Source organism: Helianthus annuus, chromosome 16 (genome assembly GCF_002127325.2).
Source record: "Helianthus annuus cultivar XRQ/B chromosome 16, HanXRQr2.0-SUNRISE, whole genome shotgun sequence".
In the NCBI taxonomy this organism is placed as follows: Eukaryota; Viridiplantae; Streptophyta; class Magnoliopsida; order Asterales; family Asteraceae; genus Helianthus; species Helianthus annuus.
The window spans coordinates 167,640,471-167,712,559 of record NC_035448.2 but is presented as its reverse complement, the minus strand read 5'-3'; the positions used below and the strand labels follow the sequence as shown (position 1 = coordinate 167,712,559).

Genomic DNA, 72,089 nt, shown 5'->3' with positions numbered 1-72,089 from the left:
GTCACATAAATCATGCGATTTCATGTATTTTATAACTTTTAATGCACCAAGTACAACATGCAAAGCTAGCAAACATTATGACAAAGTTATAATTCACTTAACACTTTAAAATTGTAACGCCCGGCTCTTTTGTACTTTCCATTTATAGAAAGCTTTGTTCGTATTTCTATTTTTGGAAACCTTGTATTCTTGTATTTGTTCCTTTCTTTGTAACCACTATCAAACCGAGACTTGGATCATTAATGAAACTCGTATTCTGATACAAATATGTTATACACACTTTTTATATGCTCAAACATTCACTTTTATGGAACGATTGATACTTATTCGTGATTCTTGGAAACTATGTACTAAACTTGTAAATACATGAAACTTGTGCATTAAACGTATTTTGAACGTAAACAATACTTGATTATGAAACTTATACGCTTAATTATACTTCGGGTATGATCATCATGCTTAATTACACCTTAAACTATGCTTTTACATCAAAACAAGTCCCTAAACTATCAAATATGCACCTAAAGGGATCAATTACAAACTTCAGGGGCTAAAGAGTAACAAAAACAAAAGTCGGACAACCACACCCGCCGCGCGACGCGAGGGTGCTAGGCGTCACGCGACGCCCTTGTTTCGGCAGAATGTGTTTTCTTGAGCTGATTGTGCACGAAATCCCATTAACCTAAACCACCCAATCACCTTTAATCCACCTCTAATCACTTCCAATCACCTTCTAACTCCTCCATTATAAATACCCACCTTCTCCAACCCATTTGACACTTTCACAACTCTCTAATCTTCACTAAACTACTCTCTAATCAGCTGAGAATCTGAGTTTTGGACAGATTCGTGAAGACTTACAAAAGTGAATGTAACTTGCTCATTTCTCAACCAAATCACTTGGTTCTTCTTCCTATTGCTTTGTTATTTCCTTGGGTTTGAATCCTTGGTTTTTCCTTGGAAGAATCAGGCTTGGATTTGCCCTAAAATGGACTAAAACTTTCTGTTTTGTTTCAAACTTATGCAAACTTCATCTAACTTGTGTGAAACACATCTCAAACCAATGTCCTAATGCTTACAACCCCTCTCATGGTTGGTTAAGCTTAAAAACACGGTTGAGACATCTAAATCAGAGGTTAAAACCTCATAAACTTTCTGTTTTAATTAGGGTTTTACCCACAAGTAGTGTTCAAGTGTGAAGCTTGATGTATGTGTGATGGTTGGATTAGCTTGGGCTATCCTTCATAAGAATCCACTCATTACTTGATGTTTTACTATAGATTAGTTGTTGTTTATACCTTGATACTTGTATGTTCATGACCCTCCTTGTCGTTTATAACAACAAGTGTAGTGGTGAACAATAGAGGTGCCTAAATGGAAGTTTGTTCTTCCTACCTCATGTATGTATTCTATGACACAAAGAGGTACCTAAATGGAGACATTAATCTCCTACCTCATGCTTGAATCTTAAGACTTGTAAAACTATATAATATCTAAGTTATTCTATACGTATACATCTAAGTAACTAAGACTTGATGATGACTTAATAGTTATTTGTTAAGTGGACGTTACATCATCTATGACCATGCCCTTGTTACGACTCTAATGGATCTTAGAATCCATGAAATCATACCAACTCTTTTGAGTTTCAATAGTGTCAAGAACAAGAGTTATGTGTACAAGATGATTATTTTCACCTATGTTACTTTCTTTATATTTTAAACTCCGAATCTATAATCTTCCGTATACGCCAAACTCACACACCTACGTTTCCTTGTGTAGAAGGACAAGGTGCTCCAAACTAACTCATCTACAAACTTGCTCTCGGAACTTCAAGTCACCACTTGTAAACCGTGAGTATACTCAAACCCATTTCTACTTTTAACACTTTGGGTGCAACATGTATTCTATATTAAACGCACACGACACTTGAAACTTATTTGAAACTTACTCTATCCATTTAAACATGAAACATGAAACTTGTGAATCTTGAGACTTTTTGTGCAATGTGAACGTTTAATTCTTGTGTGTAGTTCCGCCTTAACAATAGTAGCGCTATAGGAGTAATGCACCTCCCCGTTAGTCTTTGGGGTATTGTTAGGAGGAGACATATCAACCTCCCGTTAAACTTTGGGTTAGGTACTTTAAACGCATTGGGAAACTTGGGCTATCACTTGGACTACGTAAACTAGCACGTTGAAAACTATTTTGTTATGTTCATGTTGGATATGAGTTTTTATTCTATTATGCTATGTAAACAAACTTGTATACTCGCTCTTTGCTTTTGCATTGAAACTCTATTTTAATATATGTTGCAGGTTGATTTTTGAAGTATGGATGATTCATGAAACAAGTTTAGGGTGGGCTAGATACACACCTAGATTAATCTATCATTTTGTTTGTTATGTTATGTTATGAAACAAAGTTGTTATTTCCTTTTGAATTATGTATGACATTTAGTTTTGAAATGAAATTTGAATTTAAATTAATTATTGTCACATAGTGTTATGACGTTTTGAGCAATCTACACACTTCGTCTCATCCCGATGTTTCCGCCATCGGTTGGGGTGTGACAGATTGGTATCAGAGCCATAACTATAGGGAATTAGGAAAATTGCCATGCTTTTGCCCTAGTCTATAGTTTTAGGAACTTTGTCTCTTATTTGTTGTTTAAAACATTTGTACTCTACCTTACATGCTTCCTAGCTACACTTCTTGTTATTAAACTTATGCGCCTTTCCTAAGGCTAACACGAATACACTTATGCTATTTTACACTCTTGTAACATCAACGAGACAACTTTACCAAAATAGGCGTGAAACCCACAATTTGGTAAACGACTCTCACTCTACCTTTAATCTATTTTTGCACGAAATTTCACCATTAAGCTATGAGTGACATCCACAACTTAATGGTAATTTCCATTTCAACTCTAGTGGACCCTTGTCAAAGTGTCAAATTTTATTTTGGCCGACAAGTACCAACCACATTTAGGGTACGAAATCGTCAAGTTAGGGGTGAAACCCGCATCTTGTCGATTAAGTCCCATTCCTTGATTTTTATTCTCGCCAAAGTCCCGAATGTTCCAATCATTTAGAGATGTGTAATAACCGGAAGGGTAAGATACCGTTAATCGCTTCTCGACGAGAGTATCTTACTTATAGGCCAAAGCACAATATCTCTAAATCGAAAGGACTTTCGACCCACTTTGGAATTGTCGACGTTTCTCTACCCGAAACAATCCTATGTTTTATTGAGCCTCTCTTTTATGTAACTCAATTTATATGTGATTTTATACTTGAACGTTCTTTCATTTCGAAATGTCGTTTTAATCATTTCGCACGTTATCGCAATCACAAACAATAATAATCCCTCGTGAACAAACTAAATTTACAATGCTTTCATTTACTCATGTTATGTTATGTGGAATTCATGATTATGCTATATGAGACGTTTAAACTTTTATACTATGCAAATCAACTTGAATCTTTATGCTATGTGACCCTTTATGCTATGTGATCAATTTCATTTTCTCAAACAAACATTATGACCAAGTCTCACCTATTCCCTCTTTTCGAATTCGAATTATTTTTTTGAGATTTCATTTTCTACGCATATATCGTACAAATACTTCGTCGTACATTTATACGTTATTTACATGCATGATTTCACATAATCTTATTTATACCCCTTGTAACAATAAATGGAGACATATCATCAAAGTGGGAATGATTTCCTTACATTGACGACTAACTCCGTTTCTTTTCTCATCTTACAACGGCCTCGCCAACGTGTTAGGGGTGATTCCCTTACTTAGGTGATCGTTACCAATATTTTCCTTAATAGACTATATTACGTAAACATGATCACGTTTATATCTAAATCGTTTATCATTAGGCAAATCTCTATTTATTTCAGCATACATTGTTTATATGAACGAATTCCTTATCCTACAATATATATATTTTTTTTTTATATATAGCTCACACACACGAAATTCTTAACCTTTACCATAAACGCTTATTTCTCGATTTTCAAAATTTACAACCTAGTTGGTTTAATAAACCATTGCCCACGAAATTTTGTATTCAACGTAACTATTGAGAAAGGCTCATCTTATATCCTTAAACTAGAGATCTTCTATTTGCAATTAGGAAGCAAACCAACTTTTTCCCGCACACCTATAAAATACTACCAATGTTATTCAATCATTTACAAAAATTTCTTTCAAAATCAGTAAAATGTTTTAAAAACGCTTTTTCAACAATCACTAAGATCATATACCAAAAATCCTTTTCTTACGTATCAACGTTGTCACAAAAATGTCTAAAATTCGACTTTCTTCTTTAATGCCAAGATCATTTAAAACGATGCAAACTTATTTACTTCTAGAACCTTTTCAACCATTATTCAATACGTCAATTTAATTTAAAATGTGTGGGCAAGGAAACTTCATAAGAACCAACCAACCTCAACGTATGTAAATTTTCTTTTTTTAAAACAAGAGTAGCATTTCCTTTCTTTCACAAAGTATAACACACATAACCAATAGATATTTTATACTCTCTTTATGAACTAGATTCTATATTTCATGTCAACTCAATCTATTTTGATTTTAATTAAATTTCCCGCTTGCTCAAACAACTATAATTATATATCATTTTACGTGCTTTAGTTTATATCTCACGACAATTTCACCTATACACTCATTTTACCTTCATACTCAAAACTTCTTGGCCTTTCTTTTCATGTTTAAATTCGTATATTACGATTCATATCATAAACAAAATCATTACGTATTACACTCATATCCATATTCGTATTTCTACACCTTATGTCTACACCTATATTTATATTTACACATTTATGTTAATTTTCATAATCATATCTATATCCATACGTTTTATATTATACTCGTGTTCCCAAATTATACATTTACACTACACTTATATCTAAGTTTATATTCATGTAATACAATTATACTTACACTCACAATTACGTTGCGCTAATATTCATATTCGTGTTTATACTCATATATCCTACTTGTACCTGTACCTATACAACTATGCTTAAACTTATATTCACATCCATATATTTTCCTCATACCAATACAATTATGTTCGTACTTAAATTCATAGTTATACTTGCATTTATACAATTTATGATAGACTCATACTTATATATATACTCTCATTTATACGATTTACGTTTATGCTCACGCTCATTCGTTTATGCTCAAAATTGTACTCACATATATACTCATACTTTTACTCATACCCCTGGCATGCGTTTTATTTAAACTTATACTAGACTCATGTTTTTTACACAAAATTTATACTTTCGCACTATACGCGGGCGAAACCCGAGGGATTCGCTTACGTTGTTATACTATTTGAAACACAAGCGTGCTTATATGCTATGCCTCTATGCACGCAATCTTATTTTTAGAATTTATTTATACCTTAATTCATACACAACTAGTACAAGTTATGCGGATCATGTGACGATCAATGTAATCGCGGGTGCACACGGGATTATAGTGATAGTCGTATGAGAACCATAGAGTGTACTATTGTGTATGGTAAGACACGGAACGTAACATGACACCGGATACGAAACGGACGTCACATGGTCAAAACATGATGGATACGCCGCTGGTACTTCCTATATATAAGTGTTTTCACCATGTACCAAACTCTCGTAAAACGTGCCATGAGAAATTCAGTGTTTTACAGACCATTTAGACCTGTTACAACCTTAGACAACTCACAAACGCATTATATTCGATTATCCTTGACGAGACCTCATCTTTTCACTACGTCTTCCTAAATTTCGGGACGAAATTTCCTAAAGGAGGGGAGACTGTAACGCCCGGCTCTTTTGTACTTTCCATTTATAGAAAGCTTTGTTCGTATTTCTATTTTTGGAAACCTTGTATTCTTGTATTTGTTCCTTTCTTTGTAACCACTATCAAACCGAGACTTGGATCATTAATGAAACTCGTATTCTGATACAAATATGTTATACACACTTTTTATATGCTCAAACATTCACTTTTATGGAACGATTGATACTTATTCGTGATTCTTGGAAACTATGTACTAAACTTGTAAATACATGAAACTTGTGCATTAAACGTATTTTGAACGTAAACAATACTTGATTATGAAACTTATACGCTTAATTATACGTCGGGTATGATCATCATGCTTAATTACACCTTAATCTATGCTTTTACATCAAAACAAGTCCCTAAACTATCAAATATGCACCTAAAGGGATCAATTACAAACTTCAGGGGCTAAAGAGTAACAAAAACAAAAGTCGGACAACCACACCCGCCGCGCGACGCGAGGGTGCTAGGCGTCACGCGACACCCTTGTTTCGGCAGAATGTGTTTTCTTGAGCTGATTGTGCACGAAATCCCATTAACCTAAACCACCCAATCACCTTTAATCCACCTCTAATCACCTCCAATCACCTTCTAACTCCTCCATTATAAATACCCACCTTCTCCAACCCATTTGACACTTTCAAAACTCTCTAATCTTCACTAAACTACTCTCTAATCAGCTGAGAATCTGAGTTTTGGACAGATTCGTGAAGACTTACAAAAGTGAATGTAACTTGCTCATTTCTCAACCAAATCACTTGGTTCTTCTTCCTATTGCTTTGTTATTTCCTTGGGTTTGAATCCTTGGTTTTTCCTTGGAAGAATCAGGCTTGGATTTGCCCTAAAATGGACTAAAACTTTCTGTTTTGTTTCAAACTTATGCAAACTTCATCTAACTTGTGTGAAACACATCTCAAACCAATGTCCTAATGCTTACAACCCCTCTCATGGTTGGTTAAGCTTAAAAACATGGTTGAGACATCTAAATCAGAGGTTAAAACCTCATAAACTTTCTGTTTTAATTAGGGTTTTACCCACAAGTAGTGTTCAAGTGTGAAGCTTGATGTATGTGTGATGGTTGGATTAGCTTGGGCTATCCTTCATAAGAATCCACTCATTACTTGATGTTTTACTATAGATTAGTTGTTGTTTATACCTTGATACTTGTATGTTCATGACCCTCCTTGTCGTTTATAACAACAAGTGTAGTGGTGAACAATAGAGGTGCCTAAATGGAAGTTTGTTCTTCCTACCTCATGTATGTATTCTATGACACAAAGAGGTACCTAAATGGAGACATTAATCTCCTACCTCATGCTTGAATCTTAAGACTTGTAAAACTATATAATATCTAAGTTATTCTATACGTATACATCTAAGTAACTAAGACTTGATGATGACTTAATAGTTATTTGTTAAGTGGACGTTACATCATCTATGACCATGCCCTTGTTACGACTCTAATGGATCTTAGAATCCATGAAATCATACCAACTCTTTTGAGTTTCAATAGTGTCAAGAACAAGAGTTATGTGTACAAGATGATTATTTTCACCTATGTTACTTTCTTTATATTTTAAACTCCGAATCTATAATCTTCCGTATACGCCAAACTCACACACCTACGTTTCCTTGTGTAGAAGGACAAGGTGCTCCAAACTAACTCATCTACAAACTTGCTCTCGGAACTTCAAGTCACCACTTGTAAACCGTGAGTATACTCGAACCCATTTCTACTTTTAACACTTTGGGTGCAACATGTATTCTATATTAAACGCACACGACACTTGAAACTTATTTGAAACTTACTCTATCCATTTAAACATGAAACATGAAACTTGTGAATCTTGAGACTTTTTGTGCAATGTGAACGTTTAATTCTTGTGTGTAGTTCCGCCTTAACAATAGTAGCGCTATAGGAGTAATGCACCTCCCCGTTAGTCTTTGGGGTATTGTTAGGAGGAGACATATCAACCTCCCGTTAAACTTTGGGTTAGGTACTTTAAACGCATTGGGAAACTTGGGCTATCACTTGGACTACGTAAACTAGCACGTTGAAAACTATTTTGTTATGTTCATGTTGGATATGAGTTTTTATTCTATTATGCTATGTAAACAAACTTGTATACTCGCTCTTTGCTTTTGCATTGAAACTCTATTTTAATACATGTTGCAGGTTGATTTTTGAAATATGGATGATTCATGAAACAAGTTTAGGGTGGGCTAGATACACACCTAGATTAATCTATCATTTTGTTTGTTATGTTATGTTATGAAACAAAGTTGTTATTTCCTTTTGAATTATGTATGACATTTAGTTTTGAAATGAAATTTGAATTTAAATTAATTATTGTCACATAGTGTTATGACGTTTTGAGCAATCTACACACTTCGTCTCATCCCGATTCATGCGAAGAATCCTCGTAGACCTATATTACACATATCCTCGATTCCTAAACTCACGTCTCAACGCTCTCCACCCTCTTCAGGGTCCAACATTCACAGGCTCTTAATCAAGAAGATTCATGTCATGGTCCCACCATTCGGGTTTATCATACACATATTTACATATACATTACTCTAATCCTGAAGTAGTCCGAGTTCACGCATGATTAATTCAACTCGAGATGGGCTCTCGAAAGAATCAAATCTCATAAACTCGTTCTCTCCTCTTCTTGCACTCATTTCAGGTATCCATCGTTTACACGACCTATAAATCGCAGATACTACTAGAATGCTGATATCGCCTCTCCGGTTAATAACATAACTCTTCTAGCTATACACGCTGCTTCTACGATGCTTCGATAATCCTCCATTTATCTCCCAAATAAATTTCTACAAAGAGCAAAATCAGTGTATTATCCATTATACACTTCTTCGACTGCATCCAAATAGTACATCATGTACACCACTCAATTCTGATGGTAGCTTGAGCCCATATGCGACAGATCCAACTCAAGATGAGCTCTCGAAAGGACCAAGTCAATGTGGTTCAGCTTTTCTTTCCTCTGCTAAACCCTATAGCATCTCTCTCACTATAACTCCTTTAACAGAACTAGATCTTCAATTGTCCATGTAATTCTTCTGTTGACTAATTAGCGACCTTTAACCTTCCCTCGATCTAGGCAAATCCTGTAGCTGGTTTTCCTGGATAAACTAAGGTTTGGTTAATTGTCCTTTGTCATGTTAGCTCCAAGAAGTGACGATCAACTCTTCATCCATGCGAGACTTCAAACTGAGCAACCTAAATATTAGCGTGTTAATTATTGTTGTAAGATACTCTGCCAAGGGCATGTGAGTTATCTTAACTTCCTTCTAAATCCATCATACACGCTTTCCAATCTCAACTGATCTATAAGCATACTTTCATCATCCTTTCCAATTCCGTAGTTAACTTCAAACGTTACTTATAATTCTCTTTGGTTCATGTATAGATAAACATGTCGTCGATAACTATTATCACGAATTTACCCGATTAGGGTTTCCATACCCTATTCACGATATTTATGAACTTAATTGGCACATTAAATAAATCAAAGGGCATGACTAATATTTTGTAATGGCCATATTACGTTTGAAAAGAAGTCCTCGAAATTTCTTTGTAGCAACCTTCAACTGATGATACCCCAGTCGTAGATCGATTCCTCGTGTAGCAGCTGTGTCCCGGTAGCCTGATTGAACAAATCGTTATTCTTCGGTAAAAGGGTACCGATTCTTGAAAATCAACTTGTTCAGCTTTCAAAAATCATCACATATTCTGAAGAATCCATCCTTCTTTCTCCCAACAAAGCAGATGCATCTTAAGGCAAAAAGCTCAATCGAATGAAACCCTTGTCCAAAAAGCTCTTAAAACTATCTCATCATTTCTATCATTTTAGGAGGTGCTTAATCTATAAGAAGTTTGTGCAATCGGGCGTAGTACCAGGAGTCAGATCGATTCGAAATTCGATCCTTCTCGCAGAGGAGATCCAGGTATGTCTTTTTAGGAAGACTTCCGGATAGTTGCGATTGATTGAAATCTCTCCGACGTTCCTACATTCGGTTTTCGCATTCATCACATCCACTAAAAACGCATGATAGCTCTTTCGCAACAACTCAAGCATCCTCACAACACTGGCATCTCTCGACTATCAACACTCAACACTCAACTCGGTCGACTTCGCGAACAACTTCCACCTTTCTACCGTCGTCAGGATGAGATATTCCAACTAGCTTCTTCGGGCGGGGCTCGCGTCTGATTAGCTAGTTGGTGAGGTAATAGCTTACCAAGGCGATGATCAGTAGCTGGTCCGATTGTCCCCACTTCATTCTCAGAAAGTGAATTCATTCGTGCATCTTTGTCAAAGCTTCTCAACTCCACTGAAAACAAATCAATCTCTTAACTACAATCGCCTAACTAATCATTATAACCGCGAACGACCTCGCTAGTTTCTATCAATTTACCAACTATTAGTTCTATCGGGCACTTTATACTTAGCTTGTTGATGAACACAAAAATGGTTCAAAGTTTTTTGAACAAAACTCAAGTCAGCTTCGGTATTAAAAGTATGAACATAGATTGGCTTTTGATTTGAAATATACCAGTAAAAGTAGCAGGACTCTCACTTGCCTTCCCGATACTTTTCCCAACAGAATTGCTATTAACGTCCCATCCTTTCGATTTCAGGCATTCCCTCTTGTAGTGTCCTTGCTCACCACATGCAAAGCATCCTTCGAGCGCAATTCCATCCAATATACTCTTAGAGTAACACTGGGAAGTCACATGTCCGGTTAGACTACATCTGGCGCACTTCTCTTATCCATCACTGACTTTACCCTTTCCTGACTCTTTAGGGTTAGCTACACTCACTTTCTCCAAGTTACGTTTCTTCCTACTCTCAACTTCAGGGGTCCTCTTGGAGCTCTCAGGTTTGCGCTTCTTCGAATCTCCAATTCCAGGTTCAGATCGCTGAAACACTCGGATAACCAACTCATTTTGACAGCTCGATCACGCATATGGATGTCACATCATTGCATAGGACACCAGTAAATGATCTTGGGCTACAACCCTGGATTGTTTTGTGTACGATCCGGTGCACTGTTCATACAGTTAATGGAAATCAGGAATACGTTCCAATGAGATCATAACAGATGAACAACCAAAACTTTCCGATCATTATTTTACCTGAAGGGTTTCCAATCTGTGTCCCACCAAGATCCTACCCGGGAGTACCGCATTCACGTTTCTAGCCATCATTCTGGTTAGCATCACGCTGTTCCAAGGTAGTATTAACGTGTTGGGTTACGAGTCGTGCCAACTCTTCTGGTGTGGCAGGTAGTCCAGTATTCTGTCTCGCTTTTGGCGGCATTTTCGTCGTTTCTATTATTTACAACAATAATAATCACATGAGACGATAACCAAAATAAAAATAATTCAATCATTAAATATTAGTGGACCAAACATTGCACATGTATAATATCCACATATTAATGAGAAAATTTTTAAACCAAAAGTTAATCATCTGATATTATCAAAGAAATTAACAAACTTGTTTTTCAATACATCACATCCATCCTTGGCATGTCTACATCGACACCGAAAACAAGTTTTCACAGAATTTATACCTAATATCACAAAATATCATCGGCACGCAGGCCCCCAAAAGAAAAGCACCAAAAGATTATCCAGTTACAACAACCAAAAACAAACAACCAAAAACAAACAACCACAAACAAACCAAACATCTAAAGCTTCATTCCTATGAAATCTAGCATCTTCCTAACCAACTCCTCCAGATCCACTATCCTCCAATGCATCTGATCCATCGCACTGTCATCTAATTCCTTCAACTCATTGTACCAATCGATTTGCCCCTCGAGGTCCTTCAGTTTACCCTTAGTCGTTTCCAGTTCTTCACGCATGGTAGCAAATTGTCGGTCACAATGACAACATCGATCCACCCAAACCCCTTTCTGCTTCTTAGAAGCAGATGCAGTCTCAACTCGTGATGTAGAAGCAACCTCTCCAGCAGGCCTAACTCTCTTCCCGCGGTGATAATATACTAATAAATGTGTAGAAGATGCGCGTGACTCAATGACAGGTAAAGATGACTATGACAAAACACGTGGAGGGACCTCAGCAAAAGGCTCGATCATAGTAGTAGGTGGAGCAACAGACGGCTCTAATGGTCGAGCTGTGACAATAGTGGCATCCACTGCTGGTGCAATACTAAAAGGTCCTCCAATAACAGGGACATCTCTGATCACGTCATCGATAACTGGTACTGTGCCAGATGATTGTCCCATCTCGTGAATCGAGAGAGGAGCGTCATCGTTATCATCAATCCACTGTTGCTTCTGAAAGCATATCGGGGGTCTACCTGGCTAGCGAAAGCAGGGTCGACATGGAATGATGAAGCAAACTCAGCCATACCAACCATCTGTGGGATCGTGATAGGTGTCTCTAGTAAAATGGATCTGGGTGAAGTCTCGAAGTCTGGCTTGCTACTTGAGTCATTGATCTCTATGACCTCGTGCTCGTGCGACATCTGTGACACATATATAACCGTACAAGTAAGTATGTGATCAACATGAATAGTAACACACAAGGCCCAAAATAAACAGAAAATCACGTATGCACATAAACACATAAGGATTTTCATACATGATACAATTTGTCTATGTTTATTTAAAATTCTTGGCTTCGAGAATTTGGGACTTATATTTCAAAATTCTCCGGTTGAAGTCTAGTGTTTTCCTCCGAAAACATCTAGTTCGCTAACAACCAATGGCTCTGATACAAACTTCTGTCACACCCGAAAAACGTCGCAGCGGAATATAAAACGTAGTGGTGACGGAAGTTGGTGCCCATTTATACCGTGTCGGACAATGCACTCTTTTGTTGGACATTTTGACATATTTTAAAACATAGATGTTAAACATTACATTTTAAAGGTCACGACACAACCACATAAGTTAAGTTGTTTTGATCCTCGTGGATCTTATTACAAACGTCCCAGAAAGTTTAAAAGATGTCCAACATATTTAAACGAAACGACATGCATCATCAGACACAAGATACGCCATGAATTCCCGAAGCCGAACTCAAGTACCTGTAGAACACGTTAAAATCAAGTGTCAACAAAAAGGAAGGTGAGTTCACATTTCACTTACAAACAAATTCATTCCAAGGAAAACTTTCTCATTAGGTGTTTATTTGAAAACATCCATATAAATTTAAGAAAGTCAATTTTACTTCCTTAATAAAATCCATGGGCCTTCCGTCGGTTCATCAATTCGACAACTGTAATATATTGCCCAAGTTTTGTATATTAAATTATTGCGTCAACTTTCAGACTCGTATGTTAGCTAGATAATACGAACTATATATTAACCATGCAGGGATAATCAAAGCTAGACAATAAACAGAATATCAATTCGTCATTTTACTTGACACGGGGTGACCGGTCACGACGGGGTTGTCAACCCGATAGATCTACCAACAATTCCTCGCGTGCAATACTTAAATGATTAAACGACATCATGGGCGCGGGGTCCTCTTGAAGGACAATATGATGTCTGCCTCACGTACAATATATATATATATATCCTACTAATATGACAATTTAATACACGATGTTGTACTCATCCCCTGGATCTACATCAATCGAGACCCAAGCCGGCATCCGTCCCAACTATACGGTCATGTTTCGCCTAGGGAATACCGTATCATCCCAATGTCCAACATTTATTCATCAAAAACGTTTTTACTTCGAAACGTATGACTTATGAAATTTCATATATTTTCAACGAAAATATATATTTTATATTAAATTATATGTTTTATTTCAAAAACATTCTTAAACCCTTTTAATGACGTGTTCTACCCCCAAAATGTATACAAAACAGTAAAAAGAGGGGTTTAGTGAAACTCGCCTTTGGGTGCGTATTTTTAATAGCGCAATCCCAGAGATTGATTTTCTACACGTCCTAATATAGGAACGATTCTAAATCAATATACATAACACACAAAAATCCTAAGTTTCTCCGTTTCTTAGAATCATCAAATAACTTTGAGATTTTCTCGAAAAGTTATCATTTTTTATTATGTTGGCACATTAATATATATATGAGTCCATATATATATATTTATGATTTTGTGACTTGAACGATTTTATTGGTGACCCTAATTGTGTAAATCCGTTAACATTCCCGTTTACACGCAATATATCTACGATTTGCACGTCGTAATATATATACATAAACGTTCATATAATTTAACACCGTAATACGCGAAATCTTGTTAACTTATCTATTTTGTCATTTTTAAAGCAAATATACATAAAACATCTCATATGTATCAAATTTCATGCTCGACAAACAAGTTACACATTTAACGTAATTTTTACCGTTTCTATCGCACAAAACGTACAAATATATACATGCATAATCCACTCTTTAAAATCATGTTAAAACTTAACATACTTTCACCTTTTTATGTTTAAATTGCATAACACATTTAACTCATATGATTTACCCAAAATTTTACCCATACTTGTGCGTGTTGAAAAATGCGTATTTTAGCGATTCGGTAACGTTTTCGGGGGTCGGAAGTCACGTATGACCAACCAAGTAACTTAAGATTAGTTAAAATACTTGTTTTTAAACTAAAACATCAGTTTATTTACTGATCTAAATCAGTTTTACAAAAATCACTCGAAAAGTCAATTTTTGACCGTTTTAACGCATAGTATTGCGTTAAACGTTACCATAACCATCCCAACACGAAAAGACTTGATATTTTAACATAATACATGTTATTTACAGATTAAAATAGTGGTTATAATCAGATTAGTGCAGTTTTTGTGTAAGTCACATAAATCATACTCAAGAACACATTAGTATCATGTTCTTACAAAACACAACATGTAATCATCATGATCATTCAATCATTCATTCATAAATGCAAGTATCCTACACATTTATGAATATATGACAAGTTTTTACATGCATGCATACATATATATACATATACACGAAATACATATACACGAAATACATATACACATATGAACTTCCAAAAGTTCACTTTTCATCAAGTCACTTTCAAATCTTGAATCACCTTTAGAAAATTCTTTTATGACACATATTGATTCTTACATGCATCCTACTTTTCAAGAAATCATGTAACTCAAGAATCCTTTAATAAAAATCAAAAACACAATCATCTACACCCACACACACACTCACGGCCACACATACATATATATATATACATCCATTTTTATTTCATTCAAAAACCCATTTGTTTTAAGTTTCAAGTTTGTGATTAACCTCAAGAACAAGAGAAACCCTCTAACATCTCCATCATCATTATGAATCAAGAACATGATTTAAAAACAAGGTTATACCTTCAAGATTTTAGATGGGTTTTAGAGAATAGATGGGAATATGTAGGTTGTTCTTGCTTGAAATCACTTCCAAACACCCTTTTTAGCTTGAAATCACCTTGAAAGGCCCTTGAATCTTCATGGAATGAGTTAAAATTTTTGAAAGTTTGTGTATGTGGGGGTGTTCGTCCGTGAGGTTCAAGAGGGAAGAGAGAGATGAATTTTAAAGGATTGTGTCTTGGATTAAATGTATAGTTGAATGTGATATCAAGGTTAATCATCACTACCAATTCCAAGATCTAACAAGTGGCAAAACCAAGTGAGAGGTGGCCTCCAAGGCCGCCACCTTGTCCACTCTCTGTCCTAATACACACATAAATCTTATATATATATATATATATACATACATATGTAAATTAGATACAAAAACAGGTATTTTACTGGATACCGGGTATTTTATTTAGTGTTTTAAACCCGTTTTAGTGCGTTTTAAATTATTTTTATCATTCTATAAAAATAATCACTTAAAATTATTACTGAAACAGTTACCAGTTGCCTTGACTGTCTGTGTTGACAGTATTTTATTTAATTTGCGCAGTATTGCGCAGTACGCGCTCAAACTCGAAAAATAGAGTTTCTTAGCGTTTTAAATTATTTTTCCACACAGATATGATTAAAATTATTATTCTAACCATAACAGATTATTTTTAGGATTTTAACACTGATCGGGTGGTCGCCGACGTTCGTTTCACATTTTAATCGTTACGCGATAAGCGTTTATCTTACAGTTGCCAACATAACTTTTATCAAAATTTAATTTTACCAACACATTAAATTTCACATATAAACATCATAACCAGTCAAATATAGCCATGTTATGTAACATTCGTAAAAAATGGATCCTCGAAACCCGACTTGGAAACCGGATCCTAAACAAATAAATAGAATAGCGAATTTATCTTTTCTTTGATTATTTTAGTGAAATATATATACACAAAACTCTTAGTCTTGGAGTTTTTTTTTTAAATAAAATAAAGTAAAATAAAAGGTTGTTTAAAAACAATTTTATAAAATGAATAGAATTTATAAAGAATCTGTATAATATTTGGGTTATAAATAGAAGGTTAAATATATATATATATATATATATATAATGTTATCATGAGTATTCAAGTAATCTAAAGGTCCTTTATTAATTCTAAATGTCCTGTTCGTTTCATTTGCCGAAGACTGAACCGAACCTTCCGCAATCCCTTTCTCAGTTTTGGTTGAACTAATTAATTCCTTCTAATAATTATGAATAATACCAATAAACAGCTTTTACACCATATAATTGGCCGACGATTCTAAATATAAGACCGAAACCATCATCTCTATTCTACACCTTCACACCTTCGCCACTCGTTTCGTATATTTTCGCACTTCGCCGGAGTTCACTCGCAGCCACTCGAAAAACACTCTCACCTGCATTGTTTCGATAACACAACGTCGGGAACTAAGAAGCATCTCCGGAGCTCGGAGTCCATCGGAACAACGTCACGAACTCACTGTCGCCCATCGTTTCGGTATAATTCCTTTAGCTTCCAGCCCTTTTCTTCTTCTTTGGCATCTACCATCTCTGTCATGAAGTTATATATGTTACTGTTTGGTTGTTGTTACCATCATTATCCCTTATATACATACATACATATATATTTATAACATAGTTGAAACAAGAAAAAAAAAAGAAAGAAAAAAATTTAATTTATTATATACATAAAAAGTTTCGTATGGTTTCTTTCGATGGAGAAGATGATAGTCACTAGTCACTGTTTAAACTTCATAACATAATGTTTTTTTTAACAAATGACTCAACAGCCCAGTTAGTTGTTGTCGTTTAAATACATATGATCTCGGGTTCGAGACCGGGTTAGGACAAGGTTTACTCTTTTTTTTTTATTATAAACCAATATATAAAACATTTCAGCAACAGTTTAAGTTTAATTAAAATACATATTGTAATGGGTTAGACACATAGCCCATTTGGTCGAGCTGTGTGCACTTGGACAGGAAGTTCCGAGTTCTAGTCCGGGCTAGTACGCTTCCGGACGGTTTTTGGTTTTTTTATTTTTTTTTGTGTTTTAATTTTAGATTTTTTTTTAAATATAACCCTCATGTTTAACAGTTTTATTATTATTATCCTTATTTATTTTATTCTTCCCCTTTTGATAAAACCACTAAAACACAATTATACCAAGTAATAAAACTATTATATTCATTTAAAATCCTTTTCTTTCAAATCCTTATAAATCATAAAGTTTATAAAATATTCCTAATTTATAATAAACACCAAAATAATAAACGATTTATTTATAAATCTAAAAGAGTAATAAATCTAATTAAGTAATAACAAGTTCGTTATATATTATTTTAGGATAACTTTTGTGTTCGTTCTCGTGGAATTCCCCATCATTACTTCATTACTTGTGCGTTGTTCCAAGAAATCTCTAAACGCAACCAAGGTGAGTATACATGATCCCATTTTCCTTTTTAACACTTTTAGGTGCAACTTGTATTCATATTCAAATTCACAAACACGTTAAACTTTATTTATTCACACTCTATCCAAATTACGCATGAAATGTTTGATTCTTGTTATACATGTGATGCTAATGTAAACACTTCATGATTATATGCTCATTAACTTCGTACAAGCCTACCTTAACAATTATAACGCTATAGGTTGTAACGCCCCGCCCGCTATTCTTTTGGGTATTGTTAAGTTAAACATGTTAACCATCCCGCTAGACTCTTGGGATAGGCACTTTAATTGCGTTGGAAACTTTGGTTTGAGCATGTAGAGTAACATCGTTTCGGCATAACTGTTAACTTGTATAATCTCATTCATGTTGGATATGAGCACATTTAAACATTTTAATCTATTATACTATGTATCAAACTTGTATACTCGCCAGCATATTTCGTTGATTTTTATTTTAATACATGTTGCAGGTTGATAGTCAGGATGTTGAAGAAACAAGTTTAGGGTGGACTAGAAACTCACCTACAAAATAAATCATGTTTGAATAATTGTTTCTTGTTTGATTGATTTGAACGATGTATGCCATTTTAGTATTTTATGAAATTTGATGTTAATTATATTGTCACATTAGTGTTATGATGCTTTGAGCAATTTGTTCGTCTCATCCCGATGTTTCCGCCATCGGTTGGGGTGTGACATGTTACCTATTCACAACGCGTGTTACAATTGTACGGTACGGCCTGAAAAGCCGGGTGTCACATTGAGATGTGGATAATATAGACCAACTTAAGATGTTAGCTGGTGATACTAATTGGTTCAAGCCAGGAAGTAGAATTATTATTACAACTAGAGATGAGCAGGTGCTCAAAGAGCATAAAGTGAGATGGATACATGATGTCGGTCTTTTATCGGATGAGGAAGCAGTTGAACTCTTCAGTAGGTATGCATTCGGGAAAGATATTCCCCCTCAAGGGTATGAAAAGTATTCACGTGAAGTTGTAAGTTACGCTGCTGGTCTTCCCTTAACAATCAAAACTTTGGGTTCAAATCTATGTGGTAAAGATGATGTCCAATGGGTATATACATTACTAGAACAAACCAATTCCGTTGGGGGATACTCTTAGAAAACTGGAAGTAAGTTATGAAATTCTAGAGGATGATCATAAGGAAATATTCCTTGATGTGGCATGCTTCCTTCAAGGTTTGGATTTACAAGATGCAATAAGGATTCTTGAAAGTTGCAGATTTGATGCTGAACATGGTTTAAGAGTTCTTAAGCATAAATCTCTAATAACTTTAGAAATAAGTTCAAAAATAACTTTAGAAGGACTTCCTAGTGTAACCATAGGCATGCATGACCAGCTCGTAGAAATGGGCAAGAATATTGTACGCCGTGAGCATCCGAACAAACATAGCCGATTATGGATTCAAAAGGACATCGAACAAGTCTTGGCTGGTAACTCGGTAAGAATCCATTTTATTAGTAAGGTGGTGATGAAGCTCTCAAATTTTTCATTCGTTACAACACTACTTTTATGATTGTTGTTGTTCTTGAATTACAGGTAAGTGAAGCAACAAGATGTATAATTCCGAAAATCAATCGTCCTATTTTTTTGGAAGGTCTTGGAAATATGAAGAAATTAGAAGCCTTATTGTGGAAGACAATAACCAATTATGTGATCGCCTTGTGAACTTGTTTTGGTTTATTTATGGACGTCTTTGGAAACATGACATTGCTCGCTAGTACCTTCCAAATTTGTTACAATATCTAGAGTGGTACCAATACCCTCATTGGTGTTTACCCGAAACATTTGAAGCAAATAATCTTGTTGAGCTTCATGTCTCACAGCAATATCATACAACTCTGGGAAGGGGGAAAGGTAATATGGTTGATTGACTGTTTTGTATGATTCGTTATAATGTTGTATGTATATCTATTGGGTAGTTATCACACAAACATGTGTTCACTCTTTTTGTTTATCTCTTTACATCTTATAATAGGTTATGACGAAGCTAAAAATACTTATTTTGGATGATACAAGGTTCAAAAGGCTTGACCTTGGGCTGACACCCAATCTTCAAAGGTTACATCTAAAATGGTGTTTTGATTTGGTAGAACTTGACGTGCACGGTGGATGTCTAAAAAGTCTTGTCTTATTAATCCTAAATAGCTGCTGTAGGTTGAAATCTACATCTTTTATTGAGCAGATGGAATCTCTTGTGTGTCTTGATATAGGTGATTTAGAACTGAAGAAATTCCCAGATTATATAATCACAGGGCACTCAATCAATAGTTTGCGAGTCCTGAATCTTTCATACAATCGCAATATTGAAGTACCATCATCAATTTGCAGTTTACAACAATTGAGAATTCTTAACCTTCGAAACACTTGCATAGAGGAATTGCCCGAGAATCTGGGCCAATTGGAATGTTTAGAATACCTAGATTTAAGTTGTACAAAGGTTAAACATCTTCCTGGTAGCATTTGTATGTTGAAACATCTCAATACACTACTTCTTAGAGGATGTGAGCGTCTTGAGAAGTTACCTGAGGGTGTTCACCAATTAGAATCTCTGGAGAATTTAGATCTTGAATTTTGCATTGATTTAAGAATGTAAGTTGAAATGTTTACAATTTGTAAATGTTCGGAATACTGGCATAACTCACACATTTATTCATTGAGGGTTTTCAGAATGTCATCAGTAGTTCGTATATATAAATTGTTAAATTTGATATTTGATTGCAAGCTACAGTAGAAACTCGATAAATTAATACTTGATTATTTAATAAACTCTCTAAGATAATATTTTTTGCCGGTCCCGACTCGGGGATTGTGTGCTAAATTAATAATTCTCTAAAATGATAAGATAATACATTTTTGATAATTTCTTTAGACCCCATATAAAATATAAATTAATAATTCCTTATATATAGCATATTACATGAATGATTTATGAAGGTTTCTTAAAAAATGACTCAATTGTCTTTTGTTTTTCTTGAAATCAATTTCCCCTTGAATCTCGTCTCTGGTGTTGTTTTCTCATAGCTCAACAAGAAATTGTTCAATGTGATTGCCGCTTTAATAGCTTCGTTTCGCGAAGGGGGCTCCATTGTAGAACTTTCATCATCTTCTTCATCGATATCATCTTTATTAATTCCAATAACGCTTTCAATAATTTCTTCATCCGTCAACAACTGTGCAACTATATTTTCTTCTGGGTGAGTCAGAACATCTTCGACATCCATTGCATTGCGATAACCCAACTCTTTGATCAAATTCTGGAGTTCTTGAGTGCTTTCACCACCTTCATCTGAGTTCTCAAAACTGTTGATCGAAGTTTACAATGACGAAAGCAGTTCGCAATTGTATTTGCACGAACATCCATAGTCCATGCTGAAATTGCAAGATTCATTGCATCTAATACATTTATTTTTGCTGGATTTGGAACCCCTAATTCATAACCCTCCAAAAGACTTCTATAAAATCGACGAAGATAATGCATCTTAAAAGCTCGTATGATCCCCGCGTCACAAGGTTGAATTTTTGAGTTGTGTTTGGTGGCAAAGAAAAATAATTCAACATTTCGTAATCCTTCAATAATTTTTGGATGAGCAGGGCAATTATCCACAATCAAGAGAATTTTTCTTCCAACCATTTTTTATCAAGTTGGCGAACATATTCTTCAAATAACACACCAGTCATCCAAGCTCGTTTGTTAGCAAATTGGGCCGTTCATTTGATATACATGCATTGTATACAATAATTAAGTGGAAACTTGAAAGGTGTTTGTAAACTAAGTATTCTACTATTAATTAATAAAATATTAATTAATAAATGTTGGTGGTCCCAAGTGTATTATTTTATAGAGTTTCTACTGTATGTGGTTTTTAGGTAAGTCCGTTCTATTTGGGGACGATTTTTAGGGTTTCATTGTTATGGAATAATACCATTGCAAGGTATGGGACTTGTCCCACATCGGTTGTATTTTGTATTGGCAACTGATGTGGGGTTTATATACCAAATGGGCTCTCTCACCCACCAGCCTAGTCTTTTGGGTTGAGTTCTCTCGTTTGGTATGTAACATTGGTATCAGAGCCAGAACTTAGAGTGGTGGCCCACGGAGTGGTGGCCCACGGAGTGGTGGCCTGGAGAGAGCCAGCCGTGACCAACGTGGCCGTGACCAATGTGGTCGTGACCAACGAGGCTCAGAGTGGTGGCCCATGGAGTGGTGGCCTGGAAAGAGCCAGCCGTGACCAACATGGCCGTTGGCCCTTAAGGAGGGTCGATTGTTATGGACTAATACAATTGCAAGGTATGAGACTTGTCCCACATCGGTTGTTTGGGCAACTGATGTGGGGTTTATATACCAAATGAGCTCTCTCACCCACCAAACTAGTCTTTTGGGTTGAGTTCTCTCGTTTGGTATGTAACATTCATCATCTATCTATCTTTACTATAAAAAGGAGAAATCTGAGTGACATAAGCAAGGCTTAGGTGGCAGTCATTGAGGCTGTCCAACAAATTTCAAAGCTGAGGTGGCAGTCATACAGAGAGCCATAGTGGCATCATAAAGCTTAATATATAAAACACTTTAAAATTCAAAGTCTGACCCACAATCAGCTTTTCAAAGGTCTACCCACATATACAAAAGAGCAAACAAATGCCACCAATTCAAACTATATAAAATTCAAACCTCTGCCTTAAACCTCTACCCAAATTCAAAATTTGGGCTCCAGATTCAAAATTCAAAGCATATATATATACCTCTTCTTCAATCATTCACCACTTTCTCTCTCTCTCTCTCTAAAAACACCTTCATTATCATTCGTAACATCTAAGCTTCCATTTAATCGCCAGTCATTGTACACCGGAGGCGTTTGTAAAGTGAGATGGCCGGAGAAATTCGACAGGAAAACACCTTTAACCGTCGAATTAGCTTAGCTGGAGAGCATCTCAGCAAGCAATCAGGATAGAGCAATTGGTGTATGTACCCCCGTGTCTTTCTACTATCAACGCCACCACATGTTGCATGATAATTGTCCTCACTTTTAACGTTATTTTCACGATAGTAGTAAAATAACATTAAAAGTTAGTGCAATTTCACTTTTGCCCTCGAGCGTCCACACATATATACATTATATGCACACACCGCAAACGAAACATTTATTAAATTAAGCTTCATAGAACTTAAAAAATTTGTCATCGATAAAACAAGAAGCATACCAGAAGGAAAAGAAGGCGATCTGAAATTGAAGAAAAAATGATCTGAAACTATACAGTCGATTAAAGGCTATAAAAACAAACATATATACAGTGTCAGAATAAAAAAAAAAAATTAAGTTACCTGATTAGAATATTTCTAAAAATTGGTTACCATTCTATTAAATATTTAATCAATTTGTAAATAGATTTTTTTAATAACAATCTATTTTACTCCTAATTTACATCATTGTTATCGTCGTGCTCAAACATGTCACATGATTTACAACTTCTAATGACTTTCCACATTATGATATTATTTCAAGGGTAATGCTATACTACAAAATCTCCTAAATCTACGAAGTGTACAAAGACATAACGTATTGTAAAATATAACACAACAGATCGTAAAATATGACATAATGACTCGGAAAAAAGATACAATGAATCGAAAAAAAGACACAATGGCGAAAATAAAAATAAAACACAATGTCAGATAAAAAGACACAACGATCTAAACAAAAACTATAAAATCTACAAGCTAAAAATTCAAAATTCAAAAGCAAGAACCTAAAATCTAATATCGTAGGGTTTGATGAGACGGTCTCAATATTGTTTGAATGAGTTCAGTCAAAGTTCGTTTGATACCCTTCCTACGAATTTCTATTTTTAGAAGAATATGTATTACTTTTCCCAATCATTCCAAACAAAATTATATTTAGAGCATAATGTGGGATGAAGCAGGACTCCACACAAATAGTCTAATAGTAAATGAAACCAACAATTAAAATTAAATGTCTATAGTTCCATCCGAATTACATGCATTATCAATTCATAATAAAGATATGAATACAAGCATATCAAAAGTGAGCTAGGTAAAAGTTATGATTTATTTCATATGGTAAAATATTATTATGATTTTGTTTACGTGTAATATATAATGTATTTACGTAAGGTAAGTTTGTAAAAAATACATCATGTCAGACAATACATTGACTTTTTATCAGGTCTTCTCCTTATCCTTTGGTGTGTGGTTCACATCTCGGCTCCAATCTTTAATATACATTTTGCAGATTAAAACATTCATCTAATCACTACTCTTTTTGTGGAAAATTCTTCAAAAAACGATTTGATTCCATTTGGATCTGTGAAGAGCAAACCTTCAATGGCTTCATCTTCTTCTTCTTCTGCAACTTCCAGCGATCACAACAAGAAGAGGTATCAGTACGATGTATTCTTAAGCTTCAGCGGTGAAGACACCCGTAGAAGCTTCGTCGATCATCTAAACAATGCTCTTCAGGGGTACGGTATTCGCACTTTCAAAGACGACGAGAGACTCCAAAAAGGCAAAGAGATCAAAGACGAGCTCTTGAAGTCTATTGAAGACTCCAGGATCTGCATTATTGTTTTCTCTAAGAAGTACGCATCTTCATCCTGGTGTTTGGATGAGCTCGTAAAGATTATGGAGTGCCAGAAGACACCCGATCAAATTGCGATCCCTGTGTTCTATGATGTAGAACCCACTGAAGTTCGCAAACAAAGCGGGTCAGTTGGAGAAGCATTTGCCAAGCATACGAATAAGGTGGTCGTTTGGAAACCCCTTACCAAGAACGTTTTAAAAAAAGCGCATGCTAGACATACCATTAAAAAGTTGGGGAAATGGAGAAAGGCTTTGAAAGATGCAGCCAATTTGTCTGGATGGGAGTTGAAGAACACTGCTGATGGGTATCATCTCTCTCTCTCTCTCTCTCTCATATTCTTTGTTTATGTTTTTTAATCTAATATAATTCTAACATATGATGTGTGATATATTTGAGCAAGCTAAATATTGAATATTCTTTTTTGATCAACAGACATGAAGCAAAAGTCATCAAAAAAGTTGTTAAGCAGGTTTCACTCGTGTTAGGGTCTATTAATACGGGGGTTGATGAGAATTTAGTAGGCATGGAACAGAGGATGCAAGATCTCGATCCTTACTTAGGGATTGGTATGGATGATGTCCGCATAATAGGGATCAAGGGCATGGGAGGTGCTGGGAAGACAACTTTGGCGCGAGCTATTTTTGATAAACTATCCATTGATTTCGAGGGTAGAAGCTTTGTTGAAAATGTGAGGGAAAAAGCCTCTAAGTCGGGTTTGGAGAAGTTGCAAAAACAAGTCCTTCGAGATGTATTAAAGGATAAAGGCCTTACTGTAAGTAGTGTTCATCAAGGGAGAAACATGATAAAAACAAGGTTATGTGGGAAAAAAGCTCTAGTTGTTCTCGATGACGTGGATCATAGAGACCAACTTGAGGCATTAGCTGGTAATCCTAATTGGTTCAAGTTGGGAAGTAGAATTATAGTTACAACTAGAGACGAGCAGGTGCTCATAGCACATGGAGTGAAATGTATCCATGAGGTCACTCTGTTGTCGAATATGGAAGCAATTCGCCTGTTCCGTTTGCATGCATTTCGAGCAGATAGTCCAACTGAGGAGTATGAAATGCAAGCATTTGAAGTTGTACATTATGCTGATGGTCTCCCCTTAACAATCAAAGTTTTAGGTTCACTTCTGTGTGGTAAAACCAAGCTTGAGTGGATAGAAGCATTACGAAGACTCAAAACAATTCCTTTACAGGAAACATTAAAAAAATTGGAACTAAGCTATGAAAGCCTGGAGGATGATTACAAGCAAATATTCCTAGATGTGGCATGCTTCCTCAAAGATTGGGAAGAAGATGATGTAATAAGAATGCTTCAGAGCTGTGGATTTCACGCTACAAATGGTTTACAAGTTCTTGAGAAAAAATCTCTCTTAACTTTAAATAAAAGTTCTGATTCATTTATACAAATGCATGACCACTTAGTGGAACTGGGCAAGTATATTGTACGTCGTAAGCATCCGGATAAGCCCAACAAACATAGCCGATTATGGGTTCAAGAGGAAATTGAAAATGTCTTGTCTGATAACTCGGTAAGAATCCATTTTATTTATAACTAGATAGATACGAAACTCACAGATTTTTCTTCGGTTATAGCACAACTTTTATGATCGTTGTTCTTGAATTACAGGGTAGCGTTGCAGCAAGATATATACAACTAAATATCACTCCTAGTACTTTTCTTGAAGGTTTGGGAAACATGAAAAATCTTAGATGCCTTATTGTGAACAGAAGAGAGTACGAAAAAGATTTTACCCAAAAAGATTTTTCCGGTTATGTGAAGATTGACGAAGCTTGCGTATGCATTCCAAATTCGTTACGATACATATGTTGGTTCCAATACCCTCTCTGGCATTTACCCAAAACATTTGAAGGAAACAATCTTGTTGCACTTAAAATGCCTAACAGTGAAATCAAACAACTTTGGGAAGGGGGAAAGGTAATATGGTTGATTGGTTGTTCTTTAATTTTCTAATGGCATGTGTACATCTGTTGCTAGTTATCGTAACAACATATTTTTACTATTTTTTATTCTCTTCATCTTATAATAGGTTACGAAGAACCTCCGATTTCTTGATTTGAGTTTTTCAAAATTACAGAGCCTTGACCTTGGGCTGACACACAGTCTTGAGTGGTTACATCTTGAAGGTTGCATTGGTTTGGAAAAAATTGACGTGGAAGGTGGATGTCTAAAAAGCCTTGTGTATTTAAACCTAACTAACTGCTCGAATTTGAAATGTATTTTGTTTATAGAGCAGTTGGAATCTCTTGAGGTTCTTTATATAGGTAAATTAGATCTGAAGGAATTCCCGGATTATATAATCACAGGGCACTCCCGCAATACTTTGCTAGAGCTTCATCTTTCACAAAATACCTATATAGAAGTACCCTCATCAATTGGAAATCTTCATAAGCTTGTCTCTCTACATCTCGATGGTTGCATTAATGTCAAGAGTCTTCCAGGAAGCATTTGTAATTTACAACAATTGAGGTCTCTTAATCTTTCTTTCACTGGCATAAAGGACTTGCCAGAGGACCTTGGTCTACTGGAATGTTTAGAAGAGCTAAATTTAACTTATACAGAAGTTAAGCATCTTCCTGAGAGCATTTGTATGTTGAAACATCTCAAAACTTTACTTCTTCGATGGTGTAGTTCTCTTGAGAAGTTACCTGAGGATGTTGGCCATTTAGAATCTTTGGAGATATTACATCTACAATCTTGCCGTAAGTTAAGAGAAGTTCCGAATAGCATTTGTAAGTTGAAATGTCTCAAAGAGTTGGAGCTTAGAGGATGTAGCAGGGTTGAAAAACTGCCTAACGAACTTGAAAATTTAAAATGTCTACAATTATTAGATGTTCACGGCACCGGCATAATTCACCTTCCACATAGCATTTATTCATTGAAAGGTTTGAAAATTGAAAGATCCAAATTGAAAGATCAAAAATTAGAGGATTATATTCAGTTATGTGCCAAATATGATTCTGAGAAGCGTCAAACACAGGGTTTTCAACATCTAAGAACCCTTGACCTTGGAAGATGTGGCATAGAAGAAGTGCCTGAGGCCGTTGGGCAATTGGAATGTTTAGAAGCGCTACGTTTAGATTGTAGAAACATTGAATATCTACCTGATACAATTTGTATGCTGAAACATTTGAAAAAACTCGTTCTCATAAGTTGTTTATATCTTGAAAAGTTACCTGATGATGTCGGCCAATTAAAATCATTAGAGGAGATACAGCTATTAAGGTGCTATAATACAAGGGATATTCTGAATAACATTTGTACGTTGAAACATCTGAAACTGTTATTTCTTGAAGGTTGTGATAGCATTGAAGAATTGCCTGAGGCCGTAGGGCAATTGGAATGTTTAGAAGGGCTACTTTTACGTGATACACATGTTAGACATCTCCCTGATAGCATTTGTATGCTGAAACACTTGAAAAAACTCATTCTTGAACATTGTGTACGTCTTGAGAAGTTGCCTGACGATGTTGGCCAATTAGAAGAATCTCTGGAGGTATTATCTCTACAAAGGTGCTATAGCATTAGAGATATTCCAAGCAGCATTTGTATGTTGAAACAACTGAAAAGACTGGACCTTTGTCATTGTTTCTGTCTTGAGAAGTTACCAGAGGATATTGGCCAGTTAGAATCTTTGGAGATATTATATCTAATAAGGTGCTATAATATAACAGAGATTCCAAACAGCATTTGTAGTTTACAGCATTTGAGAACTCTTAACCTTTCTTACACTCACATAGAGGAATTGCCAGAGGACCTTGGCCAACTAGAGTGTTTAGAGCACCTTGATTTAAGTTATACAAAAGTTAAACATCTCTCTGGTAACATTTGTATGTTGAAACATCTCAAAACCCTATCTCTTTTCGATTGTCAGCTTCTTGAGAAGTTACCTGAGGATGTTGGCCTATTAGAATCTTTGGAGAAATTAGAACTATCACTTTGCCCTAATTTAAGAGAAATTCCCAACAGCATTTGTAAGTTGAAATGCCTCAAACAGTTGTTCCTTAAAGTATGTAGGAGGGTTGAAAAACTGCCAGACAAACTAGGAAACTTAAAATGTTTAGAACATTTAGAAGTTTCGGGTACTGGCATAACTCACCTTCCACAGAGCATTTATTCAATGAAAGGTTTGAAAATCATCTTCAAACCCAATGATCATTTGTTGTGATGAGGTTTACACAGAGTGAAGGAAGGAAGGAGGTAGGGTTTTATAGATGGGGCTTAGAAGAAATTGTAGGAGGCCCTTGGGCAATTGATGAGCCAAGATTTACAGATTGATCAACAAAAATGTCACCAATCCAATTTACCCACAAAACCTAATTTCCCAACGTTTTTCACAACAATCCCACAGTTTCATCAAGTTCTTACCCAATTAACAGGTATGTTTCTACTCTAATTACTCCAAAATCACAATTGTTGAATGTAAATAGTGTAATTTGATTGTAGCTGTGTTGTTTTTGAGATAAGTTATGTGGTGTCAAAGTCAACGTTGATCGAATATGGGTTCATTTTATTTTTGCATATAAATGTTGATATGTATTAAAGTCATAAACAGGTTACTTGTGGATTTATGGGATAACCTAATGACCAGCATAGGGGTCAAGTTGCAGCTAATCCAACATACAAATGTCCAAATCTGTCCTTGTCCAACCGACCCGCCCATCACAACAAAACTGAGACCAACCCACCCTTTAATAGTCTGGTCCTCGAGTTAAGTTGTCTTAAAATTCGGTTTTGGGTTTTGGTTGGTCCGGTCCGGTTTCGACCTGTGTCACCCTACACACACCCCTAGTTCTTGCTACATCAATATCATCAAAATGTTCAGATTAAGGGTCACCTTGAAGCTTATTCAAGTCATTTTGACCTTAAATTTCAACTTTTAATTCCTGTCTATAAATAAACAGATTGGTAGCCGAACAATTAGCCTGTAAGCGCCTTGAACGATATATACAAATGGCTATAAGATTTTGGCTTGAAGCGGGCTGCTGTTACAAATGCTCGGAGATCAAATGCTGAGTTGCTGATTTCAGTGTTCAAACTACAAGAGTTCTTCGAAGTCATTGTTTAAGCTGAAGAATTTGCAGGACCAAAACCTGTTCATGATTTATACCTGAAAGCTCTTTAATTATGCACTTAACAGTATCTCCAAATCGCACATATGTGTTTGAGGTATGAACTCAACTCAACCTTCTCAAAATAGCCAAGTTTTTTTAATATGTATGTGTGGAGGCTTAAATGGGTCATCTTTAGCATGGGTTGAAATGTGGCAAGCTTGTGTTGAACCAGCAAACATGTTTTTCTCCACTTATTTAAAATAATCAATATTTGTATAAGATCTCAAAAATACATTTATTTACACAAGGAACTAATAATCTGAATCTTTAAATATATGGTTTAGGAGGTTGTATACATTTTAAATATACGTTAGGTGATTTATAACCATTTAGACCCGTTCGGCCTACTTGACATGTTTCCCTTTTAGGTATTTATTTTTTGACCCATCTAAACTTGTTTCCTTTTTAGGTAACACATCACCAATTGATATGTTAATAAGTAAATGAGTAAACATTGGCATCTCTAATAATAGTAATACTTGTGTTGCCAAATAATGTACATGCTGACATGTAAGGTCAGCAAACATATTCTGTTAAGTGAATGAGAAACTTTTGTGCCACGTTGAACTATATTGTTACTAATACAAAACGGAATAAGACAATTCGACTTTGTTAAAGATTTCACTTTTTTGTTTAATATGAGAATGTAAGAAATTTGACCCCAATAGTCAAATTATAAAAATAACTTACAAAAATAATGCAACGCTATAAAATATAAAAATAAAAATATAACTAACCTTCTCGGTCTCTGTTGATGGCCGGGTTCCTGTTTCGTGGTTGTGACGAAACCTCCTCCTCTTCTTCCACAATTAGTTGTGCGGCGTTTACTGCCGTGTTTATAAAATATTGTACGGCTTCTCTGGTATTTGTCGAACCCGACGAAGAGGAAGATGACATTGTCTATTTTTTAGAGAAATTTTTTTGTAAAGGGGTTTTTTTGAAGATAAATGTTTGGAGAGTGTGGGTGAATTTGTGTATAAAAAAGGAATATTGGATTATAATAATCCCAACTATTCGTCGTTGGCCGCCAACAGTCCCAAATTCAAAAAAAACCACTGTTAGTCTCAACTATTAACATATTGGCCTCCAATGGACCCTGACTACAGAACCCTAACGCCGTTAATCTCCGGTCGCCGGAAAAACGTTTTTGGCCGGAAAACTCATTTTTCGCCGGAAAACTCAACATTTTCGTCCCAAACCTCTTTGTAACCTTATTACGGACCTTTAGGAACCTTTTTCTAGTAAAAGCCCCAATTATTAAAGTCGCCGGAAAACTCTTTGTTTCGCTGGAAAACTTATTTTTGGCTTGGAAACTCAACTTTTTGGCCGGAAAACTTAACATTCTCGTCCTAAACCTCTGTGTAACCTTAGATCGGACCTTTAGAAACCTTTTACTGGACAAAAACGGTTTTCCGGCGACCAGAGACTAACGACGTTAGGGTTCCGTTAGTCAGGATTCATTGGTGGCCAATATGTCAATTGTTGGGACTGTCAGTTGTTATTTTTGAAGTTGGGACTGTTAGCAGCTAACAGCGAATAGTTGGAATTATTAAAATCCAATATCCCTATAAAAAGGTTAAATGAATGGGTATTTATAGGGTTTATTGCTAGCCACATGTTTATATAAAGCCACCGGGTTAATTTTTCTTTTCACACACATTTTATTAAATGTAAAATTCAAGTATATTATTAATTAATAACTGATAATAGGGAAAGGAAATGAACAGTGATTAAGGTTAGTTTGGATATTTTATTAAAGATAATACGTGTTTAACTAATAGATGAGACATGTTTAACTAACCGTATCCACGTGTTGGTGAGATACATATTAGGGTGTAACAAAAAGAGCGATAAAGACAGCATGAGAATCAGAAGACGGCGATTGTGAAGGAGAGAGTTTGGAGGGATAAAATGGGCCCTGCCACTCTTCCGACTGCCTCCCTCGCCGGTGTTGTGATGAATGGTGGTTGTACCCATAAAGGACGGTGGCTGCACTTAGGGTTCCGCCTGTTGAACCCGGCCCAACCGACTGTCTAGCAGCGGCGGCGGCGGACATCCTTGATGGTTGGTTTACAGCGTTGGTGGTGGTAGGGATGTAGCAGGCAGCAACCATGGTGGGGTTATCATTATTTTATCTGTTACCGATTTCATGCTCAGTGTTTCGTTTCGATTGAAGGTACAATCTTAATTAGTATATTTTATATTTGATTTTTAAACTTCTTGATGATCTTTTGGGAATTTTTAACTTACCACGTTTAGATTTTTGGGGTTTGATGTGTGTGGCCTTTGGCAATGCTGGTGATTTTTGGGGATTAATTCCTTTTCCATCCAATTAATTGCATGTTGTCTCTACTTTTCCATCTTTTTGTTTTGTTAGTGTTTTATTGCAGTTCATATGCTCTTTATCATTGGGTTTGTTTGTTGAATGTGTTTTCCTTGCATGTGCGGCTTTTTGGGTTTCATTTTGTCTTCCACATGATCGTCCTTCGGTTTTCCTAGGTATGTGACAGCTACATATTAGTTTTATGTTTTGATTTGGGGGTGTAATTTGTTGTGTTCGCCATTTAGGGTTTTCGTATGATAGGTATATGTTTTGATTTGGGGCTTTAATTTTTGGTGTTTGATATTGGGGTAGTTGACTGTTATGCATGACAACATGAATACATGATGTTTAGATATGTGTGAATAAACATGTTTCAAATCTGAATATAGTAAGCCATATTATATCATAATCAGAATTTACTTGAAAAGGTTGAAAGTGGTATCATATCATAATCAAAATGGTCAACAAGTATGCATAACAGCATGATTGCATGACACTGGTAAATAATTGAAGTCTCGCAAACCGATTTGATTCGTCGTTATGAAGTTGGTTTGAGAATATATGTTTTGAAACCTGTTAGAACAAAACCGAATGGATTATCACCGGTTTCAAAACTCTTCACATCATTATATTTAAGAATGGTTCTAGATCAATTCCGTTTATTTGAAATTGTTTCACATGATGTTACTATGTTTCAACTATTCTTCTTAATCTTGGTTGTTTTATTGTGGTTTGCAGTTGTAAGTGTTGTTAATCATGATTGTGAAGTAATAATTTTGTGATATCTGACAAGAGGTGAAGAACCCTAATTAGAGAAAGAGAGAGATTCGATTACGGTCTCCGACGAAAAGTTCGCAACCCACCTCTCCAGCGGTGGTGGGTTCAAGGGTGATCTGTGGTGTGCCGGTGGTGGTTCATCACGGCAACATCCGCCTCTACGGTGGCTCTAAACAGACATACCAGCGATGGCGGTCTTTGTCGTGACGGTCGGCTTTCGGTGCTCACAATCGTCGAGCCTAACGACGGCTAGGGTTACAGAATGGAAGATGATGATGGTGAAGGTTCTGGTGTTTGGTTGTACTGGCCAGATTTCTGGCGACATGTTAAGTAATCAATTGACTTTTATAGTTTTCTTTTTTACTGTAATCATGTTTTTAGGGCTTTTAAATGCAGATGTAAGCTATAATTGAACACTTTCTGCAGATTACATAGGAAAGGTTGAAGATATCAACCATGTTGACACCGAAAGTGACAACAACCTTATGCTACTAAAGCTCGAATGCATCAGGTAAACATCTGCGATTCTTCAATAACAAATTTTATCAATGGACGCACATGGTACTATACTCCATGCCCACAATGCCGTAGAAAATATGCCCACAACATCAAAAACACATGTGCACAACCTACAACGAGCAGAGAAATTTCTTACATATTTTATATCATTCTGTTTGTTACCAAATGCAACTTAACACTGATTCACATTTATAAGAACACATACTGCTGCCACCATTTCAGATCACATTGGTTCAACAACCTTGACTGTTTTTAATCAAGCAATAACATCCATGGTCGTGTCCAATGGCCATACTACAAGAGCTTCACACAACTAAAGGAAAAACACAAATATTGCAGCTTTAACAACAGCAAAAGGGCGATAAAAGTGCCATATAAAATTCTCTATGAATCGAGACTTCGATAGCACTATCGACATCGGAACACCTTATGTGAAATCCACCTCACCTATAATGCGGCCGACTCGAATTCCTGACACACCAACTGCAGCAAAGGATCAACAGGCGTCTTCAAAAGGACAACGGGTGACTTCTGTTAACATGTTAGCCACTGAACATATTAATTCCAATTTATCTCAATTGACGTTTATACATTTATATAAGGTGAATTTCACACAAGTATCAGATGGATGAGACAAAATGGGTCAAAGGTCGGTCGTTGGTAAAGAGAATGTAAGTCTCAAGTTTTTCAATGCATTTAAACTAGACAATAGAGTCTTTCCATTGTTATTGTTAAGCAGATCAAAAGTCTTATGTATTCACAGATCCATATCCATGATTTTTATGTTTTTAAAGGAATGACAGTTATTTGTTTTAATAAAATATACTTACAAAAAAGACGAAAAAAGTGTTGATTGACCAAAACAAAAAAGACGAAAAAAGTGTTGGTTGACCTAAACCCATTTTGAGGCTTTGAATAAACTGATCATTTGGTTTATGACGCTGGACAATTAAAAATATGGTAAAGACAATTATACATGTACTGAGTTTAGTTTTATGCTCCTAAAAAGCTTATAGAACTATTCGGTTGAACGCGTCGCAACGCGCGCGAAGTTTAATACTAGTTGGATATAATAATTTAAGTTTTAAATTTTTTCATATTTATTTCATTAAAATAGTTACATCAAATCTAGTCGCTAACTATATTTACAAATAAAGAAATATATGTTTTTTATTGGTCATGATATTCACACAAGGTGTAGGAAATAGTGAAATATGATGGATCCAACCAATTCCAAAACTCATTACATTATGATTCCATTAATGATACCCACCAGGCCACAATTAACATTTTTTTTTCATTGGGGTCCATTTTTGTGTAAGGATTTTTCACAACTAAACATTAAAATTTTCGGGTCGGGACTAGGAAATAATGTAGAGTAAATTACAAAAATCGTCCTTTATGCACGATAGGATACAAGCCTGTTGGACGCTGATTGGCCAATTTATCTGCCACTCGTATTTTTCGTATCATCCAGAATGAACTTGCACTTCCGTCCCCGTGTGGCCTCTGGAGCACATCCATATAGCCGGCGCGAGGTCTAGGAAGTGGGAGCTTTCATCCAGGATGCCAAGTGTAAAATCTGAGCTTTAGCCTTAGTTGGACCTCGCGCGCGACCTAGGTTTTACCTATTTAGTCGGCACGGCTTTGTAGGTTTGTCAGATTGATGTAGTAGGAATATGGTCTCGCGACCTGATTGGTCTGCGCAGCTTTTTGGGACACCCTTCAAACCTTGTTCTGGAGCAATTAAATGTGGCTGATAAACCATCTGCCTCTGAAACAAGTTTCCTCACATTCTGTAGATAGAGATGCTTATCAAATAGAAGCTTCCTTAAAGCACAAGGAAGTTGGTGGTCAAACACTCCATATATCCGGTCACCTCCAGGCCGACTGACATTATAAATCCAAATTTAATGAAATGCAACAGAAATGAAATGTGTTTATATATATATACATACACACACGCACTACTACTACCTAATTAGCAATTATTGAGATATTGCTTACCCTCCATCTAGATGTTCCTTAAATATTATGTCAAAAGCATGACAAAGTTCCAAGATGGTGTAAAGTTGAGCCTGAAAGATGTGGATTTAGGTTAATTGGAGACAGGAACGAAACATTTAATGTTCTAAAATGTTAAAGATAGAATCTGCTTACTGCAGCATCAATTGCAATTGGTCTGCCAAGATGGTCTAACTCCGCTTCCATCTCATCAATACCTTTGTTTATCAGTGAAATGATGCCCGGTATTTTTGCTTTAATTACAGATTCCAAATGCTGCACAAAGAAGCATTTTATTTCGTGAAAACCATTTTTGGTTAAAAATATACATATATACACTGCTTTAAAAGTTTAGGTTATGGGGAAATTCTCTGATGATATTATTAATAAAGACAATCCCTTTATATAGGGAACAATACAAGCTAACCCTAATCTGTAAATACGGAAAAGATACACCTATATAATACAAAGGCTATCTCTAACAAATATACAATATTTATCTAAATAATAATAATAAGAATATCCGCTAAGACTCCCCCGCAGTTTGAACGGGTGAAGGTCCAACGCTCAAACTAGATCTGAAAGACTGAAACAACTGCTTAGAGAGCCCCTTTGTGAAGATATCCGCATACTGAAGAGCAGATGGAACATGCAATACCCGAATGTGTCTGATTCGAACCTTCTCGCGGACGAAATGAATGTCAATCTCGACATGTTTTGTACGTTGATGTTGCACAGGATTATCCGAGAGGTAGATAGCCGACACATTGTCATAGTATACGATGGAGGCCTTTCGTAAAGGTGTATGTAGCTCAATTAATAAGTTGCGTATCCAAGTGGCTTCCGCAACTGCGTTAGTAACCCCACGGTACTCAGCTTCAGCACTCGAACGTGAAACAGTAGGTTACCGTTTCGAAGACCAAGACAATAAATTATTACCCAAAAACACACAATATTCACTAGTAGAATGTCTCGAATCAGGACAACCCCTCCAATCAGCATCTAAGTAAGCAACTAAGTCATGACTCCTTGATTTAACAATTCGAATCCTGTAATCAAGCGTACCCTGTATATATCGTATAATGCGCTTCATGAAAGCATAATGGGGTTCTCGTGGGTCATGCATGAATAAGCAAACCTGTTGGACAACATAGGAAATATCTGGACGAGTAAAAGTCAGGTACTGTAGGGCCCCCGTAAGGCTGCGGTCTAAAGTGGGTTCGGCTACAGGTGGGCGTCAGATGCACTGAGTTTGGACGAGAGGTCCACATGTGTATGACCGGACTTGCATGCAGTCATGTTGGCACACCCAATGATTTCCTTTGCATACTGATGCTGTGATAAAAAGAGACCGGTAGACAGTTAATCAACTTTTATGCCAAGAAAATGATGAAGACGCCCTAAGTCGGTCATAGCAAACTCTCGTGAGAGAGTGCCAATGATATCTCGAAGCAAAGTGTCATTAGAAGCTGTTAACACAATATCATCGACATATAGCAATAAATAAGCAATAATAGCGGGATCCCGCTGATAAACAAATAAAGAGTGGTCACATGCACTGCTTTTAAACCCCTGCGATGTGATAAAAGTTGAAAACCATGTATACCATGCTCGTGGCGCCTATTTGAGACCATACAAGGACTTTTTAAGGCGACATACAAACTGAGGATCCCGTTGATCAACGAAGCCCGGGGGCTGGTGCATATAGACTGTTTCATTCAGATGTCCGTGTAAGAAAGTATTTTTGACATCTAGCTGATGAATCGGCCAATTCCTAGTGACTGCTAAAGATAAAACAGTCCTGATAGTCGCTGGTTTAACAACCGGACTAAACGTGTCCTCACAATCAATCCCGACAGTCTGAGAATTCCCGTTGACAACCAAACGGGCCTTATAGCGTTCCAAAGAACCATCAGACCAAAATTTATGTCCAAATAGCCACATGCAACGTATTACGGGGCGGTCAGTCGGTCTGGGAACGAGTTCCCAAGTATCATTATCCTATAAAGCATTAAATTCGGTCCTCATATCACTCAACCAATTAAAATCATCAAAGGCCTTGGCATAGGTTTTGGGGACCGGTGAGATGGTATTGGGAGTGAGATGGATAGAAGCGGATGTGGAACGGGATTTGGAACGGGTAGTCATGGGATGTGGATTAATAGGAGGTGGGCCGGATTGGTGTGAGGCTGTGGGTTGTGTGGGTGGAAGTTGGTCCGTGGAGGGTGGGATGGAAGAGGTAGGAGGAGGAGGCCGAGGGCGACGACTGTAAGTGATCGGATAGGGAGTGACAGGTGAAGGCCGAGTGGTAGGTGAAGGAGGGATGAATGAGAAACTGGGAGGGGGTGAGTCATCGAGAAAATGATAAGTGGTGGGCGTTTGTGGGATGGTATAGGGAAAGGTGGTTTTGTCAAAAGTAACATGACGGGAAATATGAACTTCACCAGTGGTAGGGTCAAAGCACCGGTATCCTCGGAAGTCCGGAGGATAACCAAGCAAAATGCAACGGATGGCTCTAGGGTGAAGTTTATGGGGTTAGGTGGCAGAAGTGTTGGGGCAGCAAGCACACCCAAAGACGCGTAAATGCTCGTAATCGGGGTGACGAAGATAGAGGGCGAAGGTAGGTGTGTAGAAATTTAATCGTTTGGTGGGTAATATGTTATGGAGGTATGTGGCGGTGTGAAGGGCTTCGACCCAAAAAATGGGGGGTAGGTTTGCGTGGATTAGGAGGGCGCGTATGATGTCGTTTAGACGACGAATCATACGTTCGGCCTGTCCGTTCTGAGAAGATTTTTGGGGGCAAGAGAAGCGAAATAATAGGCCATGATGGGTGGCAAAGCTTTTAAAGGCATGATTATCGAATTCTCCCCCAAGGTCACATCGGAAAGTTTTTATTTTACGTTGAAATTGTGTAAGAATTAGCGTATGAAATTTAGCAAAGGTAGGAAAGGCCTCGGATTTAAATTTAAGTGGGTAAACCCAAACGAAGTGGGAGAAATTGTCAACGAGCACCATGTAATATTTGTAACCGGTTTTGCTCGTGACTGGGAGGTCCATAAATCACAGTGTATTATGTCAAAAGGTGCAAAGGTAAAAGAATTTGATACTGAGAAGGGTAAACGTTTACTATTTGAAAGTTGACATGAATTGCAAACATTGGACAAATTATTTTTATTACACGAAAAATTGAAAGTAGGACGTAATAAATCTAAAACTTGATTCCCGGGGTGGCCGAGACGCTCGTGCCAAGGTAGTGTTGGAGTTGAAAGAAAGCATGTCTGCGGAGGTAGTTGTGGCGGAGTGAAAGGATAGAGGTCCCCGGTACTGTTGTGTCTTGAAAGAGTCCGTTTAGTGTAGAGATCCTTCAAACAAAAACCAAATGGGTCAAATTCAATAGACACATTATTATCACAAGTGAAACGTACGTCGTACAGAAATAAGATTTCTAATGATATGAAGGCTGTGAAGGATATCGGGTAAAATGTATGTTCGATTTGGTAAAGAGTGGAAGCCAGTGCCCGTGCTTTAGATTGGAATACAAGTACCATTACCGACCATAATTGACCTGCATACAGGACATGAACTGAATGGGAGCTGTAACACCTCGAAATTTTGTGTCCAATAATGTGTTAACACGTGTCATTAGCTTACACGTGGCATTTGATACTAAATAAAGGACTAATGTTGACAAACCTTGAAAGTATGTAAATTCGAGGGTTATAAATGTCAAACAAGGGTAAGTATTCTGTACAGCAACCCTAATCGATGCTCGTACCTTCAAACGAATAAATCATGGATCGTACGGAAGCGAAAAGCGGAAGAAAGTGAGAGATTACCAGCTTCAGTGGTTAACTGTGTCACCATGTTTAATTACACCTCTGAGTGACCCTTTGACAAACCCGAGGCTCTGTAACAGTAAAATACGCTCACTAGAATGTACTGTATAAATTCCGCGAAGTTCCGTTTTAAAACGAGAAAGTTATGATCAAATTCGTATGAGAAGGGTTAAAAGCGTCAACAATGAAAGTTAAGGCTTTTCGAATAATTAACAAACTAACCAGGGACTTAACAATGCGGGTAAATAACACGAGGCCCTTAGTTGTAAATAATTGAGGGCCAAATCGCAAAGTTACCCCTTCAAACCCGAAAGGTCAGGTTCATAATTACCTAAGATTTCGTTATTAATTACAAAGATTTAGCAATGATTACAAAAGATTAAAAAAACTGAAAATCTTGACCTCTCGCGGGCCGCGTTAAGTATCGGGTTAAGTTGACGCGGGCCGCGAGCCTCCTGGTTGAACGCGTCTGATTTGAAACTTCAGGCGGCCCGCGTAATAGTTGCATGAATCTTTCATGCGGGCCGCGTGAGACGCCCAGATGCAGAAAACTTGGACTAGCATGCCTTTTGAGCTAGTGAACGATCATTTAAGCAATAAGTGAGGCATGGGCACCCTCTACCTGACCCCTAGCACTTTAGGACACCTGCTGAACATCCATACTCACTTGTAGCCTGAGTTGTGATGATCCCATGCCATGTTTTGCACTATAAATAAGCATACATGGTTCACAATTGAAACACACCTCAAAATACATTCTCTGATCATTCTTGGAGCTCTCAAGCTTTCTTCTATAATCTTAAGTCTTACATTAAGCTTCTGTAAGTTGCCAAACCCTTTGTGGTCTCGTTTTTCAATAGTTTTAGCTTATAAATCGAACCGTCGTAATTAACGGTTGTCATAGCGATAATTCACGAATGGTCCAGTGAATTGTCGAATCAAAAGTAGTTATGTGATGGTATTTATGTGGGTAATAAACCCCTAAAAGGGTTCCCTCTGATCACCACTCTAACTAGTCCAAATGTCGAGTCAAACGTATACTTAAAAAGTCAACAGAAAGTCATTTTGCGATTTCTTGCATAATCTGTAATGTAGTTAATATGTAACTTGTTTTGATGTTCATAAAACATGATATTAAGCATATAAACTTGTCTAAACTCGTTTGATTCGGCCATTTGCTATATTGACCCGGTGCGGAACCGAAAGTCGCAAGAATTTGACTTTTGCTTTGACTACAGTTCTGACCCGTTTTAGTATAATGTAGATATGCCTTAGGACTCTCTTAGAATCAGGTTACATGATGGTGTAAACCTCTGTGACCGGTTCGTTGTTTGTCCGAGTCTTTTACACCTTTCCGTTAATTGCTTAAAAGTTGACCGTAACGCCCTTTTCAAAATAAAACGAGTATTTCGGACACGTGAAGGAATCATAACCTTGCTTACTGATTTCTAAGCATGTCCCTAAAGTTTCACGTCAATCCGAGGTCTAGAATAGGAGTTATGCTAATAGCGCTATTAAAGTAAACTTTTGTAATAAACGGCGCAACTAGCATAACGCCTATCTAAACCAAGATTTCGTCACCGAAACTTTTACCCACTGTTGTAAAATTATATTTTAGGAATATTAAAGATTTTTAATTATTTTTGACCTGCTCATAACCTAAGGTTATGGCAACGGTTCGGTAAATACCGAATACGCCCTTTTTGGTCATAAAATGAGTTCTACAAGGTCTTTTGACCCGATTCCAGTTGCTACTGATTTTAAATAATAAATAAAGTGTTTTAGACTTTATAAACTGGTCGGGAAACTCAGATTCCCTGTAGAACTCGGAAAGCCCATTAAAAGTCTTTAAAATGACCGAAAAACCCCTACGGGGCGTAATATTAACTTAAACTCGTTACGGGCATCACGGAAGGTATCCTACTGATACCACAACCTCTTTAAGGCACATTGACTTAGGAAACAAGTGTAGGACTCTCACGGTTACCCGTTGCGCCTAATACGCGCACTGTTCGGCTTATGTAACTAGTTTACATAAATTAGCCGATACGGGTCAAACCATATTATTGTGACCCCAAAATCCAGAGTGTGAATATTAAACCCATATAAAACAAGTCCCTGAACTTGTTGGGGCAGAATCACATTCCATTCTCGGTTTTTCGCCTTTCACGCGATTAAACCGTATCTATCTTTTGAAACTAACCGGTCTAGGCTACGGCTAATATAAAGACCCGTTAGGATTCTAATAGGTTATTTTAAAACCTTCGTTCAAGAATAGGAGCCCGGTAAAAGATATCTGTGATTAAATCGATTAAGGACAATACTTGCAAAGGTAAATACTTTTAACTTATTTTCTGATATACGGGCTTGGGTTATGGTATCTAAAATACCGCTTGGTCGGGCAATTGACCCCAACTCATTTGTAGTTGGGTATTATCAATGTGACCCGTTTTAAAATTTGATTTGTTGGCTTAACGCCTTTGAGGGCTTAATGACCATGTCCCGGATATCCTTGGCATCATTTTACGAAATGGCCATGACCTCGACATCCGGGTGTAGGCGTACACCCGGCATTATGTCTATATTAATTAAAGACGTAGCCGTTGGTTTACCCACCACGGTTTTACGCAATGTGGTGTGTCTATTAAACTTTAACTCGGCATGACCCGGGCGACCGAACGCATAGCAAACATGTAATTCGTTTACAAGATTTAATTATAAATTATCCCAAGTTATAAAAGAGTTTGTGCCTTGTGCATTCAAATCAATTTTTACAAACATTTTTCAAATGTGTCGGTTGAATGTATTTACCAGTGTAAACTGACGTATTTTCCCCAAAAAGATTAACTGCAGGTACTAGACGTAATCGGCTGGTATTACTCCTTAGCATCCTTAAGAGTCTCGCAAGCTTTTGATGTCTCATCCATGGAACAATACTTTTATTAATATTTTGATCCCCTATGGATACCATTCGACTAATTGTGATATATTCGATATTACAATCAATGGTTGAATTATATTTATCTTTATGCTTCCGCTGTGCATTTATATATTGTGTGGTTTGACTATAATGTTGCCAACTACGTCACGATAATCCCCCACCAGGCCCACCGGTGAGACACGTGGAAATCGGGGTGTGACAGGAGCCTGCTCCCGTATCCATTATGTCATTAGTCCAAGAGTTGTTCGGGTTCATCTGCATATTGGAAAAGGCTGCACTTAGATCGGATGGGCTAAGGGCATCGTACCCATATTGTTGCGGCCCAAACTGAGGGGAAGAGTACTGGCCCGGAGCAGCAAAGTGGGCTGGAGCATTAGTAGGGGCTGACTGGTTAAAGGCTGAACCATTAGTGGGCCGCCAATTGTTTTGGGTTGGGTAGGGGCAAGGGGTGTAGTCCACCAGGACCAATTGGGGTATGGTGAGTTGTATGCAGAAGGATTCCCTGTTGTCCAGAATGAGCGGCCGTAGCCAGCCCCACCACCCCGGTTGTCGCGGCGACCACCACCGCATCTGCCACGTCCGTGGCCTCTTCCCTTGATTGGTTAGTAGACTCAGTAGGGTGATCAGAAGAAGTGGCTGTGAGAGCCGGCTGTGGTGAGGAGTTGTTGCTAGAGTTCGTTGCAACCATAATAGAGGAAATGGCGCCTTTTTGTGCTTCAATGCGAATGGCCACATCTTGAAGAAGAGAAATAGCAAGATCCAGTCGGCTTCCTTGTTATTGATAAAGGAGGCGGTGGTGTTGTACTCAGCAGGAAGACCGCGAAACAGTTGTAAGACTAATCGTGCATCGGTGACAGGGTGATCGACATCTGCAAGTTGTGTGGCAAGGCTCTGCAGTTGTTGACAGTAATCATCCAGGGATGCACAAGCTAAGAGGGAAAGATTGCAGAATCGAGTTTCTAGTGCGGCTGCTCAGGCTTTCTTATTACTGAGGTAAAGCTTTTCGAGTTTATCCCAAGCCTGTTTGGCTAAAGTTGTGTTGGGCAGAATCCGAGGCAGAATGTTGTCCGAAACAGTGCTTCGTATCCACTGCAGGACAAGGGCATCAAGCTCTTTCCATTGAGCGTAAGAAGGGTCGGCCTTAGGTGGAGGATCAGTGCCGTCAATCAGACCGGCAACCTTGTACGCAACAACGTGAAGTTGGAATAGTTGTACCCACGAGGAGTAAGTCACCGTGGACCCGTCCAAGGTACGAATCTTGGACTGGATATTTGTGACTGAGTAAGCTGGGTGTAGGGCTGTTGGTTTGGTGGCGGCAGCAGAGGAATCAAGCTTGTCACTCATGGCTGAGAAGCTATGTTGTCAAAGACGCAAGGCGCAGGCGAGGCGCATCGGCCTCGCCCGGAGCCGAGGCGCAAGGCGCAAAAAAAGCGTGGGCTTTTTTTAAGAAAAGCGCACATAGAGAAAAAAAATATAAAAAATATGTTATGCTTTGAAAATAAATAAGATTCCACATATAAAATTAAAAAAACTATTATATATGTCATTTAAGATCATAAGATCATGTAGCTAATAGTTAGTAGCAAAAGTTTAGGACTTATATGTTGTAAGTTTTGGGTGTGTGAATAAAAGTCTCAAAAGGTGGTAAATTATTTGTCCCACATTGGTGTGGGAACAAAGTGAGTGGTTGTTTATAAGGTAAAGTCTTTACTACTCCATTGTAGCTTTATGACATGTTTTACCACAACTCCTACCCGCGCGCAAGGGGGGGTGCAAAAATGAGTTTCTGAGCTTGAATTTGGTTGAACTCGTGCGTGCCCGCACCTGTGGACACGAATGTGGCTCCGAAAACCCCGGGCCTGCGTGAGCCAGTTTTTGCCCGCACTCAGTTTCGTGTTTTAATGGTCATTTGTTCTGTTTTACCTTTTTTTCCCTGCGCCTAGGCGCGCGCTTTTTGCGGCTCGGAACCGTTTTTTCAAAAAAAGCCCATTTTTGCGCCTAGGCTACCACCAGGCGTTGTTGGTGCGCCCGAGCGCCTAGGCGCACGCTTTTTGCGCTTTTGACAACATAGCCAAGAAGTGAAAAGAAAACAGAACATGGACGAAGGGGGAGGGGCTGCCGACAGGTTTAGAGTCGAAACCCTAGGGTCAAGAGAAAAAAATTAGTTAAGGCTGTGATACCATAAAAGTTTAGGTTATGGGGAAATTATCTGATGATATTATTGATAAAGACAATCCCTTTATATAGGGAACAATACAAGCTAACCCTAATCTGTAAATACGGAAAAGATACACCTAAATAATACAAAGGCTATCTCTAATAAATATACAATATTTATCTAAATAATAATAATAATAATAAGAATATCCGCTAAGATGCTTATCTACCAGAAAGAGAAAAGGCCGAAGTTCTTATAATTTCAATAGATTTATAGTTAAACCTTTTAAAAGGTGTTTATATGTGCTTTTCAAAAGTGATTATGTTTTTTTTTTTTAATGGCAAACGGGATATATTAATCACAAAACAGCAGCAACCTAGCAAGAAGCTGGGAAGCCAAAATACACAGAATCAAGAAACCTTAAAGTTACAAGAACATACATCAGAGCCATCATAAAACATTTATATGTGCCTTCTCCACTCATCCCAAGATGGCACCTGGATTGTCGAGTTGTAATAAAATTGGACATTTAGGTGTGTTAATCATTTAAGAAAATAATAAATAGAGTGACAGTATATTATATTATTTTTGTGAAAAAAAGTGTCGATAGGTTTGTGACATGGAAATAATTTTTATCAGATTTGTTTAATAGTAAAAAGCTATACACTTCCACACTTAGATGATCAATTGTGTTGCAGCTAGCATACAAATTCAGAACTGATTCTTATATAATCAGTAGCATAATCTGTTTAACTAATCAGTAATCAGTCCCAAAATGGAAATCTGAACCTCATAATGAGCAGAACTTACTTGTGAGAGAAGTTTAGCCAGATACTCAGAACCCATTTTACTTGCCAGGTGTCCGTAATCGGGACTTGTGGCAAAATACTCCCATTCGCTCCGCCTTGCATAAATCATATCAGTATTCTTGTTGATATCAGCTTGGGATCTATTTACGATTCCCACCCAAGGGTGCTGAAGCCGATACGCCCTTCCTTCAAGGACCTTTACAAAGAAGATTTTTCATATCAGCATATAAACTTCTTTTAGAAGGTCCTAAAATATTCTATTAATATTTATAAAAGGAGAAATTATATGATCTGTTGATCTCACGTCCAATGCATTTGTTCCTTTGTCCATCAAATCAAGCTTGGTCAGCACCCCGAACGTCCTCTCACCTAATCAAGTTGACCGAGTTTTATAAAAAAAAATGATTACAAGAGGTAAGAAATTACCAGAAAATAAAGTAGAATGAAGATTTAATAAAAAATTGGTAAGCATACCCGATGGGTCCACCTCCCTGGCGAGTTTCATTGCATCGGATGTTGCTATATCTTGGTTGGCAGGAGAAATTGCCAGTATGAGGAGTTGGGCTGAACAAAATCAAGTAATTAGTAGAGTTCAATGCCGTTTTAGTCCCTGTGGTTTGGGCCATTTTACCAGTTTAGTCCAAAGGTTTCATTTTTAACCTGTGGGTCCAAAAAGGTTTCACATTTGCCATTTTAGTTATTTGCATATACTAATTACTTGCATATTCATATATATTAGAGTTAAATGCCATTTTAGTCATTTGCATATACTAATTACTTGCATATTCATATATATGAGGAGTTGGGCTGAACAAAATCAAGTAATTAGTATATGCAAATAACTAAGAAATGGCTGAAATGTAACAACAAGGTGATGCTAGGTAGGAAGGTTTCTAATAAAAAAAATCCCATATGCATATGTACTTGCATATTCATATATATTAGAGTTAAATGCCATTTTAGTCCCTGTGGTTTGGGCTATTTTGCCAGGTTAGTCTAAATGTTTCATTTTTAACTTTAACCTGTGGGTCCAAAAAGGTTTCATAGTTGCCATTTTAGTCCACTGAAAAAACTTCATCCATTTTTTCTGTTAACGAGAAGGCCAATTTGGTCATTTTGTATGTAATCCTGTTAACTAAAAGGGCAATTCAGCCATATAAAATGACCGAATTGGCCTTCTCGTTAATAGAAAAAACGGATGAAGTTAACCCAGTGGACTAAAATGGCAAATGTGAAACCTTTTTGGACCCACAGATTAAAAACGAAACCTTTGGACTAAACTGGCAAAATGGCCCAAACCACAGGGACTAAAACGGCATTTAACTCTATATATTATAATAACCAATAGTCAATACTATGTTTTACTTAAGTACATAAACAAGAAAAGAAGATAGAAATACAATACCTTCTGTTGGTGCATACGTCTGTCGACTTCGTCTTGTATCGAGTCTTGTATTCGTTTAGATAGATCAGGGCACGCAAAACGAGAAATATGGATGTGAAGTCATTTCGCACGAAATAGCAAACAGCTATTTCGTACGAAATCAGTTGTTCATTTCGCACGAAATGACTATTTCGTGTGAAACTGATTTCGTACCAACTGTTTCGTGCGAAATAGATCAGCCTATAAATACCTGCCTTGTGATTTCATTTGTAACTTTCCGGTTTCAGTGCCGAACTGCTGCCGAAGTGTCTACTCGCTGTAAAACTTTGTCAAATCAATCAAATAGACAATTAAAGTGAATATCTAGCTGTTTCGAACTTAATACGTTAGTTTCCGCATCTCGTATTGAGAAGAACACCTCTGAACGACTCGTTTCGGTCGTGAAAACGATCCTACACCTTCTCAACATAAGTTCGAACCATCTTTTCAATGTCTTCAACTATAGATTCAGGTTGTCCCTATGTTCGAACCATCTTTTCAATGTCTTCAACTATAGATTCAGGTTGTCCCTATGCATAAGAAATTGTAGGTCCGGTTTCGGGATCCAATCCGTGATTTTCATGATAATGTTCAAAGATGGAAGAGATAAGAGAGATGATAACAAACAAACTTTGTATTAATCCGGTAGTAAACATTACAAGTCGGCCCGGTTACATGACAACCGAACTAATACCAAAGAAGTATACATCCGGGGAGAAACCAAGTGGTGATTTCTCCCGGTGAGGTCTCAGACCTCCATTCTCTCTCTAGCACACACTTGTGCTCTCACTCTTGTGTTGCAAATGACAAAGTGTTGGTATTTATACCAAAACAAACACTGCAGGTCGAAGGATCAGACTGACTGGTCGAAACATCATCCTTCGATCAGACAGTCTTCGAAAGATACTCACATACCTCGAATGATATCCTTCGATATCCTTCGAGGTCCATCCTACGATGGGTATCTTTCGAGCTCATCGAAGGATATTCATAATCCTTCGATGCCTTATCCTTCGACACCAATGACAACACAGCAACTTTGTCTAGCAACACACACACACAGTCAAACCAACAACCCTCTCGTTTGACCACTTCAAACGAGCGGGTCTATACACGTTCGTTTGACCGTTTCACTAATTATTACAAATTCAGCATAAAATAAAACTAATCTATTCGACAAGCATCGGACACAAAATCTGCATCAACAAATTCCCCCTTGTCCGTTGCTGTCGAATGCTGAAAATGCAATTGCAATCAATCTTCAGCCAAGTATTCATCTTCTCTGTGTAGACAAATTCCCCCTTGACCGATGATCCAGGTAAGTAGCATCCTGATGCTCATTGTATAAGATTTCCCCCTCAAAGTACGCGTATCCGTGTTGAGTGTTGTGCAATTTCCTCAAAAGGATCAATTGACCGATCTTCCGCTGATCTTCCAAAACTCCAACCGGCATATGATAAAGGTTCCATTCTTAAACAACTGCATCAAGTCTTGATCTTCAAGTGTCTGTGCAAAACATTCCACGCTGAACCGTTTGAATCACCAGAAGATCATAAACTCTACCACCTGAGATTGCGTTTAGAATTTTACCGAAGAAATTCAACAAATGAAAAAATTTTTATCCCCCCATTTCTTTGGCAAAATCTCTAAACCTTAACAGATTCTTTCCACTTCAAAGAAACTGTCGTCAAATATTCACCAATTCCCTCCACCAAGCGGAACTGTTGTGTTTGGCCCATAATAGTCACGTTACCATGTTTGTCATTGCATCGGTAACCGTGACTACCCCACATTTCCAAACATCAAGTCTTCATCATCTCTTGTGTTCATCATGCTGCATCACCCCGCGTGTTCCCAAATCCCGTACGAATTTTGATGTTGAAACTTTGAAGCCCGGTATGAATAATCCTTGCGAACACCCGACCCGACTCCAAGTGAATTAAATGATTAACCCCAACACACTGTCTGAGTTCATAAAATTCCACAACATCTGGATCCTTCGAAACACCTGCATCAAACGAAAGATAAACACCAAGACAGCTTCGAAAGATGATCTTTCGAAGTCTTTCGAGCACATGTCACATATCTTTCGAGCATCTTTCGAGCACATGTCACAGATCTTTCGAACACCTTTCGAAGTTGGACATGGCTGATCCTTCGTACACTTCAGAATTGATCCTTCGAAGTCTTTTTGATCCTTCGAAGAACTGATGATCTTTCGAGCACTCCTGTTCATCTTTCGAATCTCCTTGTTCGAAGGATGATCTTTCGAGATCGAAAGATATCTTTCGATGGTTCTGACACAAGGACAGAAAGTACGACAGGTTGGTGAAAAGTTGATGTGGTAGGTGACCAACTTTCGCACAATTCGAAGCATGAAAATTTGAATTTTGAATTTTGTTTCATCCTTCGAAAAACTGTTCAATCTTTCGAGGACAAACAGCATCTTTCGAAATTTGAAGCTGTCAAGAACATCAAGAACACGGAGGACTGTTCATCTGCAGATCTGACCGAAAACACTTTGTATACAGTTTTTGATGATGGAAACTTGAAGATTTAGGAGAAAAACATAAAACCCAACACCCGGTTTAGCACAGATCTGGATATCCGGGTCCAGATCTGGGTTTTTCTCATTTTCACCTTTTTTACATCTTGAACAAAAACCCATAAAAATCACAGATCTAGAGCACATGTGACTTAGTAAACGGTTAGTTTTACTAAATCGGGCACCATGGCTCTGATACCAATTGTAGGTCCGGTTTCGGGATCCAATCCGTGATTTTCATGATAATGTTCAAAGATGGAAGAGATAAGAGAGATGATAACAAACAAACTTTGTATTAATCCGGTAGTAAACATTACAAGTCGGCCCGGTTACATGACAACCGAACTAATACCAAAGAAGTATACATCCGGGGAGAAACCAAGTGGTGATTTCTCCCGGTGAGGTCTCAGACCTCCATTCTCTCTCTAGCACACACTTGTGCTCTCACTCTTGTGTTGCAAATGACAAAGTGTTGGTATTTATACCAAAACAAACACTGCAGGTCGAAGGATCAGACTGACTGGTCGAAACATCATCCTTCGATCAGACAGTCTTCGAAAGATACTCACATACCTCGAATGATATCCTTCGATATCCTTCGAGGTCCATCCTACGATGGGTATCTTTCGAGCTCATCGAAGGATATTCATAATCCTTCGATGCCTTATCCTTCGACACCAATGACAACACAGCAACTTTGTCTAGCAACACACACACACAGTCAAACCAACAACCCTCTCGTTTGACCACTTCAAACGAGCGGGTCTATACACGTTCGTTTGACCGTTTCACTAATTATTACAAATTCAGCATAAAATAAAACTAATCTATTCGACAAGCATCGGACACAAAATCTGCATCAACAGAAATGCCTCATTATATCAGACTCGGATAGAGCTAATTAATCCGAATTATAAGGAGAAAGGTGGAGAAAAGTATCAACTGCAACTTTTGTCAATCCTGGTAAATCTATTAAAGTAAAGTTAACAACTGGAAGAACAAGAAAATCATGATATGATGTAAGCATTGTGTCAGAAATTAAGAATAAGAACAGCTAATAATATAGATTGCAGTCACTACAAACATACCGTTGGGGGAATAGATGCTGAGATGGATTGGGATTGGAGATATTTGTTTTGACGTCTCTGTTATTCTGACTGTTTCATCTTGAATCTCTTTACGTAACAAAGCTGTGTATAAGATCAGATATCTACGTTAAACTTTACATCATTGTCACTAAAAATTGATAATTTGCTTGAACTGTTATGTAGAAGAGTTTAGTAGCAGCAACTTCACATACAAAAATCAGTGAATCGCCTATGTGGCATGTGTCCAAATTCTGCATACTCCTCTTGCATGCCCTCTGTCTTGTGTAACTGCAACACCAAAGGTCTCCTTGTAACATTCCCTGAAATAGCAATGTTCAACATCAGTCAATAATGTGAAAGAAAGAGGAAAAACAGTTGCAAGTAGAATTAAAAAAGCAACTAACCAGATCCCCTAGGAAGAAAATCTCTACCAACGATGCTCTCTAGCACCGAAGACTTACCGGAACTCTATTATCAGCTCAATTTGATTTGCAAAACACAAGCAAATGATTAGATATAGTTAAACCTTCCAAAAATAAACACTATAAAGAAAAATGATCAGTTTGAGCATCGATTGTGACAACCCGAACTTTCAAGGTCCTTCTTTACGTGTCACTTGTTTCACAAACCTTGTTTTCACACTTCCTTTATGTTGTATAGGGTGCTTGTTTGGGTGATTAAGTAAGGTTACAATTGGTGTTGCATGGTATCTATGTAATATGTTGTTACTTATATACTCATGATTTAACTTTGATATTAACTTTGGTTTACACAACATATCAAACTGAAACACAACCTTCGCCATCATTAAGGTCCTTGTCACCCCAACCTTCGCCATCATTAATCATCGACGAAGGTTAACCTTCGTCAAAGATGTGAGGGTTCGTCGTGTAGGGCCACCAGCCCATATGGTTCGAGGCCTAGACTGGGCGGCCGTTATTTTAATTATATAAGAACTCGTCTAAACGGCATCACGTAAACATCAAACCCTAAATATACTTGACGGTCGTTCCCAGTAGTTCGAAGCCTCTATGCCCGATCAAAGCAATCTATTCAATATCACGGTTAGTGTCTTAGTGTTGTTATGCGATGAATTGTTGATGTTTTGATGCCATGAAAGATTAGGGTTATTAATATTATTGATAGTCTAGGAATTTGGTGATGAGGATTGATAATCAGAATACGATTATATTCATGATGCGAGTGTTGAATAATGAAACTGCTAGCCTGAGTTATTTGTGAATGAGAAATGTTAGGGATTGGATTTAAACTGTAACTGTGCATATGATTAAGACTCACGTTGAAACCATGATATTGTGATACGATGTTACTGTTGTAGCATAATTTGTTTTGATGATGATCAGCATAGAGGGTTTGCTTAAATATATGCTATAACTGTTGTTTGATTTCTTTTGATTCTGTTTGGAAATATGTTAACCGCTATGATCATTGACGAACCTTAGGCTAGATCGACGAACCTTAGGTCCGACGAAGGTTCATACTTCGTCGACAAGTAATTTGACAAACCATGAGAACCTTCGTTGCTATGTGTATGACGAACCATGGGAACCTTCGTTGACCTGTTTTTTATGAACAATCAGAACCTTCGTCATAGAGGAACTTCGTCGATCACTGTGCATGTTGAATGTGACAATGGATATTAAGTTATTGTTACTGTTTAATACATGAAAACAATGATTGGTTGTGAATGGGAAATCTGTTGGACTTGTCTAATTAGAACATTCACCGGTTGTGTGTTGGTATGCTACATTCAAACAAGATAGGAACTTGTATGAGAATTGAATATGTGCAACATGTTGCGAAGTAATCTTTGTGATAAACGTAAACTGTGTAAACACGTGGGTTAATCTATTATATGAAACTGACAATGTTATTAACCACGGTAGGGTTGGTTGATTAACTTGGATAACGGGTAACTAAACAAACCGAGCAAACCAAGGTGAGTTCACTGCTCTTTTCCAAGCATGCATCCCAGGGAGGGATATCTGGTAATTGTTCCGGGGAGGAACGTCGGGTTAATGGGATGTTTGTTATTACTCAGTTTCTATCATATAAGACCCCTTACATCTACCGATTGTTGCCGGGAAGGCAACGAGGTATTTAGTTGATAGCGCTATTAGGTTTGGCACCCTCACACCGGGCCGGAATGGACGGGCGTGAACTATTTACCTTGACCACTTGACCAATGCTTTGGTAGAGGCATTGGGGTTTGGGCAAGCACATCTAGTAGCCACATACGGTAATCGAGTTAATAACATCATCAAAACATAACGTTAAACTGTTTTATACACATATCTGGTAACTAAACGCGTTAACAAAACTTTGAACTCAACAGCGTTGTCTGACACACTTGTCTGAATGCTTGCGGGTCGTTAGATTTCTGATTATGGACTTGCTATCTGGGAGCACTGGAGTGGTCATGGATCGAAACTCTTGGATACTCGCTTTATTGATTATGAACATATGATTTGAAACATTTGAATTACTAATTACATTATGCTTCCGCTGAATACTTGTTTTGGTTTAACCTATGTCTTGGATTGATACTTTGAAATGAATGGAATGTTTTTATTAAATAATACGCGTAGTTCAGTGTGATTGGTGGCTTGGATCCTAGTACGTCACACGTCCCGTGGTGATTCCGCATGTGGTATTTTGGGGGTGTGACATCGATCGTATAGGATAAAGCATGAGCTCCATTTTTCACAAGCCAAAATGAAAGCATGAAGCATAAGCATTAGGAAGAGATATAAGAAACGAACTAATCAAATATGAACCGGCCATGTTCATGCTAGTTCGTTTAACTTTAATGAACAAATGATCGAACACGAACAATTAAATTAACAGAGTTTCTTGTTGGTTTCGTTTACATTCATTAAGAGTATAAACAAGCAGTTCACAAACGCAAATGAAACAAACAAAGATTACACAATTGAACATAGATGAACAAACATAACTAAGCGAACACCAGTTAAAAGTAAATGTGAACATCAGTCTACTGCGCCCAAAAAATTAATAAAACTAGACTAAGTTGTAACAAATGATATGTTTAATTTCATAAATCCTGCAATGGACCTAAACATTTAAATGAATATACAAACCAACGAACTTAAACAAACATTCACTAATGAATATAAACGAACGTTCATGTACACGAATGAAATGGACGACACATGTGTTCGTGTTTTCATGAAACGAACAACAGTGTTCGTTCGTTTATTAAGTAAACGAGTCTATACACATAGATTTCAAATTCATAAATTATGAATGTTCTCTGCAATTAGTGTGTAACTAGACACCTCAATCGCAAGAAACCTACAAAAACAGAACACCTACACCTCAATTACTAGAAACTTATAAAACCAAACGCCTTAGGGCTTTCATTTCTATCATCACCAAACCATTTTTCGCTCAATATAGAACACAGAGTCTATAGAAACCTCATTACAAGCATAAAAAAGTCGCACACTGCAAACATACACAAACACATTGTAAAAGCATAAATATCATCAACAAATTATAAAAAATCATACTGGAAGAAACAAACCTGACCGCCAACGACGGCAACAGACGGAAGAGCATCCCAAAGAGAAGAAAAGGCGGTGTCTCCACCGCCATAGTCTCCGAGAGCAGTGCAAGCTCTCTGAATACGGTTGACCAGACCGATCAAGCTCTCCATTATCGCAATTACGGTTCTCGTTTTGGCTCGAATCAACGAATAATAAACCCTAGCGGAAAGCGTATGGTCGTAAACTGAGAAAAAGCATGGATGTGAGAGTTTAGAGAGAGGGAGAGATATGGAACTGGTTCGACTGTGGAAAGTAGTATCGTCTCCAAGTATGTAACTGTAATAAGAGGGTTGTGTGCTAACGTACGCACCGTTATTTTGCCAAATTTATGTATATTTCTCGATAATACAAAATGATTGTTTTATAAATAAATAAAAGGTAATCAGTACGTTATTTTTGTCTTTTTAACCTTTTGAAACAAAACATCAGTCGAATCTTGTTGATTAAAATGAAATATTATGAGAAAGATATTAGGATGGACAGCGTGTAAACTGCGTTATCTGATTGCCACGTTTGCAATTTTGTTCAGTACATATCGAAACATGTGCTGTTAGCGACGGTGTACTGGTTGTACCTGCGAATGATACACAAACCCATCTCTCTCTCTCTTTCTATCTCTCTCTCTCCCATTTCAACGGTGATCACTGACTGCCATTTGTGTTTGCTACGCGAGGTAATGCGACTAAGGGTCTGCGGCTGTGTCTACCCGCATACCCGGAAGGGGTACCCACATGGTGCCCTGAAGGGGTATGGTCCCAGATCTCGCGTCAGCATCGACCGCGAGTGACCATTACCCTTATCAAAACCCCCACCAGCCAACAACCTACTTGTGCCCATGCGAGAACGCGTCGACACAAGGGTTGAATCCAATCCATCTAGTGATGAAGGAGGACTTACCTGGAACATGAGAACGGTAGAGTGATGCGACATAGCATCACATCTGATGTATGAAAACGGAAGTATTCACAGTGATGCGGCCTTGCACCGCGTCCAGTGAACACTTCTATCAATACAAGGAAGCTGGATAACAGCAACAGTCACCACAGGCGACGATGCGGCCAGCACTGCATCTCGCGTATTTCTTGATCACAAGAAAGAGACGCGATAACATCAGATGTTACCGCAAGCAGCGATGCGGCTCGCACCGCATCCTATACGCTCAAACAAGTGGGACTGACACCACAGTGCAAGTGGAACCAATGGCAGTCACCTGTCAGGTCTACGTAAGCGACAGACTGACGTGGCGTCGTCTCCCCGGCCGACATGTCTGACACACCTGCAAAGGTGCAGCATGCCGTCAGTCTATCCATCCACCTCCTCCTTCACTCCTCGGCTATAAATACCAACCCCAAACCAGGTTTGAGGTATTGATGCGTGGTTGAAAACCGGTGTTCGTTAATGCTTAAGTTGATGTTTTTACTTGACTTTTAATCGGGAATAGCCTACTTTTAATTAGATTTGTGTTTTGCAGGTTTAATGAAGTTTAAGGAGCTTTTCGGGAGCTTTACGGATCACCAGGTCGAAAACCGAAGCACCAGAACGCGTCATGGATCAACCGGGAGAGTTAGGAGCGGAAAACGGAGGATTCACAAAGGAGAGCCTGTCGCCGACGGGGTCCAGACCGTCGGCGACGCCCCCTAGACAAGCCCGTAGGCACATGTTGGCCGTATCCAGGTGTTTAGGCCGTCGGAGCAGGAAACAAAACCAAGGCCCGTCGCCGACGGGTTGAGGGCCGTCGGCGACGGCTTGTCAAAACCAGCAACGCGTATTTTTGAGTTGTGGGGGTTAATCTCGATTTTGATTGGATTTCTAGCATTGAAGACGGGGGTTACACAAGAAATTGAGTTGGAATAATCATCTTGGAGCCAATAGACACCATCTCTTACACTCTCAATCACCTACCCATTCCATCATCATCTTTCAAGAACCGAATCATCATCAAGAATGACCATCAATCATCCCTAATTCCTCCATTAAACCCTAATTCTCCATTCATTATCCATCTCACTATTATTCTTCACCAAACCTTCAACATCCATCAATTCTCCATCCAATCAAGCTTCAAGATGAATCCTTCCGCGTTCCAAACATCCGGTGATCAAGCTTCTTCAACCATGAGCGGCTAATCATCTCGGTTTCACCCCGGTGTAGGTAGTTGTTAATTCTAGGGTTTTGAATTGTTCTTGTGTTAACTTAGTGACAATTTATATTTGGTTTTTGAAACTCTTGACAATAGTATTACATTTGTTACGAATTCGTGAATTGTCGAGCGATGTTAAAAGTTATGACTTTGCGAAACGGTGATATGTAATTGTACATTGTCATTGTTAGGATTTACTTGTGTTGATTACAAAGTGTCTTTTTGTCCGTTCTTCGGGGCGTTGATAGTTAGTAGCACCTAAGTCACGGTACACTAAATCCGTTAATCAAATGCATTTGAGTTGAAACAAGAACTTGTAGAAATCCTAGGTTGATAATTACCGAAACCGGGTGTGATTCCCTTTTAATATTATTGTTTTCATATCCAGAAACTCTTGCAATCGTTACGTAGTAGTTGTTAATTAAGCAATTCAATTTCAGTAATCCAATTTCACATCTTTCAATTAAACGAAAACCCAAAAATACTTTAGCAAGCTTCATAAATTGTGACAAGTTTTATAATTCAGTCAAATCCATACACAAACCACATACTCTTCGTGGATCGACCCCTTACTACCACTGACACATTGTTAAGGGTAATTTGGGCATATAAATATTATCTTTGACCGGAGCGCGACACTCCGATCAAATTTTGGCGCCGCTGCCGGGGAGTGCGTGCGCTTTGTGTTTGGATATTGTTTGAATTTTTTTTTGTGATTAACTGTTTAACTTGTTTAGCTTTCTTTTTGTATTGTCTTTTTCCTTGTTACGCGGGGTGTGTTACTTGTGCAGGTTACAGGTAGTGCATGCGTACACGAAATTCCGGGAGGACTTCACCTTTAGTCTACGAACCGGAAATTGAAAGACTTGCAAGAAGGAACCTAGCAAGCCGGTTAGAAGCAACTCTTGCTTCTAATCAAACCAACCAAACACCACCACTCACACCGACCATTGAAACCGATTCAATGGCAAACCACAACTCCAACCAAGACTTTAACCCCAACCAAAACCTCCATCCAAATCAATTCCAATCCCGAGGAACCTTTTATCCCGCTCAAAACTCCCAACCTATACCTCAAGAACAACCGGGTGGTAACACCAACGCAAGACCACCTACTCCACCTTTCCGAAACCAAAATACCAACAACACCCAACGAACACCTCAACAACAAACCCTTCACCGACAAGCATCGTTACCTATCAACCTTGATGATCGGAATGTCAATTCCGACCGAAGAGGTAACCGTGATCGCGGCAATCCCGCAAATGAAGACCCGTTTTTCAACATCGACGATTTAAGGAATGCAATCCCCGATGATGAACCGTATAGTGTTCCCGGTTATCAATCGCCGGAACACGTAAGCATTCATACGGAAAATTCGGACGATGGGGGGTATTACGATGATCGGGCTAATGATGATGAAGATTGGGGTTATGTGAATAGGGGAAACGTCTACAATGCTAGAAGGTATGACGATGAGGAATTTGGTTACCAAAACGCCAATTATGTTGGGGAAGATGAATACGGTTACGGAGGTGGAAGAAACGATGGTTATGGGAACAACCGTCAACCACAAAACAATAACCAAAGGAACCGGAATGATGGGTTTTACAACAACAATAACAACAACAACAATGTAAACCCTAACCGGATTCCTCGTTTTGTGGGAGGTGGTAACCCAAGGGATAATCGAAGGGGGGGATCAAAGAGGTGAGAGAAGGGATAATCGAAGACCGGTCGATCAAGAAGTTAATGGGCCACAACGTCGTCAACAACCTCCACGGGGAGTAAATGACCGTTTCCGACCGATAGTGACCGAGAATAATTCTCTGATAGTATGCGAAAGGAGGATGTTTGATTGTAAGCCGCATTACATCAACATACTTCCTCATTTCAACGGGAGGTCCAATGATGAGCCGTACACGCATTTAACGGAGTTTTCTTCCATTTGTGATACTATTGGAGGGCATAATTTCGCACTAGAGGAAGTGAAGCTTCGGTTATTTCAATTTTCGTTGAAAGACAAGGCAAAACAGTGGTTCCTTACACTTCCGGCCAATAGTATTCGAACTTGGGAACAAATGCAACAAGCATTTTTGGACGAATACTATTCTATGGCAAAGACCGACGATGCGAGAGATGAAATTCGGTCATTTCGTCAACTTTCAAGTGAGCCTTTACATGAAGCATTTACCCGATTCAAAGAGCTAATGAGGAGATGCCCACATCACCAAATAGAAAAATGGGAGTTGGTGAAATGCTTTGTACGGGGTTTGGATGATGCAACTTGGAATCGGCTTGAGACGACAAGCAATGGCACACTCTTGAGCAATCATGAGGATGATGATTGGGAATTCTTGGAAAGGATGAGCAAACGATCCAAAGAAAAAGAATCGGCCGATAGAGCAAAAAGACATCCTGTTTCCCGGTCACTTCCCGATCTTGATTCCAAGGACCGGATTTCCACCTTAGAACGGGAAATAGCTCAATTGAAAAAGAAGAAAGAGATGAACGCGGTTCAGTTTGCGGTTTGTGAAGAATGTGGGGATATTGGGCATGCGACCGAGCAATGTTCAATGGGGTCGAGTGGTTACACCGAAGAAGTCAACCAAGTGTATGGAGATAGAAAACAATATGACATGAACTCCAACACTTACCATCCGGGTTTGAGAAATCACCCCAACTTTCGGTATGGCAATGCTTCAAATCAAATGAACCCGAATTTCCAATCGGGTAACCAAGGAGGAAGCGGGTCATCATACCAAAACCGCCAAGGTGTTAACCAAGGAGGCTACCAACGGAATTACAACCAAGGGTACCAAGGTGGGTACCAAAAGAATTACAACAACCAAGGCGGTAACGGAAGTGGGTCAAACAACCAAACCGGTGGTGATGATGTGACAACTCGAATTTCCAAGATTTCCTATTTTTGCATTTATTGCACGTTCTTGTATTGCTTAGTTGATTATTTGCACAATTAGTTGCTATGGAACTGTAATGTTTTAATATAATGAAGTGCATTGTGTGATTGTGCATGACAATGTGTTAATTATGATAAACTTGTCAAATGTGTGAACTTGGTGGTGAAACTGTGTAATTAATTGGAATAGTGCACTATTGTAAAATATAATACTTGAGGATGTAGAGGACAATTAGTGGAATTCTAGTAATACATAACCCTAAACTCTTTCACTAATCATTTGGCACAAAAACCAAAGCACGTACATTCATCTCTCTAGTAATCATCATCACCCAATCATTGGCAAGACATCACAAGTTTGATTCCTCTCTTTCTCTAGGATCAACACAAGGTAATTGATAATCATTGTTTATTGATTGTTGATTTGTCATCTATTCTTGATTCTTGTAAATTCCTGCAAACCCTAGTTCTTGATATAATGGTCCTGTAATTGCTGAATTGAATCTTGATTATCGTGTTATGATAATGGTTAGTCGTAAAATCATTGTTGATGGCAAAATATGCTTGGTAATATGAAGTTGTTAACTGTTAAAATGATTTCCTGCTATGTAAAAGTGATGAATTTAGGGTTTTTGTTCGTATGAAATTAAGAATGTAACTGCTACAATCGAACTGGAATATGAACATTTGTTTGTCTGAGTTTAATGCTTGAATGTAGCCGAGTTTGTGTGAATGATTAAGATCTGAGTTTGGCACTCTAGTCCGAATTTGATAACCTCTTCACAATGGTCCGAGTTTAAAGGGAACCATAGGGTCCGAGTTTAACTAAAGCATGGTAGTCCGAATTTAAAGGGAATCATAGGGTCTGAGTTTAATTAACACATATGTCCGAGTATAATGAGTTCATATGTCCGAGTTTAATGTGCTTTCATTTGGTCCGAATATAATATCTCATAAGGTCCGAGTTTAATGAAATGACAATTGGACCGAGTTTATTGATGACATTGGGTCCGAGATTAATGGGTTGTCCTTGGGCCGAGTTTAATGACATGGTCCGAGTTTAATGGGTTGTCCCTGGACCGAGGTTAAGGTGAATGTCTTGGACCGAGTTTAATGGGTTGTTTTTGGACCGAGTCTAGTGGATCACCATTGGTCCGAGTTTAATAGATTAAAGGTGGACCGAGTTTGCTATGCCACCCATGTCCGAATTTATATGAGAATCTAGGTCTGAGTTTGTATGTTGATTAATGTCTGAGTTTGTATGATGATTACATGTGCTATCTGAGTTTTTGAACAGGGGAGACCCCCCCCATACTGTCTGAGTTTTAGAAGGGCAAGGCCCTGTCTGATATTATGTGATGTTCAATTTGAAACAATGAACTGTGTGATACAATAACAGCCGGTTCTGTTCTGCATATGTGATATCTATGTTGCTGTAATTGTGGTATATTACTGTGCTTATGTGCAAACCATGTTAGTTGAATCAGTAATCGATTATCATATACAGTTGATTGAACGCCAAGACTTGTAAACCCTAATTGATAATTGGTTTCAAACACTTACATTATATCATGTGCAATATATCCTAGGTCGTGTGTAACGGACTTAGGCAATTGTTAAACCCTAGAGCATAGCATACCGAGCAAACCAAGGTGAGTTCACACTCCTACTAAGGCATGGGATTCCCGGGTCGTGGGAATGGGTTAAAGGTTTCAATTGACTTAGAACGTACAAATGCTTTTCCTAGACTATCACCTATCATGGTCCTCGGATGTCAGGACGGTTCCGTAGGTTAGGATAACACCTACGTGGTCATATGCCAATTACTGCCTCGGATGTCAGGCACGCACGTAAAACCTACGTGTACGCATTACTTACTTCTATCCTCGGTACAAAGGATACGTACGTGAAACCCACGTACACCCCCGCGTCTCCTATCCTCGGTTATGAAGGATACGTACGTAAAACCTACGTACACCCCATACGCGCTACTGTTCTCGGACGAAGAACAGGGATGATACGAGTAGTTGATACGAATAGTCTAGTGGTCACATAACATGGGAAGCCCCCACCTGTACAACTTACTATTGGCCCAGTAGAGCCACCCGTTACTTACTGTTACGCACTTACTTACTGTGAACTCGCTCAACTAGTTTGTTGATCATTCTGTTACATGCCTTGCAGATCGTTAGGTACTTGGAGCTTGCACTGGAGAAGCGGGTCGTTGTGGGCAAGGATCGTGGTTTCTACGTTGAACTATTATGACATTTAAAACTATTAACTATTGTTGGATTATTTACTATGCTTCCGCTACACTTTGAAACTATGGTTATGTTTTGAACACCTATCGTATTGGATGGATTGGTTTACATTTATTTTACTTAATATTAATTACATGTTCAATATGATTGGTGGCTTGATCCTGGTCAGTTACGCTCCCAAGCGGTGATACTCCGCGGGTGGATTTTGGGGGTGTGACAGATGACTTGAGTGCCAAGATGGATGCTTTGCTCAACATGCAAAAGGAGACTCACAGTGATGTCAAAGAAATAAAGAAGGCAAATGAGATCCGAGACAAAGCACACGAGGCATTGGCGAAACAAGTGGGTCAACTAGCGGAAGAAGTGGCCCAAATAAAGGGAGGCATGGGGAAGCTTCCGAGTGACACCACCATGAACCCTAAGCATCAAGGGTCGAGCTCGAGAAACACACGTGAGGTACCAATTAATAAAATTACTTTACGTAGTGGTCGAATTGTTGATAATGGTGTCAAAACACCACCACCCCAATTTGTTGAAGGGGTGGTGGAAGATGCTAGTGATGAGGAGCTTGAGGATGGTCAAACGGGTCAAAATAAAAATGATTTGAAAAAGGATAATGTTACTCCCGTTGCGACCATCCCCGTCCCCAAGGCTAAGGAAAAGGGTGTGGAGGCTAATACCGCCCCTTATCCCGAAGCATTGAAGGGACCGACGAAAAAGGTTGTAAACAAAAGAGGTCCACAACAAGAAGAGTTGTTGGAAATTTTCAAACAAGTAAAAATCAATTTACCTCTTTTGGATGTAATTAAACAAGTACCGTCGTATGCTAAGTACTTGAAAGATTTGTGTACCCAAAAACGCACTCACAAATTTCCAAAAAAATTAGATTTAACCGAAAACGTGAGTTCGATTCTTTCGGGTGCACTTCCACCTAAGCTCCAAGATCCGGGTGCGCCCATCATTTCAATTCAAGTGGGTGATTTTAAAATCAACCGGGCACTTCTAGATCTTGGTGCTAGTGTAAGCATTCTACCGGGTAGTTTATATGACCAATACGAGTTTGGTCCACTTCAATCGTCTAACACCACCGTGGTGTTAGCCGATTTGACACCCAAACTACCCCGTGGAATTGTTTCGGTTGTGATAGTGAAAATCGAGGACTTTTACTATCCGGTGGACTTTCTTGTACTTGATTATGTGGCCAAGGACCCAACCAAACAACCTACGGTGATTTTGGGTCGACCGTTCTTAGCAACTGCAAATGCTCAAATTGATTGTAGAACAGGAACGGTTGACATGACATTTGGAAACCGGAGGTTGAGGTTGCATGTTTTTTCCGGACTTATGAACCCTCTAGTTGATGATGAATGCTATATGGCAGACATTGTTGACACGTGTATACCTCTTTGCGACACAGTCGTTTATGGGGAAAACACAATGGAGGATCGTTATGTGTTTAACAGGTCACAGGTGGAGGTGGAACAAAGCATGGACGAGGAAGTGAGGAGTTTGGAGGTGCTTGCGGTTAGAGAAGGAAAACCGACATGGACGCACCAAGTTGAAAGCTTACCGGAGAGCATTGATACTAAATTGAAGCCGTCTTTAGTGGAGCCTCCGGAAGTGGAGTTGAAAGCGTTGCCGAAGCATCTCAAGTATGCTTATGTTGGAGAGGGCAACACTCTCCCGGTTATCATTGCATCAAATTTAACCGGAGAGCAAGAGAAAAAGTTGATGGAAGTGTTGGTCACCAATCGGGCGGCGATTGGATGGACCATTGCGGATTTGAAGGGTATTAGTCCCTCGGTGGTGATGCACAAAATCATCACGGAAGAGAATGTGACTCCCGTTCGAGATGCACAAAGGCGGTTAAATCCGAATATGCGGGAAGTCGTGAAGAAAGAGGCGTTGAAGTGGCTTGATGCGGGTATCATTTACCCAATCTCGGATAGCCAATGGGTGAGCCCAACACAGACGGTTCCCAAGAAAGCCGGTATACAAGTCGTCAAAAATGACGCAGGTGAAGAGGTAGCTACCCGGCCGGTAACCGGGTGGCGAATTTGTATTGATTATAGGAAGTTGAATACCGCAACTTCCAAAGATCATTTTCCTTTACCTTTTATTGATCAAATAGTTGAGAAATTGTCAGGGCAAAAATTTTATTGCTTCCTAGATGGTTATTCTGGTTATAACCAAATTGCCATCCATCCGGAAGATCAATCAAAGACTACATTTACATGTCCCTACGGTACCTTCGCATTTAGGCGGATGCCGTTTGGATTATGTAATGCTCCCGCCACCTTCCAAAGGTGCATGATGAGTATCTTCTCCGATATGGTGGGAAAGTCTTTGGAAATCTTCATGGATGATTTCTCAATTTTTGGATCATCGTTTGAGACTTGTTTGGACCAACTAGATAAGGTATTAAAAAGATGTGTTGAAACTAGTTTGGTCCTAAGTTAGGAAAAGAGCCATTTTATGGTTCAAGAGGGAATTGTGTTGGGGCACGTAGTGTCAAGTCGTGGGATAGAGGTTGATCGTGCTAAGGTACAAGTCATATGTACTCTACCATATCCCACGACTGTTAAGGGTGTTAGGTCGTTTTTAGGTCATGCGGGGTTTTATCGGCGGTTTATTAAGGGTTTTAGTGATATAACGAAGCCTTTATGTAATTTGTTGCTAAAAGACCAACCGTTTGACTTTAATGAAAGTTGCCAAAATGCTTTTAACAATTTAAAAGAAAAGTTAGTGGAGGCCCCAATCTTGCAATCGCCAAATTGGTCGTTACCTTTTGAGATTATGTGCGATGCAAGTGATTATGCGGTGGGGGCCGTGTTGGGACAACGGGTTGACAAGAAACCCGTTGCCATATACTACGCAAGTAAGACTCTTTCGGATGCACAATTGAACTACACAACTACCGAAAAAGAGCTACTTGCGGTGGTATATGCATTGGATAAATTTCGGTCTTACATATGGGGTAGTAAAGTGATTATTTACTCGGATCACACTGCAGTTAGGTACCTCATGGAGAAGAAAGATGCAAAGCCGAGATTGATCCGATGGGTATTGTTGCTCCAAGAGTTTGATTTGGAGATACGGGACAAGAAGGGTATTAAGAATGTGGTAGCGGACCACTTGTCCCGGTTGATGGTAGAAGATGATCCGAAAGCCTTTGAGATCAATGAGTCTTTCCCAGATGAGCATATAATGAAATTAGATAAATTGCCATGGTATGCTAATATTGTCAATTATCTTGTTACAGGTGATATGCCGGCGCATTGGGATAGACGGAAAAGGCAACACTTCATGTCCCAAATCAAATACTATCGGTTGGAAGAACCGCATCTGTGGAAGGAGTGTGCGGATCAAGTTATACGGAGATGTATTGATGACGAAGAGATTCCGAGCGTGCTGCAACATCTACACTCGTTTGCATGTGGTGGTCACTTTAGTGGTCACAAAACGGGTCATAAAGTGTTGAATAGTGGCCTTTATTGGCCTACTATTTTCAAAGATGCAAACGAGTTTGCCAGAAATTGCATAGAGTGTCAAAAGTTAGGGGGTATCTCAAAAAGGGATGAGATGCCCATGCAACCAATCCTTGTAGTCGATGTTTTCGATGTATGGGGTATTGATTTCATGGGCCCATTCCCCAATTCCTATGGCAATTTGTATATCTTGGTGGCCGTTGACTATGTGTCAAAATGGGTCGAAGCAATAGCCACCAAGACAAACGACCATTCCGTAGTATGCAACTTTGTCCAAACCAATATTTTCTCAAGGTTTGGGATTCCTCGTGTCATCATAAGTGATGGAGGATCTCATTTTAAAAATTTTCGGTTTGGCAAACTCTTAAAACGGTTTGGTGTTGACCATAGGATTGCTACTCCCTATCACCCGCAAACAAGCGGGCAAGTTGAGGTGTCAAATAGGCAAATCAAACAGATTTTGCAAAAGACCGTGCGGGCGGACCGTAAAGATTGGTCAATTAAATTGAACGATGCTTTATGGGCCTACCGAACGGCGCATAAGACACCCATAGGCACTACACCTTACCGGTTGGTCTACGGTAAAAATTGCCATTTACCGGTTGAACTTGTGCACAAATCGTTATGGGCTATTAAAGAGGTTAATGTGCAATATGATGATGCAGGTAAGGAACGGAAGCTCAAGTTGTGTGAATTGGAGGAGCTAAGGGAGACGACATATGAATACGCATCTCAATACAAGGACGGAATGAAGAGAGCGCATGATGCCAAGTTGAGGAAGAAAGAATTTGAAGTGGGTCAAAAGGTGTGGCTTTACAATTCAAAGCTCAAATTCTTTCCCGGAAAGTTCCGAAGCAAATGGATGGGACCCTATGTTGTCACCCGGGTTGGACAATTGGGTGATGTTACTATCGAGGACCCGAAGGACGGGGTACGGCAAACGGTAAATGGTCATCGGCTAAAACCGTTTCTCGAGGGTAACGAGAAAGTGGATGCAAACAAGGAATCGGTAAGCTTCGTGGTAAGTTTCCCGGTTTACGAGGTCGAATGAAAAGGACCGGTAACACTTTGTGTAAAGTTATGTATATTTGTTTAATTGTTTGGGTGTTTCGAGGATTATCGTTCTCAATTCTTACTAATCCTTCTTGATTGTGTGAAGTCAAGACATTACGAATGGGTCATGAAGATACAAGGTATGTTCTTAGACTTGTTTATGTGTATTGAGGACAATACACGATTTTTTGGGGGGTGGTAGGGCTGTTAACGACGTCCATGCTATGCGTAAGTTTTGTTTTAACTTATAAAAATCACAAAAACATTTTTAATAATTTTTAGGATTTTTTAGTGTACATAGCCCTTTAATAAAAGTCAATAAAAATTCTCTTTTCTTTTAAAAAAAAAAAAATTTACCAACCCGTCGGCGACGGGGTTGTGACCGTCGGCGACGGCTTCAAAATATGGCCCGTCGGTGCTTGTTTCCGTATCCAGATACTTAGCCCGTCGCCACCGTTGCCCATTTCCCTTGCCCGTCGGCGACGGGGTGAGACCCGTCGGCGACGGGTTGCCAATACTCGTCCGACGCAGATCATGTTTAAGCGTTAAAATCGATTAAACAACCTATATTTCACCTAAATAGTCACCGACAAAAGCCGCATGAACCACAAATTCGGTCCACAACTTCCCTGCATCATCCAAAAGCCACAAATTCCCTGCTCTCTCTCTCTCCTACTTACACACTTCCTTCATCTTCCTCATCTTTACCTTAGAACCCTAAAACCTTCAACCTCTCATAACTTTCTCAATTCTCCACCAAATCCACTGATTTTTGGGTCCATCTTGGGTGATTTTTCAAGACGAACAAAACCCCCAACACGGTTTTCATCAATTCGTGCTATTGTGCGAGATTTCTGGGCGTGTTCTTTAGGGTTTTTGAAAGGGTGTTCATCAAGTTGCTTATTTGCCATCTTTTCTTAGTTCTTCTTGTTTAACAACAACAAAGGTATGGATTCTTCTTAAATTTATGCTTGATTATCATATGTTAGTGTTTTTCTTCCGAAATTTTAAACTTTTTTGTTTAAGAGTAGGTTGTTTAGACAATGTATGTTGTGCTAGCATGATTTTGAGTAAGATTAGTTGTTTTGAATGGAATTTGAGTATGTCATAACCATAGTGAAGTGAGTACACTGTTATGAACATGATTGAACATGAAGGTGATGTTGAATTTTGTTGAAATTATAAGAGATTGTAAGATTAACAAGAAAATTAATGAGAGTATGATAAAGTGAGCGACTTTGGAAGTTTAAAGAGGCAATTCTACATTCACTTGTTAATTAAAATGTCAACATCACACCTCATGTTCAAAGTTTGGGAGTTAATGAAGGTTGAATTTATATTGATGTTGCTTGTTTGTGATTGTAGTTATGGCGGGAAGCAAGAGACAAAAGACTACAGGCCAAGCTTCATCATCCGGGGTTGGTTCTTCTTCCGGTTTAATACCGAATAAGTGGGAGCAACTAAGCTCCGTGGAGGAGAATGATCCGAGGTTGTACAGGCAGGATTGGGAGTGGGCGAAGTTCAGGGATAGCCAAAGTGCTAAAATATGGGATGACGAGAAGAACAAACCGTTGTCCCATTATCAAGACAGGAAGTTAGAGGCTAAGTTGTGGAAGTGGAAGATGGTGAACGGTGTGAATACCTTAGTGCCAACAAGGGTAATATGTGAAAGGGTGGTGAACGTGGAAGAATTTCGTAACATCGGGATTGTGCAAATGTTTGAGCGTTTAGGATGGGAAAGCGTTCTTGATTGGTGTGAAGATAATACTTCCAGGATTTACTTGTCGGAAGTATGTGAATGGTTATCTACCTTGAAGCTTTTGAACAAGAATGAATCTCCTTCACAGTGGAAGTTGGTGGGGAAGACTACTCGAGGGAATATGACGATGTCTTTCGAGACCATGAATCGTATTGCTCGTTTCGACTCTTTGGGAGTACAAGCTTATGATTACCCATCCATCGAGCAGTTTTTGGATAATCATTTGAACAACAACGATTTCGAGCAACTGTTAGATATTATCTTACCGACCCACCAAGGAGGAGAAATGAAACGAAAGCAAATGTCGCTTGAAGGAAAGATTCTTCAAGGGATCTCGGTTGAGAACATCTTGGCAAGGTTTGGTGATCGTGGGGGAGTGAGAGTAAGTGACTGTAGGGTGGTGCATGCCTTACTGTATGGGACCCCAACACTGTCGTGGAGACATATAGTGATGATGAACACATGGGCTACCAGGGAGTCGTCCCAGAGGCGGTTTATTCCATATGCACGCCTCATTAGCGCCATGATTGTGCAACAAAATTGTTTACCCCCGGAATCACTATGGGTTTCTAAGCCGGTGGAGGAGTTTAATTTGGGGTACATGCGGAAGAATTGGAAGATAGAAGTCAAGTTCTCGGGAAATAAGTACGTTGTGACCGATGATTTGGGGAACAAGTATGAGATCCGTACTTCTGGGGCACCACCAGTGCAGGAAGAAGATGAGGAAATGGGGGAAGAAGAGGAGGAAGTTGAACCCTCCGGTGCACAAAGACCAAGGCAACGATATATGCGGCCACATAGGGAGATTAACGCAGAGGTGGCAGGTTTTGTGACCAGGAGACGGGTGCCCTCCTACAAAAATTTTGATCGGGGGCAACAGGAGATATATGACAATGTCTCCGCGTGCATAGGTGAAGGACGGGAATACAGTCAAAGAAGAGAAGCTTGGGAAGGGTCGCATGGATCCGCAATGCAAGAATATTGGACGGCTCAAGAAGCCCAACGTGAAAGAATGAACAAGTTTATGGAAGAGCAAGAACTGTTCCAAGCCATGCAAAGATCACACATGGAACAGTTGGCAAAGCTGCAGGAGGATGAGGCAGCCCGAAGACGGGCATGGGAAGAAGCAGAGGCAGCGCGTCGACAGGAAGAAGAACAATTGAACCGACGCCGGTGGAGTGCCCTGTACGTCTCTCAACAAATGGCGATGAATAACGCTAAAGTGCTAAATGATCAGGAGCGGCACCAAAGAGACTACCAAGCCGGCCTCCCATACGCCGAGCACTCGGGGTGGACAAATTACCCCGATCTTCCCTACCCGCAAGGCCCATCCGACCCGACTCCACATTGGCCTGAAGCGGTAGGGTCTAGCTTCATTCCGATCCCGTACCAACCGCCACCTCAAGGGGAGCAAAGCCCCCTAGATAACTATAGGGAGATGTTCGAAGCCCTCACTGGTTATCCATACCAACCCAACCCGCCAATGGATCCAAACGAGCGATATCAGCGGTAGAGGTATGGTATGTTTTATGTTGTTGTTGTTGTTGTATATTTTGTTTCGTTATTTCTTTTTGTTTTTATTTAATTTATGTCTAGTTAAATGAACTTTGTGGGTGTGTTCCCTATATAACCCTCACGAGACCTCTCGTCCTCCCAAGCTATTGGGGGGTTTAAAAGGGCTTGTTGCATAAGCTAAATGCAACCGTGATTCCTACGAAAGTGAGTTAGGTTTGTTGTTGTTGTAAAATTCTTTCCACAAAAATCAAAGTAAAATAATGCATGACTTGGTAATATGTTCATAAAAAGGGTAGAACTACGTACTAACAAATTTTGATGGTTGTGAGAATGTAAAACCCGTTCAGGATCTATCAATGATATCAATATTGCCTTGTGAAGGTGCGGAAAACAATCACAAGTAGATTCAAAAGCAAACAATGATAAAGAAACAATAATATGAAATAGTATGAATTAAACACAAACCAAAGAGATCTTGCATTCAAAGACTAACTATGACTGATACAAGACTCTGTCTTCCTTGACTCGCAACCTTGTAATCGACCAACAACCTCAACCAAAAGGTTGAGGTTGGTTTAAATACAAAACACTTAGTGTAACCCTAAGCCCATTGCGATATAAGGACTAGCAACCCAACCCATACATTTTCAGCCCACATAAGAAATCAAAACAAATACATAAACAACCCTTAGACTATGTAAACTCACATGCGTAAACCTTCAGGTTCCAACAATCTCCCCCTAGGTTTATGCATGCAGGTTCTTCATACTTCAAGTATCACGATCACCACCCAACCGATCCTTAAGACCACCAAATCCCTTCTTGCGAATATGAATGGCTGAAGCAACAGCTGCAGTCCATCCCTTGGCAATTTCTTCATATTTTTCAGTAGCACGAATCTGATTTTGAGCTAACACTTCTAAATCCTCAAGAGCAATGTTGAGCACATCTACTTGATCCACTAAGCGAAAACTAACATCACCATCACATACGAACACTGCCTGACCAAGACGCTCATCATAAGCCCAGAAATGTAGAGACTTCAAAGCACCTTTAGGGATCTTATTGACCAACGGAATCACCTTCTCTTTGTCAGTCACAGGCCAGTGCACTATTTTCATTCGCTTCTTAGTAAATGGATCCCTAATTCCTTTAACCGGTTTAACGAAAGATTCAGCTGTGCGCATTGATGGAAAGTTATGCAGAACTTCCCTCTTCAGCCTTTCGAAAAACATATGTCCAGGACCTCCAGGTTTATCATCAACATATGGTGCATTCGACAATTCCGTCAGATCAACCTTTGTAAATGATTGAAACTGACCTGGATGTTTATACCATTCCACAGGACCAACTTTCCTTTTAATCCACCACCTTTTCCGATCATGGTCAAAACCCCAGCTAACCACTCCTGAACGATTCCCAACTTGATCATAAAGAGTTTCACCAACATCCATCAAATGGTGAGTTGCCTGAGCATCAACATCATCTGGATTCAGATTCTTGTTCTTTAAGATCACCAACTCTCTTTTCTTCTTAATTCTTTCAGCCTTTGCTTTGTCTGCCTCTGGATCAGTAACTCTTTTAAAGTATTGTTCCATAGCAGCATTTTTCTCAGCATTATCCTTTTCAAAGGCTTTCTTTCTGTTCTCAACATCTGCAGGATCAGAAAATTCCTGCCCGAACTTCTTTTCAAGTTTTCCACGTAAATCATAGACCATAGAAAATAACAAACTAACATCTCCTTGAAGTTGTTCAATCTGTTGATTCTTCTGCACTATGATGTCTTCAAGTTGGATAATTTTGGCTTCTTTATGAATCGAATCTTGCTCAACAACAACTAATCTTTTCTTCATCTCTCTCATACTGATAAACTCATCCTCATCACTTGAGTCATCATCAAAGGGCATTCTTACTGGTTCTTCAGGCCTTTTACCACTTGAACTGCTAGGCATATCCTGAACAACGTTAGAAGGACCAGCAAAGTCAGAAGCACCAAGTGATACAACACCAACAGGCTCAGTAACAACACTTGCAGCTTGAGCTTCAACAGTAACATTGGTGGTATCCATATCAATACTTTGAGTATCAACATCACACTCAAAGATGTCTGCAGTAGAGGTGGTCACATCAGTCACATTCTTCTCAAAATCAAAATCATAAAGGCCTTCATCATCTTCATTAGTAATCAAGGGTTGATCTTTGTTTTTCTCAACGTACATACCGAGCCTAGGATCCCTCCTTTTCCACTTTAAAGGTAGGGAATCAGGATCCCTTGGGTTCTCACAGGACTCTTCGTTTGGTACTGAAAGATCAGAAGGAGGATTTCCCATCTTTTCAGTCACAGACTTTAATAATAAAGCCAAACTCTCAGCAGTAATCACAGGTGGAGCAGTTGTAACGGCATCAGTAACTCCAGCTTCAGGTGGAAGCTCTATATCCTCCTCAGAATCATACATAATCTCAACACCTTCCTCATCAGAATCAATTGTCACAAACTCATTCTCAGGCTCTTCTTCAACACCTCTCTGAACATCATGCTCTTCAGTAACAATGGCAACAGCAGGCCCCACATTTTCTTGAACTGGTTGAACTATAACCGGATCAGCAGCAATATCTTCAGTCTCAGCAAATTGACCAAACTTCTCCAGCGAAATTAGTCCCTCAAACTTCTTTTCAGTACCCTTCTTTGGAGTAAGAGCACCAAAACAAGCAGGACCCATCGGTTTCAACTCCAAAGTGTTTCCAGATTTCACCAACTCAGGATAACGTGCATTGAAAATCATCTGCAGAAACCTTGGATACATAAGAAATTTATCCTTCCTGACCCCCAGCACATTTCTTTTCATAGCTTCCAAGACATATTTTGAATAGTTGAATGATTCGTTAGTAATCACACAGACCAATGCAGCAGACTGTGTACTGTTTAGCTGATCAGTACCCCCCTGTTCTCGGAGATGCACAACAGAAACATATGCAGCAAAAGCCTCCAATATGGATGCACAAACTTCTTAACCAAAGGTGGGTATCTGCCTTCATAACTCAGTCTAGGCAGAATAGCCTCAACTGTACCAGCTGGAACCTCTGTCGAATCTGATTCTTGATCATTAAACTGCAACACTTCTCGAATCATCTGCTCTGTCACAGTAACTGTCATCTTCTGAACTTCAGAGACAATAACTCCCTTTCCTTCAACTACCTCAATTTTCGCGTTCTTCCAGAAATCTTGAATGAGACTTTCATAAATGACTGGATTATCTCGTAATGCGTGAACAATGCGGCAGCTGTTGAGGCCTTTCATTAACGAAGTATACATTCTCCGATGCTTCTCTGGAGGAGGTGCTAAATATCCAGCCTGATTATGAGTTGCAATAAACTTCAAATCCATGATCTGCACAAAA

The 72,089-nt window shown here is 38.6% G+C and overlaps 2 protein-coding genes and 2 pseudogenes across 8 annotated transcripts; 2 read left to right on the top strand and 2 right to left on the bottom strand.

Annotated features, from left to right (window-relative positions):
- The first annotated feature begins 18,573 nt into the window (after window positions 1–18,573).
- On the top strand, window positions 18,574–20,401 carry LOC110919951 (TMV resistance protein N-like). Its single transcript, XM_022164198.1, has 6 exons — window positions 18,574–18,780; window positions 18,875–19,246; window positions 19,345–19,458; window positions 19,555–19,662; window positions 19,784–19,894; window positions 19,991–20,401. Exons 1-6 carry the CDS (start codon window positions 18,574–18,576, stop codon window positions 20,399–20,401), a joined length of 1,323 nt encoding a protein of 440 aa, XP_022019890.1.
- A 358-nt stretch (window positions 20,402–20,759) lies between these two features.
- LOC110919952 lies at window positions 20,760–22,006 on the bottom strand (annotated as a pseudogene).
- Window positions 22,007–23,880: 1,874 nt separating this feature from the next.
- On the top strand, window positions 23,881–33,929 carry LOC110915086 (disease resistance protein RPV1). 7 transcript variants are annotated; one of them, XM_035984861.1, is made up of 9 exons: window positions 23,881–24,708; window positions 24,837–25,938; window positions 26,037–26,345; window positions 26,458–28,807; window positions 29,333–29,597; window positions 31,375–31,718; window positions 32,659–32,967; window positions 33,069–33,153; window positions 33,384–33,929. In XM_035984861.1, the coding sequence occupies exons 1-4, from the start codon at window positions 24,149–24,151 to the stop codon at window positions 28,594–28,596; spliced, it is 4,110 nt and encodes a 1,369-aa protein (XP_035840754.1). In that variant the 5' UTR covers window positions 23,881–24,148; the 3' UTR covers window positions 28,597–28,807; window positions 29,333–29,597; window positions 31,375–31,718; window positions 32,659–32,967; window positions 33,069–33,153; window positions 33,384–33,929. The 7 variants fall into 7 exon arrangements, with proteins under 7 accessions (XP_035840754.1, XP_035840755.1, XP_022015400.1 ...); XM_035984862.1 differs by having other exon boundaries at window positions 32,604–32,967; window positions 33,501–33,929; XM_022159708.2 differs by having other exon boundaries at window positions 32,604–32,967.
- Window positions 33,930–34,395: 466 nt separating this feature from the next.
- On the bottom strand, window positions 34,396–53,872 carry LOC110919953 (annotated as a pseudogene).
- Window positions 53,873–72,089: the final 18,217 nt, after the last annotated feature.

Excerpts from the sequence above, each read along its gene's own strand:
- LOC110919951 (XM_022164198.1), top strand. The coding sequence starts at position 18,574 with ATGTTAGCTGGTGATACTAATTGGTTCAAGCCAGGAAGTAGAATTATT. Across the intron at positions 19,459-19,554 it reads GGAAGACAATAACCAATTAT|AGTGGTACCAATACCCTCAT; the intron begins GTGATCGCCTTG and ends TACAATATCTAG. Across the intron at positions 19,663-19,783 it reads AACTCTGGGAAGGGGGAAAG|GTTATGACGAAGCTAAAAAT; the intron begins GTAATATGGTTG and ends ATCTTATAATAG.
- LOC110915086 (XM_035984861.1), top strand. The coding sequence starts at position 24,149 with ATGGCTTCATCTTCTTCTTCTTCTGCAACTTCCAGCGATCACAACAAG. Across the intron at positions 25,939-26,036 it reads ATGTCTTGTCTGATAACTCG|GGTAGCGTTGCAGCAAGATA; the intron begins GTAAGAATCCAT and ends CTTGAATTACAG. Across the intron at positions 26,346-26,457 it reads AACTTTGGGAAGGGGGAAAG|GTTACGAAGAACCTCCGATT; the intron begins GTAATATGGTTG and ends ATCTTATAATAG.